Raw genomic sequence first — 72089 nt, forward strand, 5'->3', positions numbered from 1 at the left:
ATAGTAAATCGGACTCCTACTAAGGTTTTAAATAATATCACTCCAGAAGAAGCATGGAGCTCAATTAAACCAAATGTAAGACACTTTCATGTTTTTGGAAGTGAAGAATGGGCCCATATTCCAAATAAGAAACATAAAGCTTTAGAACCTAAGAGTGAAAAATGTATTTTTTGTTGGATATTCTGAAGATGTCAAAGGATATATACTTATTCCACTTAAGTCCAAAAATGTTATCATTAGAAGAGATGTAAAGTTTCCTGAAAATATATCAGCATACAAGCCTAGTTCGATGGATGTGCCACCTCTCTCTATCCCTTCTACTTCTGAAAATATTTCTTCTTCAGATGCTGACAAAAAGGATGGCAATCCTCCCCACCTTCTCAGGATCCTCCTTCAACTCCTCAGCTTCCAAAATGGGTCCATGCTACTCAGGATGCAGCAGTTGCTCTTGTAGGTGATCCTATAGATCAACAACATACATGTTCCCAGTTTGATAGAGCCTCTTCTTTACTGGCTCAAGCTTCAATGAATTATGATCCTGACACCTTTGTAGAAGCTTCAGGCCATCTAGATTGGGACACAACTATGAGTGAAGAATATCGTTCCTTATTGGAAAATGATACATGGGATCTTGTTCCTCTTCCAAAGGGATGAAAACTTGTTAGATGCAAATAGGTTTACAGAACCAAGTATGGACAAGATGGAAAAGTTGATTAACATAAAGCTTGTCTTGTTGCTAAGGGTTTTTCACAAGTTGATGGCATTGACTATACTGAAACCTTCTCCCCTATTTCCAAAATGAACTCTATCTGCCTTGTTCTTTCCCTTGCTGCCTCTTTCAAATGGGAAGTCCATTAGATGGATGTTAAATTTGTCTTCTTGCATGGGGACATGCATGAATAAATCTATATGGAACAACCTACTGGATTTATACAAACAAACTCTAGCCTTGTATGCCAGCTTAAGAAATCCCTTTATGGTCTCAAGAAAGCCCCTCGGTCTTGGTATGCCAAAATGGATATCTTTCTTTTAGATACTGGCTTTTCTAGGTGTCATTATGACAATACTGTCTACACCAAGAAAGTGGGTAAGTCCCTTATCATTCTTGTTCTTTATGTTGATGATCTTATCCTTATTGGTAATAAACCATGTGAAGTCCTGCCTTGAAAAGAAGTTTGAAATGATAGACTTAAGACACTTGCATTATTTTCTTGGTCTTCAAGTCTTGCAATCCAAGGAAGGTATTTACCTTTCCCAATCCAAGTATGCATGTGATCTTTTATGCCACTTTCACATGGAAGACAATAAGCCATCCCCTTCTCCCTTTCAGTATGGAGCCAAAATTTTAGTCACTTGTACTTCGCTTGAAGTTGATGCTACCTTATACCATCAACTTGTAGGAAAACTTTTGTATCTAACCCATACCCGTCCTGACCTTTCCTTTGTTGTTGGCCTTATTGCTTGGTTTATGAAAAACACACATGAAATCCATTGGAAAGCAACTAAAAGAATACTTTGTTATGTTTGAGGTACAGTTCAATTTGGGATTCATTACAGTGCAGAAGCATCGCCTCTATTGGTTGGTTTCACTAATTCCAATTGGGCTGGTGACCCTGTTGATTGGAAGTCTACTACATGTTATGTCTTCACTCTTGGTTCTGGACCTATTACATGGGCTTGCAAGAAACAAAGTTCCATTTCTCTTTCTTCTGCAGAAGCAGAGTATCATGGCATCATAGAAGCTAGTAAGGAAGTCCTATGGCTTTCTCAGATCCTATTAGAGTTTGGATTTTAGCACTAACATCTAACTACACTTTGGTGTGATAATCAAAGTGCCCTTCAACTATGAAAAGATCCAGTCCAACATCAGCGCAACAAACACATTGAACTACACATGCACTTCATCAGAAAGCTCATTCATGACCATGTTCTTGAAGTGCAATATTGTTCAACAGATGATCAAGTTGCTGACATATTTACAAAGGCTCTCACAAAGGCAAAGTTTACTAAACTTCGATTTATGGTTAGAGTTCAGGAAGTTGTCACTAAGGGGGGATAGGCTCTAATGCCTCCTTCCTTCTCCTATTGTTTCATATTTGTACATCCTTCACTCCTATCCCAAGTTGTTCTTAAGGGGGGATGTTAGGATATTCTGACACATAGGAAATAGTTAAGTATAACATGGTCTAGTATAGAGTTAGGTAAAGTGTGTTTCTTTACTACGTACATTTGTAACTTACAATCCAACGGTCACGATATGTTCTAGACATGAAGTGATTCGACTGTTCATTCTCTCCTCGGTATTACCAACACTTGATCCATGGCTTAACACCAGATTGGTTCATGGTCTCTATTTAAAGAGCATGGAGGGTCATTTGTAGGGTGACTGTTCATGAGAGAATCTTATGTAAATTTCTTTTTTTATTAATAAATTTCTTGTAGTGGTCATGTTGGCTCAGGTCATGTACTATTTTCCTCTTTGAGGGTTTTAACCACATCAAGAATATTGGTGTATTGATATGTGATCTTTTTGTGAGTGGTGTCCTTTGGTGTTCTATCTAAGGAACTTACCTTGTAAATTCCTACATGGCCTGCATCCTTGGGTCCGCCTAACTATTATTGGGTCTACAAAAAAAGAAAATTCTCAGTGCACTACCCCAAACCTTATGCATGGGGGGTACCACCCACCGATAGGAGTGTTGTTTCCCCCTTGCAGCCCTTACAACACCCAACACAATGTAAAAATACATGGGACTAGTCATGTAAGAATATAACACACCCAAAATATACTAGGTTGATGGAAGCTTTTTAAATTGATTGAGGTTCACTAAGTTTTCCTAGGTTTATTAGGTTTACTAGGTTCACTAGGTTGACCTGGGTTTATTAGGTTTAATAGGTGGATTACATTGACCTAAGTTTACTAGGTTAACCTAGTTTTACAAGGTTTACTAGGTTTATCTAAGTTTACTAAGATGACCTATGGTTTACAAGTTGACCTAGGTCTACTAGGTTTACTAGGATGACTTAAGTTTACTAGGTTGACATAGGTTTATTAGCTTTACTAGGATGACATAAGTTTACTAGGTTAAGCTAGCTTGACCTATATTTACTAGGCTTACCTAGTTTGATTAGGTTTATTATTTTGACCTAGTTTACTAGGTTTATTAGATTGACCTAGGTTTATTATGTTAACCTAGGTTTATTGGATTTACTAAGTTGACCTAGGTCTACTACATTGACCTAGGTTTACTAGGATGACATATGTTGACCAGATTAGCATGCGCTTAGTAGGTTGACCTAGGTTTACTAGGTTTAATATATTTACAAGGTTAACAACCACATTACCTTCATTTATAGTGAAACATTGACAACCATGGTCAACCATGTTTAACCACGGTTTTCTATAGTTAATCATGGTAAAACAAATTGAACTGTGGTCAAAAGTGTTGACCATGGAGAACCATATTAGATCATGGTTAATAGGTTAATCCATGATCAAGCCAACTTAACAAGGTTGAACATGGTAATTCATTATCAAACATGGTTACCATAGTCAACATGATCAACCATAATTAACATGGTCACCCATACACATCTATAGTTAAACATTGGTAGAGATGGTAAAACAAGCACAATAATGCTGAAACTAACTCTTCAATGGTCAACCATGGATAAACCAACTCAATAATTTTATCCATGGTTAACCCACTTAATAATGATCAACCATATTAATCTATAGTTAAACATTAACAACCATGGTCAACCATAATCGTATATAGTTAAACATTGATAATCATGGTCAACTAGGGAAAAATTTAGGGGCTAATATTAGCATGTGGACTTATTTTCTATACTTTTTCCAAAAAAATGATTTTCCAATTTCCATTTTTTATATAAATGATTTACCCAAGTTTTATAGTATACAATTATATTACCTTAAAAACTACTAAGATATTATATAGAATAAGATAATATAATTAGAAATCTAGATATTTTTACAAAAATATCATCAAACATTTTACAATTTTTCTATTAGAGACTAGCTAGATTCACCAATGTTTCTAAACTTTAAGATAAACTTCCATCCTTATAATTTTCTTGTGGTCAACCAATTTCACCTATAGCCACCCACAATCAACCATGTTCTCCCACTGTCACCAATGGTTGACCATAGTTAACCATGGTCAAAGAAGCTAAACCATGGTCAAAGAATTTGATGTTGTAATGTGGTGAACAAAAGTTTAATTGCAATATGATTATTAAATATTAACATTGAATTTTAATGGGAAAAAGTTTGCGTTACAATGTGATAAAAACTCATCAATTTCTAATGATATAATGAATAAACATAGGCATCACACTTTATTAAAAAAAAAGTGTCACTCATGCATGTGATAGCTAAATTCAATGTGGGAATATGATGAAAGAAAAAACATCACAATAATGTGATGAGCAAAAATTGATGTTGCAAAGTGACGGACAAGAATTGACATTGCATGTGATGAACAAAAATTGACATTTCATGTGGTGAACAAAAATTGATGTCACATTGTGACAAACAACTACAAATGTCACAATGTAACAAATAAAAAATTGATATTGCATTGTAACGAACAATAATTAACATCACAATGCGATGTAAATTATGCACAACTCATGGAAAATTCAATGGAAATGCTAGTCAACTATAGTTATCTTTGTCAAATGTGACCATTAAAGATAGTTAGGTAAGTTAACCATATTCACCTATGGTTTACCATGGCCAAACTTGGGTGCACATGCTCATCTATGGTCAATCATGGTAAACCATAGAAAAATAGTTCAAATACAATGAACTTAGTTAAACATGATTAGCCATGGACAACATACACAACAAAAGAAACCCTTTTAAAACATAGGAAAGTGGTCTACATGATTAACCATGGTAAAATATTATTAACAATAATAACCATGGATAACCACAATCATCTATATTTAGAAATTGGAAACCATGTTCACCATAGTAAACCATATATAACCATAGTTGACCATGGCCATATAATCATAGCCATGTCAAAGATGCTCACCATGGTCAAACCTTTTAGTTGACAAGCTCAACCATAACCAATCATGATCAAACCAAATCAATTATATATAACCATGGTCATCATGGTCATACATTAATCGGGTGCTCATAATTATGCTAAAAAATCATATTCGTCAGAATGGTGTGGAACCTAAATGACCACGTAATGCTTGACGTCCTGAATCCGAAACAACTTGTTTTGTGTAAAATGGACATCGTATTATACCAAAAATGTGTTCTGTTAGTTTTCTCAAACAAGTAAATTTTGTAAAACTGTGCAACCCAGTCAGCCGTCTGTATTGTTGACGTGGTGCTGATTGTGCAAGCTCATTTGGCAAGTCAATTAGTGAACGGATCTCCTTCAATGAATGAGGAGATGACAAGTGTCATCACCGTACAAGTCAATTTCGCAGTTTTTGATTGGTTGCATGGATATGACTCAGCCAATCGGGAGGCAACACATGGTCCAGTTAGAGACTGCCACATGTCCTCTTGAAGGCCTATTAAAATTACGGGTCAGGGTCGGAGGAACCGACAATGTTTGAACACGCAACCTTCGATCTCATAACACAATGTCATTACCAATACACCAAGCGATGGTTCTTAACTATATGTGATGGCGTGTATTATTTAAGGCATATATCACATGTATTTGGGGGATGGGGACCATGGTTAACCCCCGACCCTGGTCCATAGACCATGGTTAGGGTCTAACCATGACCCCAAACATAATGTTATGTTAACTGCCCATATGATTTCCACATAAATCGTGCCCTTCACCGCCATATTAACCATAACCCATGACTAATGAACATGACCGCCATATGTCAACGCACCTGCGAAGTTTTGGTTGTTAGCGGATTGGGCAAGAGTTAAGAGCCCGACTCCAGTCCCATGCACTCCACATGGCCATGAATTTTGGTTCATAGGCGTTAGTGGTCTTTTTAATTGTCCAACAATTTCACCCAATTTTTGGTGAAATTATCGCTCCGTTAGCGCGCTTGGTGGGTGAAATTGTAGGATGATGCCATATTTTGGGCAATTTGTAGAGTGAATAGTGGAAAAACTAGGAGAGGTCATAAGTTCTCCCGTTTTTTACCAAATTGGGTGCAGAAAGAGGCTAGGTAGCCAGTTTTCGGCATTCATGACTCATTGGAGTAGGTTTTAGAAGCATTTCAACATTGTAAACACATCATTTTACACATTTGAGAATAATAGAGAGGCCCAAGCCATTGGAAGTTGGACCAAGGAGACATAACCCAGGAGGGGTGAACTCCTTCATCATGTTTCTGTTGTGATGTGTTTTTGGTGATGTTCTGTACATTTAAATATTGTTGTTCAATTTCTTATTTATGTTCAAATTTCTCATAAACTTAACATAAAAACTCATTTTTCACTAGCAAAACTGATGAATCCTTAAGCACATGAATAGCATTTTGTTTCTAACTTGAGGAGGATCTTCGCACAACAAACTAATATTCTTAATAAGATCATCTTGGTATCATAGCACTAGGTTTTCTTTGTGTAAGAAGGATTTAATTGTTTGCAAGTTTATGTTATGCTTACAAAGTTAAAACTCAAAAGAGGAAAAGGGAAGTTGGTTGGAAGCCCGGAAGTTGGGTCAAGGGGAAGGAGGGAAAGGTTGCCATAATCTCCAACACCAGTTCATCCTGAAGTTGCAGTTGAGAATCCAATGAGCATGTCTCATGAAGGAGAACCTACAAACATGACAAAAGATGAGAAGGTCTTCAAGAAGGCTTTCTTTGATATGACAAAGATGGTGAAGGTCCTCTATGAAGAGAGGAATACCAGAGTGCAGGGTGAGAGTTCCAAACCCCCCAAAGGAAAAGGTTCTTCAGGAGGAGGTAATGGAAATGGAGATAAACCTCCACCCTCACCACCATCTTCTTCATCTTGTTCTTCACAGGAATCTTCACCCTCTTCCACTAACACAACCCTTACTCATACTCATCAACATACCTCAAAAGGAACTAGTAAATCACCCTTACTAAAAATTGATGTTAAATTTGAGCTACCCATGTATAATGGTGAAGTGAATGTAAGGAAGCTTGATAATTGGATTCATCCATTGGAGGTCTATTACAGAATTCAGAACCTTCAAGAGGATGACATAAAGATTTAGTTAGCTTCCTTGAGAATGGAGGGTGTCGCAATAGTATGGTGGGAATCAAAGACACAAGAGGATATAAAAAACACGGTAAGATCTCAATTTATTGGTCTGATTTCATTGCTGCAATTAAAAGACAATTCTACCCTCTAGCTTATATGTAGAAATCCATCATGAATTGGCAAAACTTTAGACAACTTAAAGTTCAAAATGTGCAAGATTACATCCAAGAATTCAGAAAAAGGTCTCTAATGTTAGGTGTAGATTTGAAATCACAAGAGATGTTGCTGAAGTACATAGGGGGTTTACACAACTACCCTAGGCATACTATCTTAATATTTAATCCCAATAATCCAGATGATGTGTGTGTGCAAGCCACTCATCTTGAGGGAAGAGGGAAAAACACTCTAGAAGAAGGTAGTAAAAAGCCATTTAAGAGTAAATAAAAAGAAAAGGGTTTCAAAGGGAAGGGAAAGAAAAATTCATGTATCAAGAAGGAAGGAGAGAAATTAACATGCAAACATTGTTACAAAGAGGGTCATGATGAAGCTCATTGTTGGAAGCTTCATCCCGAAATGAAACCAAAAAAATTAACAACAAGGGAAAACAAAAGACAACTACAACCATTCAATAGGATTTGGGATCCAATTTGTGTGATGAAACTAAAATTACAGCCATGGGTATGAAAGGAAAATAATGTAGCACTAGTACTTCAAATTCACACAATGAAACTCCAATTGAAAAGAAGAGGATAGAAATTTTTCACCTAAGGGTGACCTCAAAACATAGCAAAATTGATGCACTTTTCAATAGTGTCTCTCAAGCCAATCTTATCTATGAAAACATTGTCAAATGTTTAAAATTTGAAACCATTCAACATCATAAACCATATCCACTCGGATGGGTGTGTGACATTGCACAATTGCATGTTACTAGAAAGTGTAAACTGAAATTCGTCATTATTGCAAATTTCATAGATGAAGTGGAGCTTGATGTTGTGCCATTAGATAAATGTGGTATAGTTCTGGGAAGCCTGTACCTCTATGAAAGAAAATCTATCCTCCATAGACATGAAAATATATACCATTTGTTCAAAGATGGAGTAGAATATATTATGAGATCTCATAGAAAGAAACTAAAGCTTTTACTTGTTAATGCGGGTCATATGAAAATACTAGTGAATTCAAGCAAGAATTTTGTGCTTCTAATGATCAAACTCAATAATGATGTTGATAATGAAGATTTTAAAGATTGTGATTCAAAATTGAAATCTGAACTGGTTGATGTTGTTAACCAATATGGTGAGATGTTTTAGGAACCAAAAGGATTGCATCCCAAGAGAGGAATCTAACATGAGATACAATTGCAATAGGATTGTCCTATTCCTAGCATTAGCATGTACATGATGTTAATGATGGAAAGTGCAGAAATTAAAAATAAAATTCAAGAGTTGTTGGATAAAGGGATCATCAGGGGATATTCCTCGCCATGTGGTTCACCTATTGTATTGGTGCCAAAGAAGGATGGAACATGGCACATGTGTGTGGACTTTTGTACATTGAACAAAATTACAGTAAAGAACTGTTACCCACTACCTAGAATAGATGATTTAATTGATCAATTGAAAGATGCAAAGTATTTTACTAAGTTTGACTTAAGGAGTGGCTACCATCAAATTAGAATTGATAAAGAAGACATTTGGAAGACAACATTCAAAACAAAACAAGGTTTTTTTGAATGGCTAGTTATGCCTTTTGGTTTATGTAATCCTCCTGCTACATTCATGTGTGTGATGAATGATGCGTTGAGGCCATTTCTTGATGAGTTTGTTATAGTCTACTTAGATGAAATCTTATTTTTTAGTAAATCTCGTAATGAATATGTCATGCATGTGAAAAATATTAAGATTTCAAAGTGCGAGTTTGGAAAAACTTCTTTAGTTTTCTTGGGTCATATTGTTGGAGGAGGTGAGTTGAAAATAGATCCCTCCAAGGTTGATGTCATTTTGAATTAGCCAAGGCCGAAAATAGTTACTGAGCTAAGAAGTTTTTTGGGAGTAGCCCAATATTGGAGGAAATTCATTGCTAACTTTACTTTTATAGTAGCTCCTTTGCATGCATTGACAAGTGAAAAAAGGTTTTTTAGTGGGGAGGCAAACAACAAAAGGCCTTTGATTCATTGAAGGAAAATATCAGTTCATCTCTAGTACTTGCACTTCTAGACTTGAGAGAGTCATTGGAGATTTAGAATGATGTTAGTGACTACGCCATGGGTGTAGTCATCATGCAACATGGTAAGCCTATCTGTTTTCATTTAGAAACTTTTAATGGTGAAATGATTAACTATCCTACATATGACAAGGAACAATATGCATTGGTGGAAAGCGTTAAAAATTTGAAACACTACATGATGGGTAAGGAAACTATCATTCACAGTGATCATACACCATTGCAATACTTGCAATCTCAATCAAAGTTGTAGCAATCAAGGCACTTCCAATGGATAGGTTTTCTTCAACAATTCCACGTGCTAGTTAGGTATAAGGAAGGTATCTAAAATAAAGTTTCTGATATGATTTCTAGGCCTATTGTTAGTGCAACTAATTTACTCAAGCATAATTTCTTTTTGGATGAAAGTTATATTGAGAAATATGCATTAGACAATGAATTTTAAGTTGTTTATGCAAGCTTGAGTCAAGGTAACCAAGTAGAGGAATTGGATTATAATTTGTAGGATAACTTGTTGTACCATCTTGGAAAGCTTTGTATTCCATAGGGAGAAAGAGTCAACATCATAAGACAGCCACATACTTCTCATATTGCTGGTCATTTTGGTGTAAGTAAGACAGTGGAACATCTACAAAGGTATTGTTATTGGCCTCATATGCTTGAAATTGTGTCACATTTTATTAAAGGATGTTTATTATGTGTAGTCAGTAAGCCTAGCAATAGGAAGTTAGGATTGCACACACCACTTATGTTCCTTCAAAAACGTGGGAGAGTGTTTCTATGGGTTTTTTAGGAGGTATTCCATTGTAAAAAAGAGGTCCTGATTATTTGTATGTAGTTGTGGATAGGTTCAAAAAAATGTGTATTTTGATACCATGTAAAAAGAGAGTTACCGTTGAACAAACTACTCAGTTATTCATTCAGAATGTATGGGTGGATTTTGGATAGTCCACATCCATTGTTAGTGATTGAGATTCTCACTTTGTTGGGAATTTTTGGTCAAGATTGTGATGATTCATAGACACCAAATTGTAAAAGAGTACAACATTTCATCCACAAACAGATGGTCAAACAGAGGTGGTGAACTGGACAATGATACATCTTCTTCATGGGTATTGTAGTAAGCATCCTAAGTTGTGGGATGAACATTTTCACTATATTCAACATGCTTACAATTGGGTGAAGCACTCTTCAACTCAAACATCGCCATTTGAGGCATGTTTGGGATACTTGCCTAAATCTCCTTTGGATTTCATTTTTGGCAAAGATGTGGCTATTGATGATCATAGTGACATAGAAAAGGCAAGAAGGTTCATTGAAAAAATCCAATTGGTACATAAAAGAGTTCAAGAACAACTTGAAAAAAGGCAAGGCAAGTACAAGACAAGGCACAACAAGCGTCGTGTAAATCACAAGTTTCAACTTGGTGATGAATTTTGGCTTCACATTAGCAAAGAGAGGCTCCAAGGAGAAGGTAAAAAGCTAAAAAAAAATAGATATGGTCCATTCAAAAGTTTGGAAAATATTGGTAACAGTGCCTTCAAGTTAGATTTACCTACATACATGAAAATTTACTCTATTGTTAATGTTGAGAACTTAAGGTTGTATGAGCCTCCTTTAATTGAATATCAAGGAAACATTGTTCAAATTCCATCTATTGAAGACTTTTCTCCAAAACTCCATGATGAGCTTCAACAAGACACTATACTTGACAGAAGAACAAGGACATTGAAAAAAGGAAGTGTCGATTATCTTCAAGTGGGGCTCAAGGGAAAAAAATCCTTCAAAGGAAAGGTGGGGAACTGTACCCTCACTTGCTAGACAATTGAAAGTGATATTTTTGGGTCCAAAAGGCTTCCAATGGGAAGGAATGATTAGGTGCTCAGAATTATGCTCAAAAATAAAAGTGAATCAGAATTGTGTGGAACCTAATTGTTAGTATAGTTCTGATCATCCTAAATCTGACGCAACTCATTTAACACAAAATGGACATCATACGCTCCCAGAAACACGTTCTGTCCATTTTCTCAAATAGGTAAATTATGAAAAATTGTGCAGCCCAGTCAATATTCTGTACTACTAACGTGGCGCTAACTATGTAGGATGAGCTGGAAGGTTGACTGGTCAACGGATCTCCTTCGATGAATGGGGAGATGACAAGTGTCATCACTATACAAGTCGTGTTGGCAATTTTTGATTGGTTGCATGGGTATTGACTCGGTCAATCAAGAGGTGACACATGGCCCAGTTAGAGACCACCACGTGTCCTCCTGATGGCCTCTTAAAATTATGGATGAGGGCTAGAGGGATTGAGAAGGTTCTAACATGCAACCTCTAGGCTCATAACATAATTGCATTACCAATACATCAATCAATGGTTCTTAACTATATGTGATGGCACATATTATTTGTGATATATACCACATGTATTTGGGGCATGGGGACAGTGATTAACCCTCGACCTCGGTCCATGGACCATGGCTAGGGGCTAACCATGGCCCTAAACAAAATGTTATGTTAACCGCCCATATTATTTCCATATAAACCGTTCCCTTCACCGCCACGTTAACCATAACCAATGATTATTAAGCGTGACCGCCATATGTGAACGTGCCCCTGAAGTTTTGGTGTTTAGCAGATTGGGTGAGGGTTAAGAGTTTGACCCCAGTCCTATGCACCACACATCGCCATGAATTTTGGTTCATAGGCATTATCACTCTTTTAATTGTCTAACAATTTCACCCTATTCTCGGTGAAATGTTCGCTCTGTTATCATGCTTAGCATGTGAAATTGTAGGATGATGCCATATTTTGGGCAATTTGTGGAGTGAATAGTGGAAAAACTTGGAGAGGTCATAATGTTTCCATATTTTGACCAACATAGGTGCAGAAAGAGGCTAGGTAGCCATTTTTGGACATTCTAGACTCATTGGAGTAGTTTTCATAATCATTTGAGCATTATAAACACAACTTTTTACACATTTGATCATAATAGAGAGGCCCAAGACAATGGAAGCTAGACCAAGGAGATGTAGCCCAGGAGGGGTGAAATCCTTCATCATGTTCCTATTGTGATGTGTTTTTGGTGATGTCCTATACATTTATATGCTACTGTTCAGTTTCTTATTTATGTTAAAATTGCTCATAAAATTAACATAAAAACTCATTTTTCACTTGCAAAACTCATGAATCCTTAAGCACATGAATAAAATTTTGTTTCTAATATCAGGAGGATCTTAGCATAACGAAATAATATTCTTAATCAGATACATATTTTAGTTGGTCACCCTTGATCAACAATGCTTGACCATGGTTGGGTGGTCATCATAGTTAACCGTTGTCAACCATAGTCATTTATAGTTAAATGTTGTGATTCATGGTCAACATTTTTCTCCTAGGTTCTCCGTAGTTAAACATAGTCAATTATCGTTAAAAAGGCTCAACCATGGTCAAACATGGTGATCCAGGTGGATATTGGTGACTACCCAACTATTCCACTGGCTCACAACATAGTTTCTATTTTGGCAATTTTTCTAGAGTTTTTAGGTCTTGAACTTTCAAAGCCATTTTGAGCCCATAAATGATGATTTTTGGGGAAACATCCAAAACCAATCATAGACTTCATCAGTAGTCGAAAATCATACATTCCAAATGGACCTTTATAATGGGATACTGTGCACACAAAATGGAGATTATATGTCAAAGTTATGACCCCGAGAAGTTGACGTTCCAACTTACTCCATCGAGGCCACAAGCCTTTGGCGCTTCATCTCCTAGGGTTATGTTTTTGAATTTTTAGGGTTTATAATTTATTTTTTTATGATAAAAAAAGCCTTTGGACCTCATTGTAAGATAGTTCGGTGAAGACATGTAGTCGTTTCATCTCTTTTCAAAGATAGGTTACCACCATTCAAGCTAGTTTGTTTTCCTTTTGCATTTTTATAGTTTTAACATTTTGCATTTATTTAATATAAGTCAAGTTTCATTATATCTCTATGTTTTGATAATAAATTTGCAAAACATTTCATTCCGTTCATAAATTTGGATCATTAGTATCAGAGTAGTCTACTATTTATATATTTTTTTGTGCATGTCCTAATGAGGCTGGGGTATAGGGAGTTGGGACTTGAACTACTTGAGACCTTGAAAGACCATCCTCACTAACTTCGATGACCTCCCATGGCAAGAAGAAAAGAAATATGAGGGAGTAAGAGATCCTGTTAAATTATTGTTTGAAGAATCCCTCATGCAACAAAGTAATGAGATGATAGATAATTTTCCCCTAATTCTTTGATAGATGTCAATAGCCGATGCATCTTCATCTAGTGGCCACTTTGGAGGTGTTTCCCCCTTTAAGATACACGTTAATTTTGATATTACTTTATTTGAAGGATAAATAGATGTGAATTCTCTAGATAAATGGTTAAATATGCTAGAAGGATATTTTTTAATTGATAAAGAAAAGATTACCTTTGCATTCCTTAAGGGTGCTCCCACATGTTAGTGATTAATGGAAAACTCATTGTTAGAAGAGGGCCACTGAGGAATCCACATTATTTTTATTTGCACCCATTTTGGAATCTCTTAGGGATGTCGTTAAGGAACATTGTTTCCCTATTAGAAGCTACAATGGCCAATGCATGAGATGCATGACACTATGACAGGAAATGAATCAATAACTACCACATTTCACAAAGATATTTCATACCTTGTGCACCAAGATAGGTGTCAAAGACTTTGAGAAAAATATAATGCTCAGGTACCATGGTTGTCTACAAAGATACATTCTGAAATAAATGGAGTTTCTAGACATATCCTCACTTAACGCAACATACGGATATGCTATAGAAATAGAGTAAAAGCTTAAACAAACAAAACAAGCCTTTGGATCTATGAATCCTTCACAACAAAAACATGGCAAGGACATCCCCAAATTATAGAAAAATAAAAAAATTGTGGCGGATCTCCCAAAGAGAGCCCACCTAAGACAAAAACAAGAAATGATAATAGGAAGAAGAAGAAAGACATAGGAAAGTGGTGCAAGTTCCATAAGATCCCCTCTCATAACACTAATGAATGTCATGCAAGACAGCCATTAGTGGCCACAATAAAATCCTCATAGTTAGAAACACATGCTAACTCTAAATCATAACTAGACAAGGGGAAATAGATCATTCACACATAAGCTAGTGCCACCGTCTCCACCACCAAGGTCCAAGAAAGTGAGCCCAAAGATCTCGAGGAAGGTGAGTGCTTCTTTCACTCAGGAATGTGGGTGAAGGGTTCTCTATTTTGTTTGATTGTTGATAGCAAGTGTCAAAAAAACCTCATCTTAGTATATGTCATTAAGTGGTTGGGACTATCAACAACACCACACTTGCATCCATACACTACCAAGTGTCTCCACCTAGGGACAGATCCTTATGTTAGCCAACAATGCCACTTGCCCTACATCATCAAGCCTTTTAAGGACAAGGAATTGTGTGATGTTGCTACCCTTGAAGTTTGTGATGTTTTGTTATGCCAACCATACTTGTGGAAGTGTCATGTTGTATATGAGTCCAAACCCCATAGTGTTATTATTACTTTGGGAAGATAACTATACAAGATATCAAGAAATGCAGTAAGGTTATCTCTGAGATTGGGAAATTTATCTTCTTCCTAATTCACTCTCAAAGTAAGGGGAAGATTGTGTCCACATCCATATTCTCCACATAGGGATCCTTCATATAATAGAGGCAAGTGAATAAGAACATGGAAAAATACAAGGACATCTTCTCCTCACCCAATGGGTACCTCTGCATTTTTAGGTTGAGAATTCAATCGATATGAACTAGTGCACCTCTACCCAATGGGACAATATATTGTCGCCCTCTTCTAGAAAATGAGCAAATCAAGTGATATATCTAAGAACTAATCCAAAAATGGAACATTTGGCCAAGTTCCTCACCTTATGGAAGCCCAAATGTACTCATGCAAAAGAAAGATGGGACTTGGTGACTATGCATTAATTACCAAGTCGTGAACAAAGTCACAACCAAGAAATGGTACCTAATCTCCCAAATTGACGAATTTCATGACCAATTTTTTTGGGGGGGCTACTTTAAAAATATTGATTTGAGTTCTAGCTACCAATAAGTCCTAATAGAACCAACTAATGTGTGGAAGATTTCTTTCAAGTCCAGGGAGATATTTTTTTAATGGTTAGTCACACCCTTTTGTTAACAAAGGCTCTAAGAACTTTCACGGGGATGATGGATCATATCTTGTGACATTTCACAAACTCTTTTGTGGTTGTATATTTGGATCATATCCTCATCTTCAGTAAGAGTTTAGAAAAACACTTGTAAGATATTCAACAAATCATTCACACTTTGTGATAATACAAGCTATGTGCTAACTTTGAAAAATACCCCTTCGACGTGGACAAGGTTCAATACGTAGGTTACATTATTGATGAGCAAGGTGTGAATGTGGATCCAACCAAGATTGAAGTAATTTGAGATTGGATAGAACTAAAGACTCTAACAAAGCTTCAAAGCGTCTTGAGCCTTGCTAAGTTCTATTGAAGATTCATGTTGGGGTTCTCATATATCAATTGGACTTTAATTCAAGTGGCCAAGGGTAGATAAAAATTAATGTTTTTTTTTGTTTTATCAGAACATAAGGCATTTAATGAATTAAAACTCTTTCTTTGCTCTGCAATAGTCCTCTCCCTTCAATACCTACAAAAACCATTTGATATTGAGACAGATACCTCTGACTATGCTATTGGTGCAGTCCTCATTCAACAAGGACACCTGATGGCCTATCATAGAAAAATGCTCTTTCATACTACCTAGAGATACAACACCTATTATAAGGAGATGTATTTCATCATGAAACCATACCAATAATGGAAACATTATATTCTGGGGAAGGAGACATTTATCTAAATGGATCATACACGTCTTCAATTTGTGTAGGCATAAGTTAAGTTAGAAAACAATTGCCATCCGAAACAGTGAGTATGCCTATGAAAGTTCCATTTGAGCATCAAATATAAGAAGGGCATCAATGATCATGTCATAGAATACCTCAGTCAGCCCCTGGTTGTGGCATTGGCCATAGTTCTCAACCCTTGTGGGCATGAAACCTCTAGGTGGCCACAATTATACAGCAATGAATTGAAATTTACTTCCACATACTAGATGTTGATGATAAGTAAGCAAGTTCAAGGCTTCCAACTCCATGATGGCCTATTTTTCTACTTGCTACACATTTTTGTTCCTTCAAGTGAGCATGCTAAGATGATATGGGAGGAACATTATTGCTGGCTACCTAGGCACTTTGGAGTGGAGAAAATAGTGGAATTAATGCAAAAGTATTTTTATTGGTTGAAACTTTAATAGGCAAGTATATCAGGTCCTGTACCACATGCGACATTACTAAACTATCCATTAACAAGCAAGGCCTTTACACCAAATTTTCCTACTCCTAACCAACCTTGTGAACTCATCTCAATGGACTATATGTGTGGCATTTGTTTTATCAAGCATGGAAATGATTGTGTTTGTGGTTGTTTGTATATTTTCTAAAGTGGCCATTCTAACTACCTGCAAGAAGAGAATCATAGTAGAAGTCACTAGCAAGATCTTCTTCAAATGGGTGTGGGTACATTTTGAGATCTCACACACCATCATATCAAATCAGGATAGCAAGTTCCTTAGCACATTTTTTTCAAGCCTCTGATCACTTTTGGACATCAACCTCACAATATAATCTTCCTTCCAAGCTCAGATGATTGGCCAAGAAGAGGTCATCAATAGAATGATCGTGCAGTTTTTTCACATGTACAACTCCAGACATCCACGTACATGGGATAAGAGTCTCCCCTATGTTTAATGCAGCTACAAGACATCTCTCTATAACTCAATTGACCATAAACCCTTTCCAGTGGGCCTGTGATTTCAACCATTGGGTCCCAATGATGTCGTACTGCCCCTCGTAACTACACATGAAGAATTTGCACATGTTCAATCTAGGATTGACAAAGCTGCCTAGTTTAATGAATGAATTCAACACATCCACCAATAGCCCACGATATCTTGTGAAAAGCCAATTCTGACTATAAACAACACCATGATTAGCACCAGGTGCCACAAAAGTTTCAAGTGGGAGAAAAGGTCAAGTTACATTTACCGAAGGAACACATTCTAGGGGCCCATTAGAAGCTTCAACCACTCCACTATGAACCTTACACCATCACCAAGGTTGTGGGTGACAATGATTTTGAGCTAACTATCCCCTCTTCCATGGCCTACACCCAATTTTCAATGTGGACTACGTTTTCCCATACCTTTCACCATTGTTAGACACATAAAAAATTGTAGATCATATGACATTGATAAGGATCAAACTAGTTTGAATTGAACATTGCACTTTTGATCACGTCGTGGTCACGCAAATTAAGAACACTCAACAATATAGGATCTAGTTGTATCAAGTTGTCGAAGCAAGCCAACTCCTACACCAACCCAGGTGGCTTAGCAGGGACCAAGCTTAGAAGAAGTTTCCCTATCTCATAGAGGAAACCAACACAATGGAGACCATTGCTTCCTAAGGGGGTAGGACTAATAGAGGTGGATATTGGTGGTCATCCACCTATTCCACTGGTTCATAACACAATTTATATTTTGGCATTTTTTTCTATAATTTTTAGGTCTTGAACTTTTAAAGTTATTTTATGGCACTCAATGATGTTTATTAGGGAAATAGACCAACAAAATTCATATACTTTGTCGACAGTTGGAAATTGTACATCTCAAATCTACATTTCCAGTGATTTATCATGCATACCGAATACAAATTGTATGCCAAAGTTACAACCCTGAGAAGTTGACGTTCCAACATACCTCATTGGGTTCCAAAAGCCTTTGGCACTTCATTTCCTAGGGTTAGGTTTTTGGATGTTTAGGGTTTCTCATTGCTTCTTTATGATGAAAAACACATGTGAGCCTCATTCTAAGACAATTCGATGAAGGTGGGCAGCCATCACATCTGTTCTAAAAAATAAGCTACCACCATTCGAGCTATTTTGTTTTGGTTATAAATCTATATATCATTTCATTCCCTTCATAAATTTAGATCACATGGTCACCAAATTAAACATGGTTAACATGGTCATCCATGGTCATGTTTAGTCCACCATAATCTCTACTCAACATCCCCGGTAAACATGGTTGACATGATAAACTAAGGTCCACCATATTGAACCAAAGTCTACCTTAATCAACCATGGTCAATCTCATCAACCCTCTTCAACCATTAATGTAATTATTATTTTAGCATCAACATTAAGATTAATGTAACATCAATCATGGTCAACCTTGATCAACTCTCTTCAAGATCAGTGAGTCGTTTCAACGATGATCAATCTCATCAATCCTCTTCAACCATGGTTAACCCTTAACAACTATTTTTAACCATAATCAACCATTGTCTACAAATTTGTCCCATGCACATTGGTTTTCTTTTAGCACAATCACACTAAAGATAGTAGTTAATATATGAATGCCATTTTCATATATTGATAAAAAAAAATGAAAAACAATACTGAAAAATATATATCAACCATATTTAATAATATAAATATGTTAATTTTATATAAAATTATATTAATTAAATCATTCATAAAATTTCAAAATTACATAAATGTCAAACTCATTTTTTTAGTGTGGAAAAAATAAAACAAATGAAACTCTAGCCATGCAGAGCAACAAGGCACAAAGTAAGAAAGTCGTTGCTTATTTCAACTAAAATGTTTGAAGCGATCAATTCAGCTATAATGTTTGAAGTGATTGTTACTCCAAAAGGAATTTTCTCTATGAAGTTGGTTGGGAAAACATTGTTTAGCCCAACCAATCCCCTCACTCCATTTTCTTTGTTCTCACCCATCAAAATTTAACACATGGAAACTTTTTATGAATGTTTTCAAGGTTGTCTAAACTTTTTTTTACCAATGTTGATAATACTTTGGTGATAATTTATTATCCTTCTTAGCTTGCTTGAGGGACATTTGCTTATATGGTTGTAGCTGTAGGAATACCCAATCACCTACATCAAAACTTCTTTCACTGCGACGTTGATCTGCCTGTTGTTTCATTCTATTCTGTGCCAACACGAGGTTATCCTTTAAGAGTTGGATGACTTGTTGTTGATGTTCGATGTGATGTTCCACTGCCTGAACCTTAGAATTTTCTCTTAAATATGATGTGATGGATGGTGGTTGATACCCATAAAGTGCCATAAATGGGGTCATTTTTGTTGCTGTATGGAAGGAAGTGTTATACCACCATTCAGCCAGAGGCAACCATTTGATTTGTCCTTCTATCTTGATGGTTTGAGGAGTGGTAATTCCCACCAATGCATTACAAGATATGGTCGGATTTATTTTTTCTTCATCTAGGCTTTGTTCCTAGAGTATATCCTCTTCTTTTGACCTTTCTTGCTCCTTTTCTTCTTCCTCTTCACAATCTATGTAGAATAATTTATTCTCAGCACACTTATGACCTTTAGTGTATTTGCTATCACAATTGTAACAAAGCCCTTTTGCTCTTTTTTCTTCCAATTGTTGTGGTGTCAACCTTATATGTTGTGGAAGACTAGGGGCAACAAAACTTCCGTCTTTATAGTTGTGAGTGGTATGCTTCCTGGTTGCCATAATTTTGCTTTCCATTTTTCTTGCTAACCTGAATGCCTTATCTAATGAATCAGGTTCCCAAAGGCGAACATCATGTTGGATATTATCCTTTAAAGACCCCATGAACACATCAATCCTATGCTCCTCTGGAATATCTTTTACCTTTATGTTCAATTTTTTGAACTCCTTAATGTGCTCCATTATTGAACCCTTTTGTTTGAGACTTATCAATTGGCTAAAAAAAGTGTTGCTTTTTGTATCTTCATAATGTGCTACCAATTCTTTTGTAAAAATTGCCCAAGTGATAAATTTTTTACGAGAGCAAAGCCATTGATACCATACAAACTGATTTGGTTCCAAATATAAAGTTGCCATACATACCTTTTGTGTGTTTTGCACATTATTGAGATCGAAGAATTGCTCCATCTGTAATATCCATGTGGCAGGATCCTTGCCATCAAACTTCCTCATATCGATTTTTGGAATATGGTGAGTCTTTGATCCAACATTAGCATCTACGAAATCATGATTAACATTTTTTTTATTCTCATCATGAGTTTCCTTTAGTGCCCTTTCACCCTTAGTGCCCATTTGTTGTAGCAACTTATTCACATTTACCTTCAATTCGTCCATGTCTGTCTTCAAATCTATCTTCAAATCATCCATCTTAGCTTCCACGTCAATCATCTTAGCTTCTACGCCTTTCTTTAAATAGTCCATCTTAGCTTCTACACCTTTCTTTAAACCATCCATCTTAGATTCTGTTCCTTTTTGTGTAAGGGACAATTGTTGCACTTGGTCTTGTAATTTTGATATATCATGTTGCATTTCTTCCTCTTCTTCATGAGTCATGCTAGAGATTTCAGGTTCCTTACTAGGTGTTTGCATTTTCTTTCCTTGGGGCATCAGTTACTGATAATAATGCTCTACTATGCCCTTTGAATATCTTCAAAATAAATTTTCAAACCAAGCTTAAGCAAAAATTTAAGAAAATCTACACACCTTTTTTCACTTTGTAGGAGCTCGATATTGCCTCTGATGTATCTTTTTACCTTCCAATCATCTAGTTCTGAATTTGTGACCTGTAGTAGCCCTTTGTGTCCTCTTTCCAATGCCACAAGTCTGACCCAAATTGGATTCTCCAAGGAAGATTTATGCGAAATCTCCCACAATGACTTGATTATAGACTAGTTCAGTAGAGTGAACTTGTACGACGTGCCACGAGTCACTGTTTCGACCTTTGGATCTGAAAACCGCATACAAGAAACTAAAGTCCGTCCTCTTTCTGTAAATTCTTACGAAATTTCAATCCGACCCCCAGAGAGAAAGTTATGATGATTTTCCCAAGGTCACCTGTTTGGAATGTAATTCAGGAGTCTGCAAAAAGACCAACTTCCTCAGATCAGTAGCGCGAAAAACTCTGAAATTTGGACCCAAGGTTTAACACGATTTCTTCTCAAATGGGTTTTTTTTGCAACTTCTGAAACATCACAGAAAAATAGTTATAGCGAAAATTCCACGATGACCTGTTTGGAGCAGCGAAACCCTAGAATCCAAAGCTCTGATACCAAATGTTATGAAACCAGCTCAAGAAAAGATAGAAAAGATAGATCAACGCCTTAGAATTCAGCCTCTTCGAGGGGGAAACCTCCTTTATAATACATAAATGAATAATTATTTGATGATTCAAATGACAAAACCTCCTTTCTATATATAGGAGTCTAAGGAGTCACAATATAATCCAGCTGACCTAACAATAATAATATAAAGCCACAAAAATAACAATAGAGGGATTCTATGGGGCACAGTAATAACAAGATGGGGGTAATAGGGGCACAACAATATTAATAAGGGGTATAACTACAATAGTAATGGGGTAATCACTAGTATTATAGGGACCCAACAAATGTTTTCGAGGTTGGGAGTTAACGTTGGGAGTTAACACCTCAATAACTTTTTTCGGATCACATTTGATGTATTGTTGAGTACAACCTTCTTCGGGTCACATTTTCCGTGCTGCGCAGAGAACTTCCCAGAGCTCCTTGCATGGCAAAATCCATCTCCTCCTCCGATGTTCCCAGTTCGAACCTCATAAACACACCACCTTCTATCGCTTGCAAATAACATTTTTATCAGAAAATGCCATCTCTGTCATAGTTTTATTAGAAAATCCCATCTCTGCTTAGAACAATAGTAAGGATACAATGGGTTGGCAGGCACTAATGAATATTTTTTTCACTTGAGAGGAATCCGTGGTCGTGAGTGTTGTCAAATGCCAATCTTCCTAGCCAAAATCCTCCATGGAGATGAGAAAAATGGCATCATTTCAAAGGCTATAATGGTCGGAAATGAATTCTAACAACAACCCTTTGACACCCCGAGAAGTGGAAGAATTCTTGTAGGGTTCTCTAGGATCGAATTTGGAGGTTTTAACGATGAGCGAATAAAAATTATTATGCAAATCCTTGATGTAGAGCTTGATGATGTCATCAAGTGGGTGCTCCAGGATGAGAAAAGGTTGCTGGACTAGTAGTGGGGGTTGTAACTTGTAAAGTACCCTTTAGAATAGCTCTTATACCATTCAAGGATGAAATACCCTTGGAGCGGAAGAACCTGGTGAATTGATCTTTCCTTCATGTATTGGGCATGGAGGGGAGTTGTTGTAGCTCTATGATGAAGTCTGGAACTAAAGAGATGAATTGATATTGAGGTTACAAGCACGAGGAGAAACGCTCAACTTTCCTTCTGCTATCTGTTTGAGCATGAGATGTAGTCACTGTATAATTCCATTTCATTTGTTTGTTGTAACTTGTTTTAGATATTTGTATTTGTCTCTGTTTCTCTATTTAATCAAGCTAAACCAGATCAGTTCTTCAACTTGTCCTGACGATGAACCACACTGGTTGGTTCGAAACGCGTCGACAAAAGATTGATTATGTGATTTTGCCGAAGATTATCTAGACAAAATTGAAAACCCTTTTTCAAAAAATACATTTCATCTTATCTTTACCTTTTTGATGATGCTAGAATGAATTTAAGGAAAACATCATCCTTAAAATATTTGGAAGTGAAACTCTCTAATGCTGAAAGGGTTATTGCAAATTTTTGATGGTTTGATTTGTCACCAATTATAGGAATTCAAGAATTTAAGGCCACAGCTTTAATCTACGACAGAGTATTGTGAAATGTCATATCTTCATAATGAACAGAAACAAACGTATGCCTTCTTACACTTTCTATGTTATTGTAGCCTTCTGTGCATGGTTGGATAATGATTATATCTTATAGTTGAACCTGAGTTGATAGGATTTCATTTATTGTCTTGGCAAAGAACCGATTAAGAATAGAATAATACAATGTCTTTAGATTCAACATAGTCATGAACATTTTATAGATGGCTTTAATCCAACAATGCTTTTCCTGTGCTTCCGCACAAAGAATTATTGTAGCGACTTTTGTCCACCTTGCTAGCTTTTTCCATCTATAAAATTGATGAATCAGAATCATTAGAGGCCAATATCTGAGTCAAAAAAATTGACTTGAACTCTTATTTAACTAGTAAGTTATAATTCAATATTTTTTCTTAGAGAAAAGTGAAACATATAGTAAATAATGTGAAGAACTATCAATCCAAGATTTTCTTTGATAAAAATGGCAATGTTTGTATTAAATGAAAAAACCCACTGGTCAACTCTACGAAAGATAGTCTGAACCAAGAGAGTTTGGCTCTGCAGAACGCTCTACATTGTTCATGCACATTACATATTAAATAGATAGCATGGTTTTAGGGAAGTTAGAACAACATCCTAAGAAATAGAAAATAATTCCTATCCTGAGGTTACGTGAGCCAACTCAACCTATTCTAAGATATTCTCCATTATCTTCAACACTCCCCCTTGATGGAGAATGGGTTCAAATATATGCCTAACATCTCCCTAAACATTTGAAACTTAACTTTTCCAAGAGGCTTAGTGAAAATTTCTGCAACATTATCACATGTATTACAATATTCCAAATGAATTTCTTTTGATTGCACTTTCTCCCTGACAAAGTGGAATTGTGTATCAATATGTTTAGTGTTTTTGTGAAACACCAGATTATTAGCAAGTTTGATTGAACTTTGATTGTTGCATCTGATTATTTTTGCATCTATCTATTCTTCCCCAACGTCATGGAGAAGTCTCCACAACCAAACTGCCTCACACATTGCTGCACACATGGCTTGATATTCTGCTTCCACCGAGGACAAGGAAACTATGTTCTGTTTCTTGCTGCTCCATGTGATCACCCCGGATTTAATATTGAATTCATAACCTATTATAGATCTGCGATCATCTACATTTCCAGCCTAATCTGAATATGCAAATCCTGCCAATCTAACATCAGAGGAGTCAGTGTAAATAATACCGTAATCTACAGTACCTTGTAGATACCTCAAAACACTTTTCATTGCATTCCAATGGCTCTCAAGTGGCTTAGACATAAATTGGCTTAGCACACTAACTGCATAAGACAAACAAGGTCTAGTGGTGGTTAGGTAGATTAGACTCCCAACCAACTGTCTGTAAAGTGTTGCATACGCCACTTTTGAGCCATCCTCGCACTACAATTTGATGTTCTACTGCAATGGTACCATTGTAGGCTTACACTGATCCATCCTAAACTTTTATAACAAGCCTTTGACATAATTTGCTTGGGAAATAAATGTTTGACCTAAATCTCTCCAGATCTCAAGACCTAAACAATATCTGAGTTGACCGAGGTGTTTCATTTCGAACACCTGTGACATCTGTTGCTTGATTTCAACGATTAGATATGTTGCATCACCTATAATGATCAAATCATATACATACAATGAAATCAACACTACGCGCCCTTGTTCATCTTTCATGGTGTAAAGATTAGGGTCATTTTTACTTCTATTATAGCCAGCTTGTAGAAAAAATGAATCAATCTTTTCATACCAAGACCTGGGTTCTTGTTTTAGTCCATAAAGTGCTTTCTTCAATCTACAGACTAAATTTTCTTTTCCTTTCTAGACAAACCCTTCCGGTTGCTCTAGATAAACCTCCTCTTTTAGTTCTCCATTCAAAAATGCAGAGTTTACATCTAGTTGGTGTATCATCCAATGTTTCTTAGTAGCTAAAGCAATTAAAATTCTGATAGTATTCAATTTAGCTACAAGGGCGAAGGTTTCTTCATAGTCTATCCATTCTTTTTGTGAGTACCCCTTTGCTACCAACCTAGATTTTAGTTTTTCTATGGTTCCATCTGCATTAATCTTCATTTTATATAACCATTTAAAAATTATGATTTGTTTTCCTCTAGGAAGTTCAACCAATTCCCAAATGTTATTTCTAATTATTGAATCATATTCTTGTTCCATGGTTGTTTTCCATTCACTACATTCATTTGCTTCTTTATAACTAGATGGTTAAACCACATTCATCATACTAGTTATAAAAGCATTTTCCCTATATCTTTCAAGTATTTGGGCTTTCCTACCTGATATCATGAGTGGTGGGGTGGCTTCAAACCTTATTTGATCATTATTTTCTTTTTCTTCCTACTGTTGCTACTGCTGTTGCTGTTCATTCTCTGCCTTTGTCTACTGCTGACACTGATTGTTCTCTACTTCTTCTTCCACCAAGTATGGAATGTCCCATTCCTCATTGTGCTCATCAGATTCTTCATGATCCTGCTCATGGAATTTGACATCTCTACTAACAAAAATCTTTTGAGTAGAGGGATTAAATAATCTGTAACCTTTATACTATGAACAATACCCTATAAAAGTAGATCTGATGGCTTTTGAATCTAATTTTCTTCTATCTTCCTTTGGAATGTGGGCAAATGATTTAGATCCAAATATTCTTAAGTGTTTTACTACATGCTTAAATCCATATAATGATTGATAAAGAGTTTTAGACTCAAGATAAGCTCATCTTTATAATACATGATAAGCTCATCTTTCATGTATTCTCCCCCTTGATCAGAATGAAGAATTTTTATCTGTTTCCCTGTTTATCTTTCAATCATATTTTTAAACTAATTAAAGTATTCGAATGTATGACTCTTCTTACTTAAGAAACATACCCAAGAAAACTTCATACAATCATCAACAAACAATAGAAAATACAGTGCACCTCCTAATGATTTTCTCTGCATGGTTCCACAAAGGTCTATGTACACTAATTCAAGTATATCCCTCTGTTTCTTTTCTACTCAAATAGGAATTCTTCTCTATGCATTTTTCCTAATGTACAAGCATCACAATCATTATGTACTTGCTTTAACATAGGAAGATCTCTTACCATTTCCTTCTTTTGTAGTAACAACAAATCATTGTAGTTGATGTGGCCAAATCTCTGATGCCATAGCTCTTCCGTAGTCAGGCTCGCTACTATCAATGCTCGAATTGGTGTAGGTCTTACATCCAAATTGTATAGTCCTCCTGTTCGGATTCCTATAGCAATTGTCTTCATGCCATCTAGCAGATTTTTAATATAATATTTAGATTTAAAGAATTCAACTTTCAGATCTTGATCTGTAATCATGGATACAGAAATCAAGTTCTTTGTTACACCAGGCACATACATAACATTATGAATTTGTTTGATATTACCATTAGGTAGAATGATAGAAACTTTCCCACACCCTTTGATTTGATGACTTCTATCATCACCTAGGTAAATCTATGCTCCTTTGTTGATTTCTTTAAAATCTTCGAACCAATGCTTGTTCCTTGTCATGTGTGTTGACGCTCTTGAATCTACATACCAGATGTCTGCATCAACATTCTCATCACAATCTACCATGAACAATCTGAAATTTTGCACATGATTTTCATTCGCGAGATGACCTGCATGTTTTTTCTGCTTCTGTTGTTCTTCATGATATTTCTTCTTCCTGCACTCCCTGGTAATATGACCCAGTTTTCTGCAATAAAAACATTTAGTTTCAGAGTAGTTTCTATTCAGATGCATACCTTGGGTCTAATTCGGTCTTTTGTGTGAGTTTGCTCCGTTTTGCTGTTGTGGACTTCGTTTCCCTTTGAAGAAGTTCTTCTTCACCATTAATGCAAGATTGACACTCTAGGGCTTCAGAGTCGATCTTCTTTCTTCTTCCTGCATCAATATTCCTGTTGGCTCTTCAAATTTCAGGATCTTCTCTCTGGAATTTATCCTAGTGATGAACATTTGGTAATCATCAGTGACACCATTCATTGTAATGGTTACAAGATCTATATCTGAAACCGCATTGCCAATGTTTGACAGTTGGTTCTTCAGATCCTTGATCCTTGCTACGAATGAAGCAATTGTTTCATTCTCCTCCATCTTCAGGGATAGGATCTTACTCTTGAGGAACAGAAGAGGATTTGAATTCTTCATATCATACAAATTCTTCAGAATTCCCCAGATCGCGTTAGCTGTCTTACATTCTCTGATGTGTGATATGATGTAGTCCTTCACTGACATCTTCAAAAATGTCCTTGCTTTACCTTCTCACTTCTCCCAATTTGGGATTGATGTTGATCCAGCCGCAGGCTTCGGCTCATCCCCACTCGCAATCATCCAAGAACTTTTCACGTCTAGCGGATTCTACATCTTGAATTTCCAATTTGCATAATTGGAACCATTGAGCTTGTTATGCTCATTCAAGCGTGCTTCAAACATATTGTTATTCATCTTGGCGATTTCAAAAAACAAATTTGACAGGTAAAAGAAGATGTTAGATTTACCCCAGATTTGTGAGAGAGACAGATCACTGATCTTCAATGTTGTTTGATCTCGCAGCACACCCGTTGATCACTGTGGATTCCTTCACAACCTCCAGACAACCTTCTGTTGACAGCTACAACCTTGTTCTTGGCTTCCCCATGTAGCTTTTATGATTTACGCGATCATCGCAGATGTACATGACTTATTTACGACGTCGTTGCAGCTGTACACAGAATACCTACGATGACTAAAATAAAAATATGTGTGAAGGAGCTACAGTGGACTCATCACAGTGATACTCCTCACAACCTAGGACCATTTCGATTTTGTCGCAGTGAAACTCCTCAAAACAGCGATGATTCCTGTTCAGTGACACCCACCAGCGAACGTACAGGTTCCTCGGCCCTGACACTCTGATACCATGATAAAAAAATGGCAATGTTTGTATTAAATGAAAAAACCCACTGGTCAGCTCTATGAAAGAGAGTCTGAACAAGGAGAGTCCGGCTCTACAGAACGCTCTACCTTGTTCATGCACATTACACATTAAATAGAAAACATGGTTTCAGGGAAGTTAGAACAACATCCTAAGAAATAGAAACTAATTCCTATCCTGAGATTACATGAACCAACTCAACCTATTCTAAGATATTCTCCATTATCTTCAACATTCTTCATCTTGGGTATGTTCAATAGAATTCTCTGAAAAGTTATTTTGGTTGGAAATTTTTTTGAAATGATGACATGATATCAACTATAAGATGAAGTTACAAACCAAAGAATCTTCGATAGGGAGATAAAATGCTCCAATATGTTTTAATATTGGGATATTGTAGATAATTCTTGATTAACAAGCCACTTGATCATAGATTCTTGTTGCAAGTCTCTTGTGAAATAGAATGTAAATTTGTTGGTTGGCTCCCAGGAGGTCATGAAAATGGGTAGCTTGTGGCACAGTTTCTTTGAGATTAAGTGTACCATGACACAATTCCAACCACCATCATTGGTTAGGAATGCACAACACTAATGTTCTAACCAGTAGTGCATTTCCACAATTTACTTCACTTTCAATTTGAACACCTGAGAGAGGAGAGAAAAAGTCAAAGGTTTTTAACAATCAAAATGCTTTGATCAAAATAAAGGGTAAGGGTTGGGGGAGAGTGAACTGGAAAAATCCATCGTTTTATCTCTACATCCTACAGAGAGTGCAGGCCCTCTTGTAGACCTAGGCAGAGATTAAGGGAGTCTCATTCCTACTTAGTTACCGGAGAATCCACAGTAAAAAACATTTTTCGTCAATGTTTCAAATCCCAACTGGGATCCATCATCAGGACTTCATGAATGCTTGATAGAAGAAGAGATCAATTGAGGGATTAAATAGTAATGAGGAGATTAGGTTTTGGGTTGAGATGAATGTCGGCCTTGTTTCAATAATATTATTAATTTTTGATTAATTATTGATGAGTAAATTAACTGATTTTAATTTGATGTAAATTGTTATTATTATTTTATTACTATTATGTTAATTATTATTCTAATTAAATTTAATAACTTATTTTTATTTTTAATATAATGTAATATAATATAATATAATATAATAATCTTAACTTATTTTTATTTTTAATGTAATGTAATATAATATAATATAATAATCTTTATTCTAAATATTTAGTGATTATTAAATTAATAATACATAAAAGTATTTGAATTTAATATATGTTAGTATAATATAATATTATTAATTATAAAAAGTATGTAAAATCTATATATTAATTAATAATATATATTGGTATGTGATGAATACTAATATTAGTGAATTGTATATTAAAATAACTTAAATTAATAATTATTATGATAGAATTAATTAATATTAATAATATTAGAAATCAATATTAATAATTAATAGTTGATAATTAATAACTAATTACTAATAATATCAAAATTAATAATTAATAGGTGATAATTCATGTCAATACCTAATAATTAATATTGATAATTAAAATAGTAATCATAATAATTAATAATTAATAATTAATTAATTAATAATTAATAATAATTATTGATAATTCCTGTCAAGTGTTTAATTTTTAATCATTAATAAATAGTTTAATTAATTAATATATTTTTATTTTTATGAATAGAATACTAATTAATAGTTTATGATTAATACATCATAATAATGCTTTATAATAATAGTTAATGATAAGGTAATAGATATATCATAATTATTAATGAAATATTGTAATTAAGTACTAGTTATTATTATTATTATTATTATCTTAATTAAATTATTAAAGCAATGCTACGAACTACTAAAAAAGAGAAAGGGAGAGGGAAAACTACCACTAAATGCTAAGCCTAAGATGAATTGTTGACCTTAATTTCTCTTATTAGGGGAAGCCAACTTCCACTAATGTCCATACCATTTTCTCTATTGAGATTATCCGGATGCTCCATAATTTCAAGAGCTTCTCTAATCTTTCGTCTATGATGCTGTTCTTCCCTTGCGACAATTGAGGCGCTCTCCAAACAGACATGGTGTTTTGTTTTTGAGGAGTGTTCTGCCAAGGCCGAGGTACGAGACCTTTCATTCTTAATATCAGCTCCATGTTCCTTAAGTCTAATCTGCACGGAGCGACCAGTTTCACCAATGTAGCTTTTTCCACATGAGCAATCTAAACCACAGATGTCTTAGATCCAAAATCTCAACCCTGTTTAACTGGATAAAACAAATATTGAAAGGATATGAAATGTGTGTTGGTTATTGCTGTGGGGGTGAGGAAAGAGTGATGGTTTATGACTTTATGCCCATAGTTAGTCTCGAGAACGATCTTTTCAGAAGTACAAGGTTTTCCTCGCCCTGTGTTATGTTTTATTTGGTGTGGTGTGGTGGTGGTCTCTATGCTTATAGAGTAGGAAACTCATTGCTTAAAAGTGGTTTTGGTAGATTTCTCAGGGACAAGCCATTGAAATAATTCTAGTGAGGCTCCCTACAACTCTTGGGGTGTAAAGTGAAAGAGAAGTGATAGAGGATGAGAATAAGGTAATTGTGTATTGGGATCACGCATCTCATCAAAGAAAGGATGTGCACAAGCCTTTAGAGTAGTACAACACAGGTTTGGAGAATACTTGAGCAGTCATGATACAACATCCACCGTTTCAGGAGGTGTGCGTTTGTGAAATACCTTCTGTCATGGATGTGCTTTAATTTGAGGGAATTTAAACTCTGTATAATTTGGGTTCATGAACTTAATCTCCCCTCGAGTTGGAGTCCCCTGAACCTTGATGATCTCCACCAATTGGTCAACGCCACTTTCTCCGAAACTGGGGCAGTCCAAGGAGAAATTTTGCTAAGACGCAATCCAATGATCATATATCTATTGTCATAACAGGGGCAGTCCAAGGAGCAATTCTTCTAAGACAAAATCTAATAACCATATATCTTTTGTTGTAGTATGCTCTGTAGCTCCCAAAATAAGTTATGGAGCTCTGTAATAACGCAAACATATATATGACATATATAAAACTCATTGCTTAAAGTTGTTTTGGCAGATTTCTCAGGCACAAGTTGTTGAAATAATTCTGGTGAGGCTCCGTGTAGCTCTTGGGGTGTAAAGTCAAAGAGAAGTGGTAGAGGATGAGCATTTGGTAAATTTGTATTGGGATCACGTAGCTCATCAAAGAAAGGATGCGCACAAGCCTCCAGAGCAGTACAATGAAGGTTTGGAGAATACTAGAGCAGTCTTGCTACAACGTCCACCATTTCTGGAGCTGTGTGTTTGTGAAATACCTTCTGTCATGGATGTGCTTTAATTTGAGGGAATTTAAAATTTTTATAATTTGAATTCATGCACTTAATCTCCACTCGAATTGGAGTCCCCGGAACCTTGATGATCTCCACCAACTGGTCAATGCCACTTTATCGAGGAAACAATGGCAGTCCAAGGAGAAATTCTGCTAAGACGCAATCCAATGACCATATATCTGTTTCCGTAACAGGGGCAATCCAAGGATAAATTATTCTAAGCCGCAATCCAATGACCATATATCTATTTTCATAGTATACTCTGTAGCTCCCAAAATAAGTTCTGGAGCTCTGTAATAACGTGAACATATATATGATATATTGGGCTCCCCTTTCACCAACTTCTTGGCACTGCCAAAGTCACAAAGCTTAAGCTGATGACTATGGGGTCAGCTAATAAATTTTGAGGTTTTATATCACGATGACAAATGCCAACAACACCATGGATGTAAGCCAGAGAACGAAATTTATTTGATAGGTGTAGAGTATGACATATATCAATGGCATACATTGGTTCATCCTCCTATAGTATATTGTAACTTGATACACTGTTTCAGGTACATACTCCAATACAAGGTTGAGGTATAATTCATCTTTGTTAGTAGTTGAAAAGAAACAATGTTTTCGTTGAACAATATTAGGATGGTCAAGCATTTGCAGTTCTCTATTCTTGTATCTCTTATCTTGCAACACCATTTTTATGGCAATGACCTCTCTAGTTTCTAAGCATGTGGCCTCGAAGATAATACCAAATGACCCAGTGCCCACAATACGTTCTGTACTGTCTCTAATGGTCTATTTTGGTTGCCCATTTTGACCATCTATTGTTGTTGAAATTATGTGGCCAGTCTCCGTGCCATTGCCATTGGAAGAGAATACCAAATGATCCAGTGCCCAACATACATTCTTCCCTGTATCTGATGGTCTGTTTTGGCTGCCCATTTTGACCGCCTATTGTTGTTTATCTGAAACTTGGTTGAAGCTTACTGGGGTGGGGGAGAACGGGTTGATTTTCTTTCCATCCCTTTCTATGAATTCCCTTAGGTAGGGTTTCCTACCTCATGAAAAGTGAATGTCGTAAAGTCACTTAACTGATATAGTGAAGGTAAGGTCTTGATTGCTTGTTTATTTCAGGATGGGTTGATTTTGGGGTCTTTGGTGACCAACTAAGGTCTTCATTGCTTGTTTATTTCAGGATGGGTTGATTTTGGGGTCTTTGGTTACCAACTTGGCTGGGTATGGGTAATTTTTGTAACTGTTGTGGGATCATTGTTTGCTAATATACTGTATTGAATGCATCTTATCTGAAAAGGATGCCAAATTTGACAACTTTTGTTGTTGTTTACCCATGTTTTTAACTAATTTGTAATCTGAGAAGGATGCCAAATTCGACAAATTTTGTTGTTGTTTAACCATGCTTTTAACTAATTTGTAATCTGAAAAGGATGCCAAATTTGACAACTTTTGTTGTTGTTTACCCATACTTTTAACTAATTTGTATATTCATGCTGCATATCCCATGCTGCCTGTAAGGGTTAAGGTTAGACAATTTGTTTAATGTCCTCTTCTTCAACTTGTTATCCATAAAAACTAAAAAGTTATAGAAGTAGGACACCAATGAAATTCTCAAAGAGTTATATGGAATGGTGATTCTTCTTCTGATTATTTGAATATATTTGGGTAATTACAGCCTACCTAGTGACTTTGGATTTGATCCATTGGGCTTGATGGATCCTGAAGGACCTGGAGATTTTATCGAACCAGGTTGGCTCGCTTATGGAGAAATCATCAATGACCGATTCACAATGCTGGGTGCAGTTGAAGCCATTGCTCTTGAAATCTTTAGGCAAGCTTGGGCTAATCCCACAGGAGACCACACTTCCTTGGGTCCAAACTCGAGTCATTCCTCCAACAGGGACGTATAACTACTAGTTTGGACCCATTCCTCCAACAGGGACATATAACCACTAGGCTGACCCTTTTAAAAGTATGCAATTTTCCACATTCTCAATTTCTTTAGACGTTCCTGTGCCCCCTTTCGGTGTAATTGCTAGCTAATTATAAATTAAAAACTTCGTGATATCTTCCGCAGATCTATTTCACACATCTAATAGATACCCATCTCAGGCTAAAATATCTTCCGCGGGTTTATCTCAAAAATTAAATAGATACCCATCTCAGGCTAAAATTTCTTCGGCGGATCTATTTAACAAATTAAATAGATACCCATTTCACACATTAAAGTCTCGTAGTTAAGGTAAAAATTTTAAATCTGACTTTTTCAAATCGCGCTGTTCTTACCATTTGAATATCTATTTTAATAATTATATTACTAAATATTAGACTGGAATTTTTTAAAAGTTTTTCTGTTTTAGGAATTTCAAATCAGACTTTTCAAATTTGACGGTTTCTACGAGTTGAATATCAATTTTGATAATTTTATTATGAAATATTATATGGGAGTTCTTTTTGGGTGTATTAAATTTTACGGTTTTTGCAATTCTAATATTGGTTTTCATCCATTTATCACATAAGGTTGAAAGCCAGGAATTTTTGGCGGCATGTGACGTCAAATTTCCCGTCAAATTCCATAGCTGCTTATGGTTTCAATGCGTAGTGTGAAATGGTCTCAGCAGTACAGATTCTCTTAATTTTGACGGAGTTCTCAATTCTACAGCAGCCACTTGCGACAATGTCGTGATGACTGGCGTAAGTCAACAATCGGCCATTTCGACGAAAGCCACTTGCGCACGGAATAACTTCAACCTGCAGATGAATGCAATAACTTGAACTTGCCAAAGCCGTTGGTGAACTACCTCGATTCCTGTACCGCCTCTATTCGTCTAATTAGAATAGAGGATAACGTAGCGCGAACGCCTGGACAATGGCAATGAAGATGAAAGAGTTAATTAGCAGCCTATTCCTTATCGGAAGTGTGTGTCTGCTTATGCCCCTCTCAGCTGCTGATCCGTTCAGTAATCCGGTTAGGTTGTTTTGTGAGAATAGCGAATATACGAACGGTAGCGCTTTTCAGAGTAATCTAAACCAAGTTCTGGATTCACTGGTGGGGAACGTTTCTACCGGTGGATTCAATACATCTAGTGTTGATGAGGGGCAAAACAGCCACAGTACGGTTTATGGGTTTGCCCAATGCAGGGGAGATTTAAACTCCTCCGATTGCAAACAGTGCGTGGCATCTGCAAAAGCCGCGATTATATCCGGCACTAGTTACGAAGATCGTATTTTTGAAGGATGCAACAAAACTTCTGCGTCCATGATACTAGATGCCTGCTTATTACGTTACAACAATCATAGTTTTTCCAACAATTTTAATGAGAGCGCAGAAAACTTTCTTCTGTGCAATCCTGAGGAAAACAGTCAGCCAGAATTCACAATTACTATAAGGGGGATGCTCCAAAATGTTCTCTATAAAGCTGCGAACAGTTCCAATCTTTTTGCTGCGGAGCAAGACGTTGCGCCCTATAATTCCACAGTTCTTATCTACAGCTTGGCGCAGTGTTGGGACGCTCTGTCCAAAGAAGACTGCCAGAAGTGCCTGAATTTTGCGTTGTCCCAAATATATGAGAACTGCACAGCTGGAGCTGTTGGATCACAATTCGGATCTGTGAACTGCTACTTGCGTTCCGAGCTTTATCCATTTTTCAATCCTCCAATTATCTCGCCGTCGCCATCACCGTTGCCCTCGCCGACAGAAAGCCCTCCAGCATCAAGTATCTTCTTTAGCATAGTATCACATAGTTTATAATTATCAGAAATACAACATAGTTTAACATAGTCTCTTCTTTAACATAGTATCACATAGTTTATAATTATCTTCTTTCACATAGTTTATCACTAACAGGAATATCTTGGGGATTTTGTAAAAAATCCATTTTGGTGATTTCTGTGGTTCCTTGTGCGAATTATCTGAGATTTCTTGTGCAAATTTGCAGAAGCAAAAAGATCCAACGTGCTTCGGGTAATTCTGGGAGTAGCAGCCGCTACGATTGGATTAATTGCAGCGATAACCCTTTGCAAGCTGAAAATTTTCTCTCGTGGGAAAAATTGGGAACATATTTCTCAAATGAGAGGTCTTGAATTGTAGATGATTCAATGATATTATTGACCGTTTCCCTATTTCCTTTCGTCAAGATAATAAAACGCTTCGGAAATGTTTTCGCAGAAAGCGAAGGAGCAATTAGCTTGTCTGCGACTATAGCGAATCCAGAACTTATTTTCAAGTACGAGACTTTGAGAGGGGCCACGTCTAATTTTCACGCAGAGAGAAAGCTTGGCGAAGGCGGTTTTGGATCCGTCTTTAAAGTGAGCGTTTCTTGTTACATCCAGAGTTTAGTTTATTTTAATGCAGATACCATTGTTAATGATTAAAGTTTAAAACATAGAAATATTGTCGACTGGGCATGATGCTTCTTGATCAACAGGGGGATCTACCAGATGGCAGAGAGGTTGCAGTGAAACGGTTGAAAATAGGCTCCAGTCAAGGAGATATCGAATTTCTTAATGAAATAAATTTGATCAGTCGTATTCAGCACAAGAACCTAGTGAAGATCCTTGGTTGTTCAGTGATAAATTCAGAAAGGCTACTAGTTTAACTTTACGAATACCTCCCGAACGGTAGCCTCGACAATATTATATTCGGTACCTTCTCCCTCTTTAATGGCTGCACTGATCCTGATTTGTTCTAATTTTGAGTGTGTTTTGTACCCTGCTAATCATTTTGGTGTATGTTTTGCAGATATAGAAAAACGCCATTTCCTTGATTGGAAACAGAGGTTCGAAATCATGGTTGGAACTGCACGAGGGCTGGCCTATCTTCACGAAGAATCTGAAATTCGAATCATTCATAGAGATATTAAAGCCAGTAATATTTTACTGGATAATAAACACAAACCCAAAATCACAGACTTTGGCCTAGCCAAACTGTTTGAAGACGATAAAACCCATGTCAGCACTAGAGTTGCGGGAACTTTGTAAGTATTCTCTCTTCAATCTGATTCATATAACTTTCAGAAGGTTATTAAGATATTGAGATTTCATTGTACACACTATTGTGCAGTGGTTACATGGCACCTGAGTACGTTTACCGCGGACAGCTAACAGAGAAAGCGGATGTATTCAGCTTTGGAGTGCTGGTACTTGAGATTATCAGCGGAAGAAAGAATCAGAGTTCACCTCAAGACACAGAGTTTCTCATCGAACGGGTACAGCCTTTATACTTCTCATCTTTGAAGTAGATATTTTCGAACATCTTCTTATAATAATTATGATTCGTTGCTAACTAAAGTTGTATGCCTGGTTGATATTGGCCATTTACCAGACATGGAGACTGTATAACGCAGAGAAAGCTTTGGAAGTTATGGATCCCACATTGGAGGGTAGTTATTCTTGGGAGGAAGGGATTAGTATCATTAAAATTGGTCTTCTGTGCATTCAGGCAGCTCCAGCATTGAGGCCTTCAATGTCTCGTGTGGTGACGATGTTGACCTCTGACAAAGAACATCTTCCTTCGCCCACAGCCCCCCCTTTCATAGATCTGACGATGTTGACCTCTGAGAAAGAACAGCTTCCTTCCCCCACAAGACCCCCTTTCATAGATCAGAATAGTGTGGGCAGTACAGCAACTTCTAGCACACCATCCGGTATCTATTCTGCAGCTGCCGATCCTTCATCATGCATCATAGAGTCGAGGTGAAAATCTGCAAATGGTTTTTTGCGTTATATTATCCTAGTTTACTGTTGGACTTCTATCCGTGTATTAATTACTTCAGTCAATTTGACATGTACTATTTTAATATCAAAGGGATGGGTATTCTGAGTAGCAGTAAAGACCGACGTTATATATGAAAATAAAGTTTTATTTTATTTTATATTCAAAATTATGGTTACCATTTTCAATTCATGACGATGTATAATTTTTTGGCGGACATCTGATTTCATTTAATTTCATGGATTGGTGTCATTTTTCAATACATGCACAAGCCTGCTTTATATTAACGGTTTTAGATTGATTATAATTTACTTTTGATAAATTTAAAATTTTAATTTAATTATTAACCATTTATATCAATTTAAAATTTTAATTTAATTATTAACCATTTATATCAATAAAAAATGGCAAATATCGTCGATCCCAGACCTCCTCCCCGCACGGTAATTAACACCAACTGAAGAAATGTCAGCGAGAGTGGGAGTATTTTCTCTGAAAGTGATCAGGAAAACTTGAACATGATTTCTGCGAATAATTCCAGGTGATCCCTTCAAACTTGCATACGGGGTTCCGATTCCAACAGATGTCGATTAGCTTCATCGTCGTTCTTTTACGATCGGTGGACGAGTTCTTGCCCACTTATATCGAGTAGCTTATAATTGAAGTTTGAAATAGTGAGCGTGGCCGCCAAGGAATGGCGAAAATGCTGGTAGGCGGTTCGCGCGTAGGTCAAGGGTGGGTAGGTAATGAATCGCGGTAATGCTTGTAATAGCACAATAATAAACCAATTGTTCATTCACAGCACAAAGTCGCTTGCCGGGGCATGATTTTGACTGTATATAGGGTATGACTACGACTGGGTATGACTATGACCGGCTATGATAGATGTAATATCATAAAATATTTTAAAATACTTTAAATAAATAATTTAAAGATTGAAATTGGTGGTTTTAAAAGTAAATATATTTTTATTTTTATTTTTTAAATTAAATTAAATTAAATTGATTAATTAAAAAAATATCAAATAAAAATATATGATATAACTATTAATTATGATTTTTCACGGTGTGATATTAGTATTAATTTTTATGTTTAATATTATAAAATATATCGTAAAGCAAGTGTTTTGATGTATTATATTTACAAATTAATTAATTATTAATTATTCATGTTTTTTTTAAAATATAAAATAAATAAAAAGACAATAAATTCAAATTTATAAATTATTATATTGAATTTTGTATAGAGAATTTTTGGGAAGAAATCATATTGAAAATTTTGGTCTACACTTTCAAACTAGCTAGATCTATCTAGGAAGAAGGTTAAATAGGGAGACAGGTCACTAACAACTATATTTGATCGGGGGAGGTAGAAGTTAACAACTATATTTGACTGGGAGGGACAGGTGAATGATTAATAATATTTAGATAATTTTTATTAATTTTTTGAATGTTTATTTTACTAAAAATATAAAACTTTAACAACTATCTTTGTAATGATTTTAAATTTATGGCTAAAATAATCAAAGAATAACTATTCATAGTTTTATTTCAATTAGAATATAATATTTTAATAAATTATATATTTAAATTAATATTGATATATATAAATTTATAAATTGGTTATTCAAATATATATATATATATATATATATATATATATATATATATATATATATATTAAAGTGTTTAATCTAAATATGAAAAATTAAAACTAAAGTCTAGAAATATTTGAATCTTTTTATATATTTAGTAATGGTATTAATTTATGAATATAGGGCGATAAATAATTTAGGGTGATGTATTTACCATCTCTGTAGTAATAATTTAGGGTGATGTATTTACGATCTCTCTGCGGTAATAATTTAGGGTGATGGATTTACGATCTCTCTGTCGTAATAATTTATAGTAATGTATTTACGATCTCTTTGCCATAATAATTTAGGGTTATGTATTTACGATCTGTTTAAAATAATCAAAGAATAACTAATCATAAATTTATTTCAATTAGAATATAATATTTTAATAAATTATATATTTATATATATATATATATATATATATATATCTATATATATATATATATATATATATGTTATTTAAATCAATATATATAACATAAATTAAAGTGTTTAATCTAAATATGAAAAATTAAAACTAAAGTCTAGGGTTCTAGAAATATTTGAATCTTTTTGTATATTTGGTAATGGTTGTAATTTATGAATATAGGGTGATAAATAATTTAGGGTGATGTATTTCCAATCTTTTTGGGGTAAATAATTTAGGGTGATGTATTTACGATCTCTCTGTGGTAATAATTTAGGGTGATATATTTACGATCTCTTTGCAGTGATGATGTATTTAGGATCTCTGTCGTAATAATTTATGGTGATTTACAATCTCTTTGCCCTAATAATTTAGGGTGATGTATTTACCACCTCTTTGCGGTAATAATTTAGGGTGATGTATTTACGATCTCTATGCAGTAATAATCTAGGGTGATGTATTTACGATCTGTCTACGGTAATAATTCACGATGTCTCTGCGATAATAGAAAAATAATTTGGGGCACGTGCGTCTGCAATCCGACTTGCTGATATTAGGTGCACACATTCCTTATATTTTTCTAATACATATCTGCTCATATATTTTCAAGTATGAATAATTCAGCACAATTACCAAAGATTACCTAAGGTAGACCTAGCACAGTTACTCTACAAAGCCTCTATGAGTATATAGAGTCTTTAGAGAAACGTAGCGAAGAAAGAGAAGTCAAGCTACAAAGAGAGTTAGCAACCATACTGGAAAATGAATTCACATCTTTTGAAAACAAGATCCAAAAACAAATAGAAAGTAAAATAGAACTATTGGAGAATAAGATGGAGGCAATGGAAACTAGGTTGCAGGTTGTAGAAAAACAAAACTAAGATATGAACCAAACATGCCAGCAAGTAGATGTTGATACTTTAGAGAGTCTTAAAATGAAGGACATGATTAAAGAGCTAGAAGAAAAAGTTAATAGCCGCCTCACCCTAAATAGTGTGGCAGGTAAATTAGATATCAAACCAATTAAAGATGAAATGAAAAATTGATAGAATTAGACCATGAGCGTAACAAAAGGGCCTTAAACCTTATAATCTACAGTTTGAAATAGGAGGTAGACACATATACTTTAGCCATAGCCCAGACAGAATTACATAATAGATTACAAATTGAAACAATGTGTCTCACAGAAGTAACAAGGTTGGGGAAACTAACTGAGAATAAAGGAAGGTTGATCCGAATAAAAGTGAGCTGTACTGACCATAAGTATGACATACTTAGTAAAACGTCAAGTCTAAAAGGAACGGGAATATTTATAAATGAAGATCTCATTCTAGAAGATCAAGCAGAATTGAGAAAGGAGGTTCAAAAGGTAAAGGAAGCTAGGAAGGAAGCAAAATGGGCAATAATCAGAAATAGAAAAGCCATTATTCGAGATAGAAACCAAAAAGATAATAATAAATAGCAATTCGACATGCTCTGAATTCCTTATTGGAACTATCGAGGCTTTCCATGGAACAAAGGCCCCAAGCTAAGTTGGATCTCAAATGATGTTGATATTATTTTGCTCGTTGAAACTTGGGAGCACAATGAATCTAAGGTCCCTAACATAGATGGCTTTACATTATGGTCTACCTGGAATAAGCGATCCTCCCATAGAGGCATTGGGGGTATAGCTTGTTACATTAAGAAGAACATCTCTCCCCATGCTAGGATTTATAAAAACAACCTTTACAACCAATATAGTTGGATAGAAATTACTGACATTTATGATAAAAAGACCTACATAGCAATCTATTATTCCCCCCCCCCCATCAATTCTAACTTCTATAAGAAAAAGGGTATAGATAAAAATAGTCCTTACAATGGTTTAGAGAATGATATTTCTAGCCTAAGGAATGAAGGCAATATCCTTTTAATGGGTGACTTTAATGCTCGAACTTCAAGCAACCAAGCTATTCTTCTAAGTAATCATTCCAACCCTAATCCTCTTTGGTTAGACAAAGACCTTCCTTTGGCTAGCTGGTACAAAAGGAGCTTTGAAGACCTCGGGGAGAATTTGTTTAGGTCGGAGCTAGTCAAGCTATGTAGTGCTTAGGATTTCATAATTTGCAATGGTCTAAAGAAGTGGCCCAATTCTAGACAAATGACTTGCATCCATGGGCTTGGTAGCAGTGCAGTAGACTATGTTATCTCTGGTCTCCCTCTGTACAACGAAATAACAAATTTTGACATCTTAAACGACCACGAGCCTGACTCTGATCATAGGCCTTTACTTATAACTCTCAATTTTGTCATGCATAGAGATCCCATAGAAGATAATCCTTATAGCCAAAAGAAGTTAATCTTTGATAGAAATAAAGAAGATCTCTTTCTAAATGAATTAAAACTAATTTGCTTCCTTTATCTAGTATAGATAACATATAAGATCTCTATCATAATTTACTACAACCCTCTCATATTCTATTAACAAGTTCTCAATTGAAGTTTCAAGTAATAAAAGAAATAGAAAAACCAACCCATGGTATGACAAAGATTGTAAAAGTGTGAGGAGAGAAATTAAGGAAGTTGTTGATGAATCTCTTAAAATTGGCAAGGTAAAAATATACAAAGGCCTAACTAAAAGGAAAAAAGGCACTATATTCGTAAAATACAAGAGAATCTCTTACACCTCTCTAAGGTAGCTCTTAAAAAATTCTGGAGGCAGATTCTAACTAGGAAAACTAAGGATAATAATAAAATTGCTTTACACGATTGGAATTCCTATCTTAAAAAGCTTTATGAATATCCAAATGTCATGGACAACTTTGAAACCCTGCTCACAATGAAAGAAGTTTTCTCATTTGAAGACATTGATTTTAGGGTTTATCAGAAAGCTAAAGACATTGAAGGTTACCAGGCGGAAATCTTAAAAATTGGAGGTCTTATCCTCAGCCCCCACATTCAAAATCTTTTCAATTAAGCGGTCAAGCAAGGGTTCCCTAAACCATGGACTCAAAGCCTCATTATCCCTATTTTTAAAAGTGGGGATACAAATAACCCCTCTAATTATCGGACAATTATGATCAGCCCTCTCCTAGCAAAGTTATATAGTATTATTTTGGAAAGGAAGTTGAGCATATGGCTTGAAAGTGAAGGTAAGCGGGCTAAAGGCCAAGTGGGTTTTAGAAAACAGTACTCAACAATAGACCACCTCGTTACGCTTAGGATCATTGTGGAGGAATGCCACAATGATAAATCCAATCTCTTTTGTTGCTTTGTGGACTTTAGAAAGGCTTTCGATACGGTTCCTAGGAACAACCGTTGGAACATATTAGAAGAGCTAAAGGTTCCTTTTGAGTTGAGAGCTGCCACTATAAGGTTATATGAGAATGTAATTGCCAAGGTAAAGAGCAATGAGGGGTGGTCGAAAGATATTTAGTGTAATATCAGAGTTAAACAAGGTTGCCCCCTCTCCCCTACCCTATTTGGTATTTACATCGACAAGTTAGAAGGTTGTTTAGAGGAAGTAGGATGTGCTGGCACGATCTTAGCTAGGATAGTCATCATCATCCTTCTCTACGCTAACGATATTGTTCTTCTCGCAAGGTGCGCCTCTGATCTTGATAAGAAAATTATACTTCTTAAGGATATCTACTCTACCATGGGTATGATTGTTAACACTGACAAAAAAAAGTTATGATTATCAAATCCAAGAAGGACACTTACGCTAATTTTATGTATGACCATAGTAATTTGGAGGAAGTGTCTTCCTACAAGTACCTAGGAATTGATATTCATCACAAGTTCAACTGGAACTATAGCATTGAGAAAAGGATTAATGGGGGATGGAAAGCTTATTTTGGTCTTGAAAATAATTGTAAAACGACAAACCTCGTGATGTGGGATAGAAAGAAGTTCCTCTTTGAAACTTTAGTCACTCCGATTATCTTATATGGATGTGAGGTTTGGGGTTGTAGCATCTCTAGAGAATCCTAGAGAAAGATTGAGCAAATCCAAAAGCGTTTTATAACGCATAACCTCAAATTAAAAGTAACACACCCTATCCTATTCTCCTTATAGAAGTGGATCTTTCCCCTATCAAGAGCCTAGGTATGACTAGGCTTCTATTGTACAAGCAGAAACTCAATAACATATGAGACCATAGACTTCCTAAGCTAGCTTTAAATTCCATCCAAAACCACCTAAGGCTCAAACAAGGTTGGTATAAAGACACTAGCACTTGGTTAAACCATTGGGAGATTGACGAGAATGTTGCATTGCAGAACATTAATAACATTAAAAATATTGTTACTTCTAAGTTCAAAGAAAAAATGTGGTGTGAGAAAGATTTAGCAACTAAAAGAAAATTAAGTTATTATAAGGAGGTCATCAATCCCACCCTAGAAGATCAAAAGTATCTCTCTGTTTTAACTAGCTCAAAGAAGAAAATTAATATAGACAAGATTAGAACGAACTCTCATGAGCTCCATAGTGAAATAGGTCATTGGGAAATTCCTAAAACACCATGGATGGAAAGGTTCTGCCATCTCTTTGAGAATACGAACATCGAGGATGAAAATCACTTCCTCTTAGAGTGCTCCGTGTACAACTACATTAGATCTTAGTTTCAAAATCTTTGTTGCAATACTGAACTTCCTAGCCTTTTACGTTGTCAAAATTACAGTGAGCTCGGAAGGCTTCTCTCCAAGCTTTTTGAGCATAGGAATAAAATCATAAATCAAACTAAATAATTCGTTTCTTTAGGTTCGATAGACCAAAGTTTGGTCTCAGTGGACGTTAACCACAACCACCACCACCACCACCATCATCATCATCATTAATCAAAGATTGAAGATAATAACTAATCATATTTTTAATGAATTATATTTATTTAAATTATAAAATATTAATCACTTATATGTTTAAATTAATATCGATATACTAAGGTTATAAAATATTTAATAAAAGGTATAATCTAAATATAAAGAAACCAAAATTAATTATATATGAAAAACTGAAGATTTGGGTTTTTTTAATGCTAGATTCTTCTTAATTTATTTATATATATAATGATGCAATCAAAGAATAAACTAATAATTAAGATTATATATATATATATATATATATATATATATATATATATATATATATATATATATATATATATATATATATCCATTGTATAGTTAAAGTTTATCATTTAATAAAAAGGCAATTCTAATATTACTAAAACAATAATATAATTAAAAACAATTCGGATAATTATATTATTAATAATAAAATAATAGCCATAATAATAATCCAAAAAAAAAGGATGGAGAAAACTAAGAGGAGAGGGCGGGAATCCAACAGCTGCTAATTTTCCAACCGTCATCCCTATTAGTATTTCTGGAAGACTTCTCAATTTCAATGGCTGCCCTAAATTTCTGATGATGGAAATGAGGAATCCTAGCGATAACCCTCTCCTCCTCATTGCATATATGATGCTTGGTTTTTTCTGCATGTTCGGCCAAAGCTGACGATTTGGTCCTCCTGTGCTTAATATCAACAATGTGCTCCTTAATCCCCTGGTTAATAGAATGACTAGTTTCATTGATGTATGAGGTACCACAGGAACAAGGGATGATATAAACACCTTTCATATCCATAGGGTTAACGCGGTCTTTAACGGACTTAAGGGAACTTCTAATGGTGCTGAGGGGTCTAAAGGTCGAGGGAATATTATGCTTCTTCAGGATTCTAGCAATCTTGTCTGTCGTCCCTTAGATGAAGGGAAGGTGGACTCTTAAACAACGATTGATGGGTTCTTTCTTGACCTTGGGACCTTTGCTTGCTTTGAGGAAAACTTTGATACCCTGCTGCCTACTATAGCCATTTTGGACAAAAACATTAAGGAGATGGGATTTTTCTTTAGGAAAGTGGTATTCATCAGAAATTCTAAGAGCCAGAGTGGCTAACGTGTTGAGAACACCTATCTTTTGAGCAAGAAAACGGTGAGAGTTGGCATGACGATACTGCTCAGTGAGTCTTTTTTCGATATATCTCATGGGAGAAAGATCCATCAACTCTCCTAGAAATGAGGATATCAAGAAAAGCAAGGCAACCATTGACCTCATGCTCCATGAAATTAATTTAATGTCATAAAATTAATGTAAAGAAGAGTAGATTACCTTAAATACTAAATATCATGATAAGGTTATTTGAGTTTAAATTTGAAATATGTATGAATATAAAAATATTATAATAAAATAGAAATAAAAATTAAACCCAAACTAATATTTTAAATTAATACAATTATATAAATTAAATGGTATCAATTCATAATAAATATTAAGATACTTATTTTATAATAAATTTTATTTTCACGCCATCAGGCGGTTCCCTCTGAGAACAACTCCCCTCTGGTCATTCATGGATCTGCGGTTCACCGTAAGATGGTTTTTTAGACGATTGAAGTGTTATGCAATGTTTCATTTCACCATTCTGAGTCCACTGACTCCTTTTTTATTCAGTTTCAATATTATTCAGTTCCCATAACCACGTCACGGGTCTCTGAAGAAATATCATTTTTTGAAGGCCTGCACATATCAAAGGGTTTTCGTGCATTGCAGGAAATCTTTCGCTGAATTCGGTTCTTTTTTTCATCTGAATCCTATTTTATTTGGTTTCAATATTATTCAATTTCCATAACTCCATCATGGGTCTCTGAAGAAATTTCATTTGTTGAAGGCTTGCAGACATGAAAGGGTTGTTGGGCGTTGCAGGAAATCCTCCGCCGAGTTTGGTTCTCAGTTTCATACCCTAATGTGTAGCTGTGGTTTTCACCTGTAACAAAAGAAAAATGGTGAAATGGAATTCTTCCTAATGTTATACATGCCCCTTCTTTGATGGATGGGGACGGGGATTTCTAGAATATATTATTTTCTTTGTTTTTTTTGCAGGGTGAATGGTTGTTGAGGCGAAAGGGATTCCTCCACTTCAGGTGAGAGTTATACCCTTTTATTATTTTTTTTCTTTTATAATCTGTAACCTAAGTGGGCCTCCCATCCAAGCCTTAAGCGATGTTTTCTTTTCTTTTGTTATCTGTCGCAGGTGAAATGGAAATTTTTTTTTGGGTTTTGTTGAGCATCCTCACATCTTGGATTAACGACCTCCAACACTAAGATGCGACTTACATATTTGAATTTTAGGTCCCACAGTTATTCTCAACTGTTAAAATTGGAAACCAGGGCAAAAATTCATGTGGGTCATCTTATTCATGGCTAATAATATTTTTATTAGATTCCTCTCGTCGAGAGGTGTAGAATTGATATAAAGATCATCCAATTCCGATAATTATTCATGGAGATATGAATTTATTTTGATTATGGAATTATTATCAAGCCGACCTACAACTCATGTAGGCTCAGAAGCCCAACAGTCGCATCTATTCACCCACCAACGTTGTGTATAAATATAAGAGGACTTTTCCTCATTTAGACTCACTCATCTCATCAAATCTCTCTCTCTCTACTGCACAGATATGAGTCTCTTCTCTACTGCGCTGAAATGGGTCTCTCTCTCTCTCACATGTGAAGCCGGAAGCTGTTGAATCTGAAGCTGCAACTGCAGAAGTAAATATTGACTTGCGTGGCCTAGAAGATCTCCTCATCTGAACTGTGTTGTAGGTTCATCTAAAACTCCTTTGAAAGCCGCAACTTTTGGTGGTGGAATGAAGTCAATCCGACGAACGGTTTGCAAGATATCGACTGCCCTAGTTTGAAGCCGGAAACTGTTGAAACTGAAGTTGCAACTACAGAAGTAAAGATTGACTTGCATGGACTAGAAGATATCCTCTTTGGAACTACGTTGTAGGTTCGTCTGAACCTCCTTTGAAAGCCGCAACTTTTGGTGGTGGAATGAAGTCAATCCGACGAACAGTTTGCAAGATATCGACTGCCCTAGTTTGAAGCCAGAAACTGCTGAAACTGAAGCTGCAACTGTAGAAGTAAAGATTGACTCGCGTGGCCTAGAAGATCTCCTCATCTGAACTATGTTGTAGGTTCATCTGAACCTCCTCTAGAAGCCGAAACTTTTGGTGGTGGAATGAAGTCAATCCGACTGTCGGTTTGTGAGATATGGTCTGCCCTAGTTTGATAATGAAGCTGCTAATGTTGATGCTACTGATCTAGGGTTTGCTACTGCTGATATGAATCAGATTTATTGTACTATTTCTCTCTGCTGAATTATTGAAGATAAAAGAAGATTTGATCAAAGGGTTTCCCCACACATAGTGGGGTTTGTCCCTGGCTAGCCGCCACATCTTGTGTCTCTTGTCTTGGCTTGTTTTCTGTCGATCGTTTAATGTTCTATCTGCACTTTACTTTATGTACATGTGATTGCTAATCGGTGGAATATAATAAGAAAAAGAAGTAAACTGTTATAAGCATAGAACATACCATAACTTAACATGGTATCAGAGCTGAGGTGAAGACAAAGCCCGAGCAAGAGCAAGAGCAATCATTGAAGAGAAGATTGGCAAGGCTATCCTAAAAGAACTATGGGGTCCTCAACACTCTTTCCTGCCGAAGACAAGCTCCGTGAGAAATCTGACTATCACAGATGAAAGATGTCTATCGATCTAACCCTTGATGATCAAGGAGTGCTGGACCATGTAAGAGGCAATATTGTTGAGCCTTCATCAAATGCATCTGCTGCTGCCTGGAACAAATGGAAAAATGGAGAAGTCAAAACAAAGAAGATCATCCAGGACTCTATCGACAAGTGCTTGGTGGCCTACGTCTCTGATCTAGAAACCTCCAAGGAAATCTACGACAGACTGGTGAGTTTATTTAAAGTTAATGATGCAAATCAAGTTTTGTTTCTTAGAAATAAGCTGAGGGAAATCAAGAAGGGTAAAGATGAAAGTATGCAAGCATACTTCTTAAGAATCATCGAGATCAAGAACGATCTCCTATCTATTGGGGAAACTATTACTGACAGAGAAATGGCACTCACAACTCTTGAAGGATTACCATCTGAATGGTATGTGTTCAGGACTACTCTTCTGAACTATAATGTAATTCCTGGTTTCGAGGAATTAATGGCTAGATGCATTCAAGAAGAAACAAGGGAAGAAGTGTAAGAAATGCCCATGCCTAAAGGTCCTCCTGCTGCCTTTTCTTTTCATGCAAAGAAAAGAAATAATTCCGGGACTAAATCAAAAGGAAAGGCTGGACCTAAGGCTAGAAGAAAATGACGATGTTACATTTGCGATAAAGCAAGTCACTATGCAAGGGAGTGCCCTGATAGAAAGGACTCACTCTAGGACGATGATCAAAATCCCTCTGATGGCAATCAAAGGAATGACAAATTCAACAGCAAAGGTAAGAGGAGAGCTGGGAATCAAGGAAGAGGACAAGCATTCAAGAAGGCCAGAAATTCCAGGATGTATTAAATGCACCTGACCTCAAAAAGAACCTAGTGTCCATCTCGAGAACGGAAGACAAAGGCTACAAGGTAACCTTCAGCGATGGCAAGATATGTATATGGAAAAATAATGTTAAAGATGCCTTTACTCTTGGGTTTAGTGATTCATTATATCAGGTCGATGGAAGTCTGCTAGGTGTCATGTCTTACGACGCATCTCTTCAGTCCGAACTTTGGCATTAGAGGTTTTCCCCCCTTCATTATAAAGCTATACTCGGTGTAAGACAAATGGTGATAGGGATGCCCGAATTCTAAATAGAGAATGAAGGTGTATGTCGAGGATGTGCTGAAGGAAAGCTCAAAAGGGGACCATTCCCCTCAAGCCAAAGCAAGACCTTTGATATATTACAATTGGTTCACTCAGGCATACCTGAGGTTGGCATTAAGAGGGAGACTACTACACCACATACTCCTGAGCAGAATGGTGTGGTGGGAAGGAAGAACTGCACGATGATGGAAGCTGTCTGGGCCATGCTACATGATCAAAGACTTCTGATGTTTCTATGGGCTGAGACTACAATCACCGTCGTATATGTACAAAATTGATGCCCTCATCAAGCATTGGGTTCCAAGACTCCTAAAGAAAAGTTCAGCGCAAGGTGAACAATCTTTCGACTTTGAGGAGCCCTCAAGAAGCCAACACCAGGGAACCGAAAGAAAAGGATGATGAACCAATGCTTGATGTAGAAGAACCCATGGATCTGATAGATTCTCATCCACATGAGCCTTCCTCTTCTAGGAAGAGGCCTTCATGGCTTAGGGGGATACTTGATGATGCTAAAGGACATGATGCACCCTGAGGAACCTTCCGTCAAAGTAAGAAACTTAATAGGTATCAAGGATACCTGACCATCATGAGCACGATCATACAAAATGAGCCTTCGTCATTCTCAGATGCCGTCAAGCATCAAGTATGGATGGATGCTATGACCGTAGAATATGAGTCTATTATGGAGAATGATGTCTGGGAGGTAGTTCCCAAACCTTGGACAAGACAATTGTTACTTCAAAATGGCTTTACAAGATAAAGCATGCAGCAGATGGAAGCACAAAAAAGTATAAGGCTCGTTTTGTTGCTCGAGGTTTCTCCCAAAAGGAAGGTATAGACTATGATGAGATATTTGCACTTGTTTCCAGATATACGACCATCCGCTCGATCATAGCCCTTGCCGCTTCACAAGGATGGAACCTACATCAGATGGATGTCAAGACTGCGTTCTTGCATGGCTCGATCAAATAAGAGGTCTACGTGGAGCAACCCGAAGGATTTGAGATTTATGATCGAAAATATCATGTATGCAGGTTGAAGAAAGCTCTCTATGGGCTGAAGCAAGCACCCCGAGCATGGTATGAGAGGATCCATAGCTACTTGATGAAGTTGGGATTCACTAGGAGTGAAGCCGATCCTAACCTTTACTTTAAGGTTGAAGATGACAAGCCTCTCATACTGGTATTGTATGTGGATGACCTCTTTCTAACAGGTGCAGACCCTCTCATTCACAAATGTAAGAGGGAGCTGGCCTCTAAATTTGAAATGAAATACCTAGGACTGATGCACTACTTCCTAGGACTTGAAGTATGGTAGAAGCCAAGGGAAACTTTCCTATCTCAAGGGAAATATGTGGTAAAGATATTGGAAAGATTTGGTATGATGGACTACAAGCCTGTGACTACCTCGAGGATCTTAACTTTTAGAAGTTATATGGTAGTGATGTCAGACCAGATTTGGGAAATGCCTCTGAGTTTCATAAACTCATTCGCATTGATGTTCTTGGTGAACCTCCGTCCGAACATATTTTTTGCAGTTAGCATTGTGAGCTCATATTTGGTTGAGCCTCACTGGATTGATGCCAGGAATCTTCTGAGATGTCTTCAGGACACAATCTCTCATGGATTAAGATACACTGCTAGAGATGTGAGACTACTTGGATATACTGATGTTGATTGGGCAGGCAGTGTGGTGGACCGTAAGAGCACTTCCGGGTGCTGTTTCACCTTGGGATTTGCTTCGATATCCTAGATGAGCAGGAAGCAGAAGTCGGTGGCTTTGAGCACCGCCGAAGCAGGATATATTGTTGCTAGCATAACCTCGTGTGAGGTAGTCTGGTTGCGAAAGCTCTTCAGTGAGCTGTTTGGATTTACATTGGATACCACTGTGATTCTCTATAACAACCAGAGGTGGGATTCGATTATTGAGGAATCCCATATTCGTCGATTGCTCCAGCAGATAGACATCATCTTGGATATGGTAAGTTGATGAGCAAGGAGGCTCCATCGCATTAAGATGATGTACAGGTTGATACACCTTGTCAAAGCCCCGAGGAAAGATCTAATCTGTGATTTTCCCAAATGACTTGGAGTCGGTAAGAAACCCTTGTACAGGGGTCCTGCATGTTGCATACATTGAGCTCTGGGAGCTCTAAGGGCTTGTGGTTATTACTAGAGCAACATACGACCACAAGGTGACTCACCCTCCCCTGGTGGTGCACACTGGAACACGATGATTCGCTCTCTTGTGGGACAAGATGATTCGTTGTCTTGTGGAACAGGATGATTCGCTCTCCTGTGTAGCAGGATGATTAGTTCTCCTGTGAGGCCTGGATTGATGTGTTCTCCAAGGTGATTGTAGCAGGATTGATGTGTTCTCCTGTGAGGCCTGGATTGATGTGTTCTCCATGGCGATTGTAGCAGGATTGATGTGTTCTCCTGTGAGGCCTGGATTGATGTGTTCTCCATGGCGATTGTAGCAGGATTGATGTGTTCTCCTGTGAGGCCTGGATTGATGTGTTCTCCATGGTGGCCTGGATTGATGTGTTCTCCATGGCAATTGTAGCAGGATTGATGTGTTCTCCTGTGAGGACAGGATTGATTAGTTCTCCTATCGAGGCATCCTACCCATGCAGTCTGGGACTCATGGGAGGTACCTCTCATCTGATCAATGAGCAGGGAAATGAAGTTAGGGACCATAGTAGTACCGATGAACGCATCGTTGTAACTACCATACTCCCTACGCTAGGATGACCTCCATTGATCTGGGATCAATGATATTGGTCTGGGACCAGTGGTAGGAGTTGTACCATACTATGACGCTGACTTCGGGTCGGTTGAGACTGGTCTGGGATCATTGGTACATACTCTGAGACTGACTTTGAGTCAGTGGAGGATGATATTGGTCTAGGACCATTGGAGTTGTACTCACTATGACGCTGACTTTGGGTTGGTTGAGACTGGTCTAGGACCAGTGGTACATACTCTGAGACTGACTTTGAGTCAGTATGATACATCCTCAATCATTTCTTCTTCTTCATAATTCGGACAAAAGCAGAGTAGAACAGAAAAATGCAAGAGCAGAGCAGAACAGAACAAAACAGTACAGATCAGTGCAGGGAAGAACAAGACAAAGTAGAACAGGCAAAATAGAGTAGAGCAGGGCAAGGGTCAGGCTGTACAAGGCAGTGCATTTGATGGATGAATAGTAACGACCGATAGACAGATTGCAAATGAAGTTCTCCATGGTTGAGAGGGAGTGTTAAAATTGGCAACCAGGGCAAAACTTCATGTGGGTCATCTTATTCATGGCTAATAATATTTTTATTAGATTCCTCTCGTCGAGAGGTGTAGGATTGATATAAAGATCATCCAATTCCGATAAGTATTCATGGAGATATGAATTTATTTTGATTATGGAATTATTATCAAGCCGACCTACAATTCATGTAGGCTCAGAAGCCCAACAGTCGCATCTATTCACCCACCAACGTTGTGTATAAATATAGGAGGACTTTTCCTCATTTATACTCACTCATCTCATCACATCTCTCTCTCTCTTTACTGCGCAAATATGAGTCTCTTCTCTACTGTGCTGAAATGGGTCTCTCTCTCACACACATGTGAAGCCGAAAGCTGTTGAATCTGAAGCTGCAACTGCAGAAGTAAAGATCAACTTGCATGGCATAGAAGATCTCCTCATCTGAACTGTGTTGTAGGTTCATCTGAACCTCCTTTGAAAGCCGCAACTTTTGGTGGTGGAATGAAGTCAATCCGATGAACGGTTTGCAAGATATCGAGTGCCCTAGTTTGAAGCCGGAAACTGTTGAAACTAAAGCTGCAACTGCAGAAGTAAAGATTGACTTGCATGGCCTAGAATATCTCCTCTTTGGAACTGCACTGTAGGTTCATCTGAACCTCCTTTGAAAGCCGCAACTTTTGGTGGTGGAATGAAGTCAATCCGACGAACGGTTTGCAAGATATCGACTGCCCTAGTTTGAAGCCGGAAACTGCTGAAACTGAAGCTGCAACTGCAGAAGTAAAGATTGACTTGCGTGGCCTAGAATATCTCCTCATCTGAACTGCGCTGTAGTTTCATCTGAACCTCCTCTGGAAGCCAAAACTTTTGGTGGTGGAATGAAGTCAACCCGACTGTCGGTTTGTGAGATATGGTCTGCCCTAGTTTGATAATGAAGTCGCTAATGCTGATGCTACTGATCTAGGGTTTGCTACTACTGATATGAATCAGATTTATTGTACTATTTCTCTCTGCTGAATTATTGAAGATAAAAGAAGATTTGATCAAAGGGTTTCCCCACACATAGTGGGGTTTGTCCCTGGCTAGCCGACACATCTTGTGTCTCTTGTCTTGGCTTGTTTTCTGTCGATCGTTTAATGTTCTATCTGCACTTTACTTTATGTACATGTGATTGCTAATCGGTGGAATATAATAAGAAAAAGAAGTAAAATGTTATAAGCATAGAACATACCATAACTTAACATCAACAAATTCTTCCCTCTCTAGTTTCTATCAATGTAGAATTTGACTCATTTAAGTTACATATTTCCTAGCTAATTTCCAAGTGATTCGTTGTCATACAAGGGTCTTCCTGGAGTCTTCTCCATTCCTGGTTCAGTTCTTGGTTTGATAGCCTAATGTGTAGCTGAGGTTTTCACCAATAATAAAAGAAAAATGGTTAATTGGAATTTTTTCATGTTGGGTCTGGTTTTCGGGTGGATTTCATGCCCTTTTTGTGCCTTGTCTAGGGTTTTGCTGAGGTGTCGAGCCCAAAAATTCCAGATGAACTCCCACACTTTGTTCAAATCAGTACTTTTCTAATTTCTGTGTTATGTGCAATTTTTTCCCTTAAATTTTTGGTTTGGGTTTTGATGCAGGTTAACATTCTGGGAGGTTTTCCATCCTCAATACATTGAAAAACCTCTTAATCATTGTAAAATTAGAATACTTCAGGTTCTTTTCTCTAACAGGAACAATTAATTTTGGAGGGGGCTTAAAGATGCTGTGTATTTAACTAGATTATTATAGCCACTCAAACTGGTTTGTTACTTAACATTGATTCGTAGTTTTTATAATGAATAGGTTTGATTCTTGCTTTCAAGAACCATTGATAGTTTGATTTTACTAACTCTTAGCGAAAAACATGCCCTCAATTGATCCTCATTGAACTCTCCACAGTAATTAATTCTTTGATCGCCATTGAATTCTGCACAGTGATTAGTTTTGTGGCTCCATTGAACGATATCATGTCAAAGGTCATTGGGTGATTAAAGAACCATTCTAATCATCTTGATATATTAACTTCTGTTTATAATATGCAATTCAAACTACTCAACTAATTAGTTTTATATTGGAATTGTTTGTGGTGATGCTTCTTGATTAAGGATATCATGTCACGCCAGATAAAATCCTTTTATGAAGATTTGATTTGACCATTTTGGTAGAATTGCAGTCTTTAATATGCAATTCCAACTATTCAACTCCTTAGTTTTTACTTAAATGGTTTTCCTTAAATTCAGAGAGATTTTGTTTAAAATTGGATTACAAAACACTTAGAGGTATTAAGGTTGACGTTACAAACGTGGAAAATTTGGTTAGGAGATGCCATGGTTTTCGATTGTTATGACAACTACTCTTAGATTTATTTTAAGATTTTGGATATTTGTTTTATTATAACTTGGTGAAAATTTAGCTAAATTGGTTCTACATAGGAGATCGTGCATGCTAATTTTGGCTTTGGTGAAATTTTACCTAAAATTTTTCTACATAGGAGCTGGTATTAGGCATCATGTGCACGCACAAATTTTGGATTTTCTGTTTTTAACTAGTTAGTATTTTCACTAGTTACATTGTTTATAGAGGTTTTCGGTTTGATAAAAGAATAATGGTTATAGTAGCTCATGAGACCTTTGAACTTAAAATAATCAATACTATGGATTGATTTCCAGTAGTAAGTGGATGCTAAACTATTTGCACATGGAAGGCATATAGATAACATCATTTTTTATGCATGTTTAGAAACCAATATACATGTATGGTTTTGTAATCGAATAACCACTCTCCTTGCCATCCAGATCCAGGATGTTGCGGCCTTATGGAATTACATATCCTCAAGTTTAATAGCCTCCCTTGTATAATTTCCTGCAAATTCTCTACAAGTCTACCTTTGAGATCTATGTAGAAAATTTGATTGTAGATTAACTCGATAATGCAATATACCAAAGCAAAATACTATAATCTACTTCTACTATCAAACTTATGGAAGCTTAAAGATCAAGATGAATTAGAGATGAACACATAACCATAAGAAGAAGAATCAATACACATGAAATATAGAAAATACTCAGGGGAAAGCCTCAACTAAAAACCCCACTATTTGTATTATCATACACGGTGGAAATATCTTCGAATTACACAAAGCCTTAGCTCTCACAGCTAGCCAGCTCTCAGTACAATCCTCCTGGATGCTTACAGGCAATCAAAGCTTCTTAGAAGCCTTCTCTTGTGCCCTCCAAGCCTCCTATTTCCTTGCGCAGTTTCTCTTGGGTGATTCTCATATTACCAAGTGTAACACTGATATCTCACACTAGTCTCACACCTTGTAAAACTGCACAATCCTCAAGGAACCTTGTTCCTTCTGCATGAATGAGTTTCTTTTATAGGAAAAACATGCAACTGATAGTACATTGTCCCTGTCTTTAATATTAACTGGGTCTTTCTCAGAATAGACATGCATGAGTTACTGATGAGAGAATCCTCAATTATCTAGAGTACGCTAGTTGGATGCATGGATGCATTAACTGATTGAACTCACAATTAGTTCCTCGAACAATTTGGAACTAATTTAATTGGACTTAAATCAGTAAATTGAGCTAACTAATTACAATTCAAATATAACTCAATGTATCTCCTTAATTAAGGGATAATCTCCTTAATTTAAGGGATAACTGTTGCATGACTTCAAAAAGACTTCTAACTTGAATTTCTCCAAATAATTAACTCAAGATGAACTAATTAATTATTTTTCAAGCAGCTAAGGAGACTAAATTCGAATTTAATTCACAATTTTAATTCAAGGACAAATTAAAATAGGAATATTCTGATTCTATTTATATCATTTCTTGGTGCTATTTTCAGCACTCCCTCTCAACAAGAAAGGAATTCAACTCGATCCCAATCCTGAACCTTTGGAATGTTCTGCATGCAACACTTCTCTCTAGTGTTGTTTCTCCAACAACTCCAAAAAAAAAGAAAAATTCAACCTAAATCAGTATGATGCATCTGTCATCAAATTCTCTGACTGCTATTGCCTCTATCAACTGAAATACTCTACGCTTTTGTTGACTCAAACTTTCTGCATTGTTGTCAATCCTTCTCTGTGCTCTTCAGTATCTGACTGCTCTAGCATTTGTCACTTTGACCTCTGACTGCATCAATCCCACTGGTTCCTCTTGCTACTCTGTACTTTGGGCTTCCGTAGCAAGGTATGATCCATGAGATAAAACCTCTCAATGGACCCTACCCAATTTCCGCCTTCTTGGGACTATCACTTCACATCGCCCCACCTCACACCTGGAGGTATGGTTGCATGTGATCCCTCTATCCACTTGGCTCGAAATTTCCCCCTACTAGAGGTCTATGCATGAGTGGATGCCTCCACTTGGTCTCCTCTCAGCATCTCCAATTGTGGCTCCTCCACAATTGTTTGAGGCTTCTTTTGGGGTTGTATGTTGAGAGGTAATTTACTCTCCCTCTCAACCACCATGTCTCTAACATTTGCCTTGCTCCTCAAGGATTTGCATGAATCTTATACCTTAATAGCATACAGGTTCTTAACTCGTGAACTGATCTGTTTCACCTGTCTCATGGTGATGTGTCTAAGGAATGCCTTTCCTTTATTGAAGACAACATCATAGCCTTTGTCCTCCAACATCACGACTGATACCAAATTCTTCTTCAATCCAAGCACATATTCACATCTGTCAAGGTGATAAGAGCTCCATGCTCCCTCTAAAAAGCAACTGTTCCCACTCTTGAAACACTATACCTTTCATCGTCACCCATCTCTATGTGAATCTTGAGGTCTTTCTCCTTCCAAGGTATTGAATAAGCTTTTATCGTTGGTCATGTGGAATGAGGCTCCATTGTCAAGAAACCAACCACAACCCATCATTGATGACACCATGCATGCGATGAGGGTAAAGTCCATCTCGAAATGAGAGGCTAATGCCTCACCTTCAGATCCTTCCAAGGATCCCTTCTTGGACTTCTTCGATGGGAAATTAGTCGCATAATGACCCATTTCGTGACAATTAATGCATCTCACTTTAGACTTGTCAACCTTCTTCCCACCATGAGAAGAATTCGTTTCAGAATGGGATGCCTTTCCCTTTCCTTTCCTTGCCTTACTTGCTAAGGCCAAGTTTTCTTCATCATCATCCTTGGTTGAAGAGCCATCTCGAGTGCTCCTCCTGATCTCCTCTTACATGAGATCTGACCACATTCGTTCCCAATCTGGCAATTTCTTCCTTCCATTCATAGAGTCCTGGTAGGTATGCCATCTCTTTGGAAGGCCAAGGAGAGTGAGGTTCACCATATCATCATTGGCAGTAGTTATTCCCATGCTTCGAAGCTCTTCCCTACAAGTGATCAGCTTGTTCACATATGTGGAAATAGTATCATCATTCTCCATCTTGATTCTTCAAAGTTGATCCTTGAGCGTCAATGTCCTCTGGTCGATACTGTTTTGGTAGAGGTCCTTCAATGTCTTCCACATTGAATATGGAGTACCCTTCCCATGGAGACTCGAGAAAATGTGGTCTCGAACTCCCTCAAGGATGATCCGTCTTGCCCTCACCACACACTTCTTGCACTCAACCAACTCTTGTGCATTAGTTGAACCTGGCTTTGGGATTTATTGATCAATGAAATCCTTCAAGCCGTTGTCTTCTAATACAACCTTCATGTGATCTTTCCATGCTATGTAATTTGAGCTGCCGTCCAAGGCATACTCAAGTCTCAAGCCATAGAACGCCATTGGCCAACCTTGAAGTATGATAAGAATTCGATTTGCACCTACAACCCTGAACTTCAAACTTCAAATTCTCTTCTCCGTATACTGTTCATAGCTCTGATAAACTCAACTTCGATACCATGTAGAATTTCTTGCAAATTCTCTACAAATCCACCTCTGAGATTTATGTAGAAAATCTGATTATAGATTAACTTGATAATGCAATATACCAAAGAAAAATACTATAATCTACTTCTAGTTTCAAACTTGCGGAAGCTTAAAGATCGAGCTAAATCAGAGTTGAACACATATAACCATAAGAAGAAGAATCAATACACATGAAGCACAAAAAATATTCATGGGAAAGCCTCAGCTAAAAACCCCACTATCTGTATTATCATACAACGTGGAAATATCTCAGAATTACACAAAGCCTTAGCTCTCACAGCTGGCCAGCTCTCAGTACAATCCTCATGGATGCTCATAGGCAATCAAAGATTCTCACAAGCCTTCTCCTCTACCCTCCAAACCTACTATTTCTTTGCATAGTTTCTCCCGGGTGATCCTCCTGTTACCAAGTGTAACACTGATCTCTCACACTGATCTCACACCTTGTAAAACTGTGTAATCCTCAAGAAACCTTGTTCCTTCTGCATGCATGAGTTTTCCTTATAGGAAAAACATGCAACAATTATTACACTGTCCCTGTCTTTAATCTCAACTGGGTCTTTCTCAGAATAGACATGCATGAGTTACTAATGAGAGAATCTTCAGTTATCTGGAGTACACTAGTTGGATGCATGCATGCATTAATTCACTGAACTCACAATTAGTTCCTCCAACAGTTTGGAACTAATTTAACTGGACTTAACTTAGTAAACTGAGCTAACTAATTACAACTCAAATATAACTCAATCTTATCTTCTTAATTAAGGGATAATTGTTGCATGACTTCATAAATACTTCTAACTTGAATTTCTCCAACTAATTAACTCAATATGAATTAATTAATTATTTTCAAGCAATTGATGAGACTAAATTTGAATTTAATTCACAATTTTAATTCAAGGACAAATTAAAATAGGAATATTCTAGATACTATTTTTATTATTTCTTGTTGCTATTTTCAACATCCCTCAGCTCTACAACTACTTCACTCATACTCGCCCTGAAAAACTATTCATCCTTAACACATTTGATGGGTACATTGGCGACACGAGTGATGGACATTATGTTGTAATTTTTCCCTCAACTTTTTGTCAATGATTTGTTCTATTTTTACAGGAATTGTTTCCATCTCCACAAAAGGTGTAGCCTTTAAATAGGAACATCAATATTATCATTAGTTTTTATGCATCACAAAACAACTTTAATACTGTTAAAGAATAATGTTTTGAATATATGAATCCTTTTTCTTTTTTATATATCACAATACTTTTATAAATTTAACTCTTCACATTTATACCTTTTTTAATAAATAATTTAATATTTTTTTTAATATTAAAACTAAAAATAATGTTCATACATAAATATAAAATTATAATTACATTTTAACTAACACAGTCAAATGTCCTATTTTCTCAAGAACCAGTCCATTCAGATCCATAATAGACAAATTTCTGGCAACAATCAAATATTCTTGAATTATTACAATCTTACCATTCCATATAAAAGCAAAGAATGGTAGAAAACACAATAATTGAAACTTACATTTCCGACATTCTTATTACAGAAGCGTTGTTATCATAGCGAATCCATTCCCATTCAATAAAAAAGAAAGGATCAAACATTTCTTTGATAGCGACAAGAGCTACTACATATTGAATCCCTTCCCACTCGATCAAAAAGAAAGGATCAGAAATCCAAGTGCGCATATCAAACATTTCTTTGATAGCGACAAGAGCTACCACTGTAGTTTAAGAACTATTTTGTTAGGTATTAATTTATTATACTTCACTGTAATTATTGGAGATGTGATGATAATACAATCCTTAGAAACATTTATGATCAACATATCACATGCAACAATGTTATCATTGAAATCATGTTTTATAATAATTACATGCATTTATTTTATAGGAAAGAGAGATGTTTTAATGTTATTAGACCATTTCCAGAGACAGGTTTTGCATATACTGGACAACCTATAATTTCATCAGCGATGGGGACTCAATTCCAAACATATCTAGTTTCCCCAAATATTCTCATAATGATTCACTAATCGTTCTCTCGCCATATGCATGTTTAGCATTTTATTTTTGTTGTCGAAGGCAGTGTAACAGAGACAAAGGAAAGACAAACAAAGGAAATACTTATTGTTAACTGCAGTTGTTTATTAAAGAAAAACAAAGTATGTATATGAATAAAAAGTAGTATGAAGTGATTTGAAATAGTAAATTTAAGTTATTCAATTTGTAAATACTAAACCTTATAGGTTATTTATATATTTTAAAATTTATTTAAAACATCATAATATTAATAAAAAATAATATTAACAATTAAAAACGCCATATATATATATATATATATATATATATATATATATAGATTGGTTGTGAAGTGTATATATATTGGTCGTGAAGTTTTGAGTAGATTTTAATGCTGGAAAAATCCTTTAAAACAAACTTATTTTAATGTAGAGTGCACTTTTTGTGTTATCTCATTAGGGAGAATAAAAATATATTCTTAATGTGAAGTTTAACTTTTAAGTTTTGAGTTTAAATTGATGGCCAAAATTTTATAATCATGTGAAAATCCACAATGAAAATGGAAGAATGAAAATAATCATATTTTAAGCATCAAGTTGGATACATATTTGAAGATTGTTTTAGTTTAATGAATTTCGTTGATGTTAGTTAGGTTATATATTATATTCTTGAAGATTGGTTTGTTAGAAATCTGCTATTAGAAACTGCAAATGGCTCATTTACTTTTAACATTATGCAGTTTCTAATCTTAATGTGACGTTATGCAGTTTCTAAATCTGCTATTAGAAACTGCAAATGGCTCATTTACTTTTAACGTTATGCAGTTTCGAATCTTAATATGACGTTATGCAGTTTCTAATCTTAATGTGACCCGATTAATTAAGTCATAAATAGATCATTCTATAATTAAAGCATTAGATCTGTGATTAATCTTAAGCGTTGAATTGGTATATGATGGACGTACCAGATTTAGAGTTAAATGATATATAAAGGATTGGGTCCTCTCTCTCCCTGCCATGAGTCGCATTCTTCTCCATTAAGAAACGCATAAAGAAATAGGGTTAGAGAGAGAAACCAAATTCTGAGAAGAAGAGTAACCGTCAGGAGTCAGAAGAAAGTAGGTGGCAGCCATTACATCTTCCGCTGTTAATCAAGGTATGTCATCTTAAACAATAGATCATATTAAGTTTTGTTTGTGAAATATTCGGTATTGATGATCTTTGGGTTGTTAATTGAATTGTTCATAATTAATCAAGAAAGATCTCAGAGATAAAATATATTTTACATTTGGTATCAGAGCCACCAATCAATAACTGAATATTTCCTATGATTGCAATTGATCTGTTCTGTGCTTTACTCATGATGTTAATCAAATCCTGCGCATGCTTCACAACGAAATTAATCAAGATTCGTTTCGCCCATCGTGGGTTAAGATTCGTGATCCGACCGTCGGATATAGAGTTTTCGACCTTTCTTTACAATTTCAGAGTTTTTAGGGTCTTTTCGTGCATCATTTACTGTTTTGGCTTTGCACGATTAAAGTTTACTGGTACAAAATAATTGTTTGAAATTTGGGCATAAAAGTAATTGTTCTGTGACTGATTGTTTTGCATAAAGTATGTGTTATAAATCATTTATGCACATGAGATTTATGATTTTGTTAATCACCAAAGTGGTCAAAATCAGAATAATCATTTAGTGCATAAGTGACATAATGATTATTGATAAAAATTGCCAGTTATAATAATACCAATTAAAACTGGCGTCACTAATGATAGAACCTGAGAACTTACCCAAAGGAAAGTCTTGTTCTATAACTATTTGACATGATGAGGTTTAATAGATATTTTGATTAAATAAATATTGATCATCCAAAGATGTCAGATCTATTTAATTGAATATATTTATTACCTACTTATGTTTTGGTATTTAATTATGTTAAGTATAAGATAGTATCTACCCAAAGGAGTGTTATATTATACTATTATGTCTACATCTGAATCGCGTTAGTTATGAGCTTATAGTTATTTCATTTTTAATTTGCAAGAGTTCCCATGAATACACATGCTTCATCTGTTACATTGTTCACTGGTGTTAATTTTTCTGAATGGAGAGAACAAGTCAATTTCCATTTAGGTGTTCAGGATCTTGACTTGGCACTCCTTGAGGATAAACCTGCTGCTCTTACAAAAGATAGTACTGAGGCAGAAAAATCACACCATAAAGCATGGGAACGCAATAACAGATTGAGCCTTATGTTTATTAAGATGACTGTTGCTAACAACATCAAGTCAACAATTCCACAAACAGAAAGTGCTAAGGAATATATGCAGTCTGTGGAAGAGCGTTTTCGTTCAGCTGATAAGTCACTCGCTGGTACTCTTATGGCAGAACTCACGACCATGAAGTTTGATGGGTCGCGAACTATGCAAGAGCACATTATAGAGATGACTAATCTTGCAGCAAGGTTAAACTCCCTGGGACTTACAGTAGAGGATTCCTTTCTTGTCCAGTTCATCCTGAACTCGCTACCTTCTGAATATGGACCTTTTCAGATTAACTATAACACTATAAAGGATAAGTGGAATGTTACTGAATTGGCCAGTAGACTTGTTCAGGAAGAAGGACGTTTGAAAAATCAAGTGAATCACTCAGTAAGTTTTGTGAGTAATAAAGCTGGTAAAGAAAAGAAAGGAAAATCAAGTCATTTCAAGAAGAAAAAGGCACCTGCTAAGAATGGGCAGGATAAGGAAAAGAAGGAACTAAAGGATGTTCAATGTCATTTCTGTAAAAAGAAAGGACATTATCAAAGTGACTGTCCGAAAAGGAAAGCTTGGTTCGAAAAGAAAGGTAATTATCTATCTTTCGTATGTTTTGAATCAAATTTAGTTGAAGTTCCTATTAATACACGGTGGCTTGATACTGGTGCTACAACTCATGTTTCCAATAATATGCAGGGATTTCTTACGATCCGAACCATAAATCCAAATGAAGATCGTTTTCTCTTTATGGGAAATGGAATGAAATCTTCAATTGAAGGCATTGGGACTTATCGTCTAATTCTAGAAAGTGGATATGTATTAGACTTATACAGTACCCTTTATGTACCTTCATTATCTAGAAACCTTATTTCCGTAAGTAAGTTGGATATTTCTGGTTTTAGATGTATGATTGGATCTGGTTGTTTTGATTTATATAAGAATACTGATAATGTTGGTTCTGGTATTCTAATTGATGGTTTAAATAAATTGAAACTGAATGACACTTATGCGAATTCCTTGTTGAATGTAGTAAATAATGTTGGATGTAAACGTAGCATGTTGAATGAAAATTCTGCTTTCTTGTGGCATAAAAGACTAGGTCATATATCCAAAGAAAGAATGATGAGATTAGTAAGTAATGAAATTTTGTCAAATTTGGACTTTAGTGATCTAGAATTATGTGTGGATTGTATTAAAGGTAAACAAACCAAACATAATAAGAAAGGAGCCACTAGAAGCAGCCAGCTTCTTGAAATAATACACACTGATATTTGCGGACCTATGGACACTCCAGCCTTTAATGGAGAAAAGTATTTCATCACTTTTATTGACGATTTTTCCCGTTATGGTTATGTCTATTTGCTTCATGAAAAATCTCAATCTGTGAATGTCCTTGAGACGTTTGTAAAGGAAGTTGAGAGGCAATTAGATAAAAAGGTGAAAATCATAAGGTCTGATAGAGGTGGTGAATATTATGGTAAATATAATGAGTCAGGCCAGTGTCCAGGTCCATTTGCAAAATTCCTCGAAAGTCATGGCATATGTGCGCAATACACAATGCCAGGTACACCACAGCAAAATGGTGTAGCAGAAAGGCACAATAGGACGTTAATAGATATGATTAGGAGTATGATGTCAGATTCTACACTACCTAAGAATTTGTGGTCGTATGCTCTCAAAACCGCTAATTATTTGTTGAATAGGGTTCCTAGTAAAGTTGTTCAAAAGACTCCTTTTGAGTTATGGACTAACAGGAAACCTAGCTTAAGACACCTGCATGTTTGGGGTTGTCCAGCGGAAGCGAGAATTTATAATCCACATGAAAAGAAATTAGATTCTCGAACGATCAGTGGGTATTTTTTAGGTTACCCTGAGAAATCTAAAGGGTATGTGTTTTACTGTCCTAAGCATAGTCCAAGAATTGTAGAAACTGGTAATGCAAGATTCATTGAGAATGGTGAAGTCAGTGGGAGTACTAGAAGAGAAATAGTAGAAATAAAGGAAACAAGGGTAAATGTTACATTGCCTAGAATAGTTCCTCCATCTACTATTACTCCAAATGTTGTTCCAGCTGTTGTAGAACAACATGATGATAATGAACAACATATAAATGAAGAAGTACTTCCTGAAGGAAATGACTTACATAATGCTGATATGCACGAACCACAACAAGTAGCATTAAGAAGACCTCAAAGAAATCGTAGGTCAGCTATTTCTAATGATTATGTGGTTTATATGCAAGAAGCAGATTATGATATTGGAATCAATAAGGATCCAGTTTCGTTTTCACATGCTGTAGAAAGTAAAGAGTCAAAGGAATGGATTAATGCCATGAAAGAAGAACTGAAATCCATGCAACAGAATGAAGTTTGGGATCTCGTTGAGTTACCACATGGTTGTAAAAGAGTCGGATGCAAATGGGTTTTTAAAACCAAACACGACTCTAGTGGTAATATCGAACGGTATAAAGCTAGACTTGTTGCTAAGGGTTACACTCAGAAAGATGGTGTTGATTACAAGGAGACATTTTCTCCTGTTTCGAAAAAGGACTCACTAAGAATAATAATGGCATTAGTAGCTCATTATGATTTGGAGTTGCATCAAATGGATGTGAAAACAACCTTTCTGAATGGAGATCTTGATGAGGATGTTTATATGGATCAACCTGAGGGTTTTTCTATAGAAGGTAAAGAACAATTGGTGTGTAAACTTAAGAAGTCAATATATGGGCTTAAACAAGCATCCCGGCAATGGTATATTAAGTTCAATACCATTATTACATCTTTTGGTTTTAAGGAAAATACGGTTGATCACTGTATATACCAAAAGATCAGTGGGAGCAAGTTTATTTATCTGGTCCTTTATGTTGATGACATCTTGCTTGCTGCAAATAATTTAAGTATATTGCATGAGACTAAGGAATTTCTCTCAACGAACTTTGAAATGAAAGATATGGGAGAGGCATCCTATGTGATTGGAATAGAAATATTCCGTAATCGATCACAAGGAATATTGGGATTGTCTCAGAAAGGATATGTCGAAAGGATTCTAGAGAGATTTGGAATGAGTAAGTGTTCACCTGGGACAGTTCCTGTACAGAAAGGTGATAAATTCAATCTCATGCAATGTCCTAAGAATGATGTTGAACGAAAGGAAATGGAATCAATTCCATATGCATCTGTTGTTGGTAGCCTAATGTATGCTCAAACCTGTACTAGACCGGATATCAGCTTTGCGGTCGGTATGTTAGGGAGGTATCAAAATAATCCAGGAAGGGAACATTGGCAAGCTGCAAAGAAAGTTTTGAGGTACTTACAAGGCACGAAAGATTACATTCTCATGTATAGAAGATCCAATGAATCGGAGGTGATTGGATATAGCGATTCAGATTTTGCTGGATGCATCGATACTAGAAAATTGACTTTTGGTTACCTGTTTATGTTTGCTCAAGGTGCCATATCATGGAAAAGTGCGAAACAGACTATCGTTACTTCATCCACTATGGAGGCAGAATTTGTGGCATGTTTTGAAGCCACAATTCATGCATTATGGTTGTGGAACTTTATTTCAGGACTTGCGGTTGTCGACACCATTAGCAAGCCGTTGAAAATTTATTGTGATAACTCTGCAGCAGTATTTTTCTCAAAGAACGACAAGTACTCTAAAGGTGCCAAACATATGGAACTGAAGTATCTTGTTGAGAAAGATGAGGTTCAGAAACAAAGAGTGTCAATCATGCACATCAGGACAGAACTTATGATTGCAGACCCTTTGACGAAAGGGTTACAACCAAGACAATTTAAGGAACATGTTCAAAGAATGGGTCTTGGTTGTATTAATAATAATTGATGTGTGACATTCTGAGCTCTTTTATGTGTTTTTGATATACAATTATGTGTCTCTTGTTTTAATGTAGTAGTACGTATTTTATGTAATTTTAAACAAGAAAGAGTCTTATAAAGATATTATGTTTAATCATTATGATATAAGACATTATGTGGACCATTATGCTGTTTTATATAAATTATGAGTATGAATTGATGGATTGCTGGTATTGTAGTATATGGAAGGGAATGCATTGAATTAATAGTGCACAACCGCCATAACTCTCAGCAATTTATCATAGTATGATGTTCAACACTTAATATTATGAATAGTCGGGTCAAGTGGGAGAATGTTAGAAATCTGCTATTAGAAACTGCAAATGGCTCATTTACTTTTAACATTATGCAATTTCTAATCTTAATGTGACGTTATGCAGTTTCTAAATCTGCTATTAGAAACTACAAATGGCTCATTTACTTTTAACGTTATGCAGTTTCTAATCTTAATATGACGTTATGCAGTTTCTAATCTTAATGTGACCCGATTAATTAAGTCATAAATAGATCATTCTATAATTAAAGCATTAGATCTGTGATTAATCTTAAGCGTTGAATTGGTATATGATGGACGTACCAGATTTAGAGTTAAATGATATATAAAGGATTGGGTCCTCTCTCTCCCTGCCATGAGTCGCATTCTTCTCCATTAAGAAACGCATAAAGAAATAGGGTTAGAGAGAGAAACCGAATTCTGAGAAGAAGAGTAACCGTCAGGAGTCAGAAGAAAGTAGATGGCAGCCATTACATCTTCCGCTGTTAATCAAGGTATGTCATCTTAAATAATAGATCATATTAAGTTTTGTTTGTGAAATATTCGGTATTGATGATCTTTGGGCTGTTAATTGAATTGTTCATAATTAATCAAGAAAGATCTCAGAGATAAAATATATTTTACATGGTTTAGTTTAATGATTTTTGTTAATGTTATTTAAAAAAGTGTATAAATACTTTTTTAATGTAAATTGTGTTAATTAAGTATATTTTGGGTGGTTGGAAGGGATGATTGACATTCTCCCTACCCTGGTTTAATTTCAACAAATGATATGATTGTTGGTATAATATCTTTGAGCCTAAAAATGCCACAAAGTGTGCAACCCATGCATTTGTTCACTAAACCACTAGAGTAGATCTTTTGACCTTCTTAAAAAGGACTTGGAATTGGGCTTTGATCATTTTTTCAATGATATTTCATTAACTTTAAAATTTTGGGTTAAGAGGCACTTTATTGCCCAATATGGGGGGATGTTGGAGTGTCTATAAATGAGTGTAAACATTTAAATATCAGTTTAATACAGGAAATATGTTGTAGTGTCCTTAAAATGAAACATTGAATCAAAAAATAATAAAAACAAAAATGATATCAACTAAATTAAAAAAATAGTAAAATGCGAAAAACAATATTTTCAAAAGTGGACTAAAATGGAGGAGATACTTGAGACTAACAAGCTTCTTGCCAACAACAATCAATCAATTTAAAAATAAGTAAAATAATCATAGTAACATGAAAATTCTTCAAGGATTCAAGATTTCAAGGTTGGAAATGCCTCTGAACTAATTGTTCATCATCTTTTTGGATTTGTGCCTTATTTCTCTTGTTGTTCATTGTTGGTGAATCCTAACTACAAAATACCTCAACCTAAAACAACACGCAAAGAAGAATCTCCATGTATAAGCCTATAACATTCATCAAATAAAAATAAAAATTTGTTTGATGCAACTATGCCAATATGCGCTCCCCCTATTGGAATTCGACACTTTAATAATTTTACTAATTAAAAAATTTGATCAAACGGTTTAAATTTAAAGATGCAACTATATTCTCATCATTGCCACAATATCAATGGATGGACTTCACACCACCAACTTCCCAGTATATCTAAATCACATAATTAAACCATGTTTAAATTAAGTTTTTACAAAGCTTGATTAAAAATTTACCATTGCATTTGCTAATTGACACCTATCAGGATTAACGAGAATGGGAAGACTACAAAATGTTACACACACCTACCATAACAAGAATAGAAGGATTACAAAACCTTACACATAAACTTGTCATAGTAGTGGAAAGGTGTATTTCGGAATAAGATGATTATCCGTTTCAAAACATTGATAACGTATGTCCAATTCCAAATAACAAGTGTCCGTCAGTTTCATTAACCTGTCCATCAATTTCACCCTTTCATGTTCTTAATAATAATTTGTAGAGAGATAACCTGAACAAAGCAATTTTTTATCCAAATAAATTCATTGTTTCATTCAGTCTTTATAACTTTAAAATTAAAAGTGCAGTAAGGCCAATTTGTGTGCAAAATTCATTTATGTACTATAAAACATTGAAAACTACACAACAATTTCACATCCCCAATTTGTATGAAATGTTAAATAAATTATATTCTTTGCAACACTATACTACTATCAAAGTCTATTGGGTAGATATAACACAATCACTATTAAAAAAAACATAAATAACTGTATATTCATGCTCAATTGAAGTGACATATAAATTGACTATTAGCAATGATATTTATGATTGACTATTAACAATGATATTTATTTATTTATTTTACTTTTCTTATTTTGATTTTATATCTTACTAAATTTTAATTCAAAATAATATATCAATCAATTTTTTATTAATAGCATAACCAATTCAAATTCCAACTTCGTAAAAATAGTAAGTACTAATTGCTTGACGTGTTAAGAGAAGTAGAGTTGTATGATCCACTGTAATACCTTAGGTTAGGCAGGTTGGCCTACAGTTCGGATCCAGAAATTGGACTTCATGAGAAATAGAATAATAAAATAAATACAATAATTTCAATCAAGACGCTTAATGTTATTGACTCCTGGAAAATAAACAATATTAAAGGGTGGTGGATATGCGGATACTTCGAATCCTATCTCACAAATTGGACCTCATCAGAAATAGAATGATAAAATAAATACAATAAAGTCCAATCAAGAAGCTTAATGCTTTTGACAAAGTCCAATCAAGAAGCTTAATGCTTTTGACTCCTGGCCAACAAATGATATTAAAGGGTGGTGGATATGGGGATACTACTTATCTCCTCTCTCCTACGCTCAAAACCGTGTTGCAGTGAACGAGTTTCGGGCAACAATGTGGAAAAATGTATGAACTGTGTGATCTTCTTGTTCGATGATACTTTTATACCAAATCACTTCATGGGTGAAAGAATTCTATTTTGTGTGTTATTTTGTTATAATTTTGCAGCCAAATTACGATATTGGAGTCAAATTGTTGGAATTGCGTGGGTTTTTCAACGAGACCTACTGGTATTGGGTTGGCCTTGTTGTTATCCTTAATGTCCTCTTCACGCTCGCCTTGCACTATTTTGACCGTAATGACGAATTTGCATCTCTCATACTAAAATTATTAGTTTATCTTATACTTTTCGATCAACTGATGCTATAGTTTGGGTATATTTCTCAGCCCTTGGAAAACCACAGGCAATAGTTGCCCAAGATATATATTAAAAACTAAAGTGAATATGAATGTTGAAATATAATTTTTTTATATATATGGATGTATAAAATCACATTGTTTTTTATATGTACATTCAATTACCTTTAGTTTATTTTTCTTGTCATTTTTATGCTACCCAGAACAAGTTTATCAAATGTTCAAGAAACTCAAAATGGATCATTAAGGATAAATACATATAAATAATATGTATAAATAATTCTCAGGTTTAGTGTTCTTCTTTATGTTGGCATGATTATCATTTAGAATAGAAATATATTAAAATTTCATTTTCTAAATTTTATTTTCAATCAACTTTTAAATTTAAAATTATTTTGTCTTTCTTAAAAAAATAATAATGGGTTTCCAGCAAAAAAATCTTGAAAACAAATAAATTATTATGCTTTCTAATTTATTGAAAAGAATGTTTTAAGAAAATTAAATTAGATCATTTTTTTCATTTTTACATACAATAAGATTGTGTACAAAAGCCACACTTGCCATACTCAAAACCACAAAACATTAGATATCCTCAAACTTTGAATTTTGGTTGGTTTTAATACTGAGGGGTTATAGCTAATTTATTTATTTACGTTCCTTTTTCCCTATTTTGAAAATGTCAAGTGTGGCATATATCAACATCCTTCAGAACCTAAAGCCATATCTAACAATTTAAATATCAATAGAAGATTAAAGCTTAAAAAATGACATAACCAATAGCAATATATTTGAAAAATATAAAAGTAGTTGCCACCACCATAAAATTATTTAGTGTTTATAATGTACCCAAATCAGACTTAAGGAAATTCATTAGGAATTTAAATATAACCATTCAAAACTATAAATTATTAAATCCCTTGAATATTGTGTATCAAGTGAAAATCCTAACAACTTATATTATGAAAGCCATAAAACTATAATACAACATAAAACCTTTTAATATGAATCTTGGTTAATAATGGTAAAAAGAACCAAGACTTTACATTATTATATAACATATAATTCTCTAATCAAATAAACTTAATTGAATATTATATAGATTTTTATATTCAAATATGTGAAAAAACTTAACACATAATTCTTAAATGAAAAAACCTTCTTGAAATTAAAATAAAATTATTAGAATTCATTTGTGAAGCATCTTTCAATTGAAAAGAATTTTTACATAGACACATAGTATGATATAAGACCTTATATATTTCATATATTTTCATATAATAATAAAAGTTCTTAATCATTTCATCTTTTTAGCTTAATTTTCCATACATATTAAATTTATTGAAAAATTCAATAATTTGAAATATGGCCATTTTGATAAAAACAATTTAGTATAGGCTTTTATAATATTTTTTGGCTTTTAATATTTAAATTTATTCTATGAATTTGAAGTCTATATTTAAATTTGAAATATAATATTCATGTTTTCAATGATAAGATTACTTTAATATTGATATACATTTTTTGTGTTCCATATATTACTTTTTAGTATGAGGAATGGTTCTTTTATTGTACCTATTTTCAATACTAATATTTATTGTACTTGTTATGGTTCATTTTCCATGTTTTGCATGCTAAAACATGGAGGAATATATGGCAATGTGGAGGAATAAGAGCAAGGATTCCTGGATCAACATTTCAAATTGTGATTAAATATTTATTGTACCTGTTATTCATCACCACTCCATCTATTATAACCAAATCAATGCTCCGTGGATGCATGCATTTCTTAGTGCGCGGGTTGTTGGAATTGTTGAAGCCAAGCAATATGCAATTACAATTTGATGGAAATTTTAATGGAATGATTTGAACGAGTTTCTCTCTGCTTCTATCTGCTAAGAAAGGTTCACAATCTTTCAGAGCCTTCCTTTTCTCGACCTAGGGTTTTTTCAGGGGTTTCCTTCTAGATGCATTGGAGGAACCCTGTTGGTTGAAACTTTCTTAGTTTTAGTATGGATATGGTTTTTACTAGGTAGTCATGAACTACTGCATGATTTCTGTCGACCAAGTAGGCTTGTATACAATAGTTTTAAGTCTTGTAGTTCGACATACAATTTGCCAATGTTGGTTAGTATTTATTTGTTACTGTAAATTTAAGTTTGGTTCTAC

At 35.6% G+C, this 72089-nt stretch overlaps 3 pseudogenes across 1 annotated transcript; 1 reads left to right on the forward strand and 2 right to left on the reverse strand.

Annotated features, from left to right (window-relative positions):
• Positions 1-30813: 30813 nt before the first annotated feature.
• Positions 30814-31341, reverse strand: LOC149240714 (shaggy-related protein kinase epsilon-like; annotated as a pseudogene).
• Positions 31342-31370: 29 nt separating this feature from the next.
• On the reverse strand, positions 31371-32135 carry LOC149240715 (shaggy-related protein kinase epsilon pseudogene; annotated as a pseudogene).
• Positions 32136-34439: 2304 nt separating this feature from the next.
• On the forward strand, positions 34440-37476 carry LOC149240716 (cysteine-rich receptor-like protein kinase 2; annotated as a pseudogene). The gene is made up of 7 exons (XR_016246541.1): positions 34440-35359; positions 35582-35719; positions 35812-35951; positions 36071-36287; positions 36385-36619; positions 36706-36850; positions 36967-37476. The product of XR_016246541.1 is annotated as a cysteine-rich receptor-like protein kinase 2 (transcript).
• Positions 37477-72089: the final 34613 nt, after the last annotated feature.

Source organism: Pinus tabuliformis, chromosome 8 (genome assembly GCF_031772625.1).
Source record: "Pinus tabuliformis cultivar Carrire ecotype Pingquan chromosome 8, CPIR1, whole genome shotgun sequence".
In the NCBI taxonomy this organism is placed as follows: Eukaryota; Viridiplantae; Streptophyta; class Pinopsida; order Pinales; family Pinaceae; genus Pinus; species Pinus tabuliformis.